General features: G+C 48.1%; 3 protein-coding genes and 1 long non-coding RNA gene across 8 annotated transcripts in view; 2 read left to right on the top strand and 2 right to left on the bottom strand.

The window, feature by feature from the left end:
* The window catches only part of SLAMF8 (SLAM family member 8), a 14,311-nt gene extending 9,891 nt beyond the window's left edge, over positions 1–4,420 (top strand). The window contains 2 exon segments of the mRNA XM_033093437.1: positions 2,798–2,888; positions 4,372–4,420. Of these exon segments, the coding sequence (XP_032949328.1) occupies positions 2,798–2,888; positions 4,372–4,420 (140 nt within the window).
* Positions 4,421–23,189: 18,769 nt separating this feature from the next.
* On the bottom strand, positions 23,190–29,627 carry VSIG8 (V-set and immunoglobulin domain containing 8). The gene is made up of 7 exons (XM_033092891.1): positions 29,513–29,627; positions 27,617–27,792; positions 27,011–27,212; positions 26,668–26,889; positions 25,889–26,017; positions 25,418–25,619; positions 23,190–24,563 (listed from the first exon to the last, which is right to left on the bottom strand). Exons 1-7 carry the CDS (start codon positions 29,604–29,606, stop codon positions 24,296–24,298), a joined length of 1,293 nt encoding a protein of 430 aa, XP_032948782.1. The 5' UTR covers positions 29,607–29,627; the 3' UTR covers positions 23,190–24,295.
* Positions 24,368–35,168, top strand: LOC117014732 (uncharacterized). 5 transcript variants are annotated; one of them, XR_004421598.1, is made up of 6 exons: positions 24,368–24,505; positions 25,431–25,684; positions 26,563–26,698; positions 27,096–27,587; positions 29,592–29,713; positions 35,003–35,132. It is a non-coding gene; the product is annotated as an uncharacterized LOC117014732 (long non-coding RNA). The 5 variants fall into 5 exon arrangements; XR_004421599.1 differs by lacking the exon at positions 26,563–26,698 and adding an exon at positions 25,992–26,162; XR_004421600.1 differs by lacking the exon at positions 26,563–26,698 and having other exon boundaries at positions 35,037–35,168.
* Positions 35,169–38,728: 3,560 nt separating this feature from the next.
* CFAP45 (cilia and flagella associated protein 45) lies at positions 38,729–66,121 on the bottom strand. The gene is made up of 12 exons (XM_033092890.1): positions 66,065–66,121; positions 60,715–60,840; positions 58,682–58,818; positions 56,633–56,777; positions 56,136–56,306; positions 54,812–54,990; positions 52,956–53,085; positions 49,306–49,452; positions 45,562–45,675; positions 44,789–44,982; positions 41,558–41,782; positions 38,729–41,205 (listed from the first exon to the last, which is right to left on the bottom strand). Exons 1-12 carry the CDS (start codon positions 66,065–66,067, stop codon positions 41,127–41,129), a joined length of 1,650 nt encoding a protein of 549 aa, XP_032948781.1. The 5' UTR covers positions 66,068–66,121; the 3' UTR covers positions 38,729–41,126.
* Between the last annotated feature and the right edge of the window lie 4,096 nt (positions 66,122–70,217).

Genomic DNA, 70,217 nt, shown 5'->3' with positions numbered 1-70,217 from the left:
AACTCTCTGCTCTTCCTGGGCTTGTATGTTGGTTTCCTTCATCAGGTTGGGGAAGTTTTCAGACATTATTACTTCAAATATGTTCTCAATCCCTTGCTTCCTCTCTTCACCTTCTGGTATTCCTATGATGCGCATGTTGTTGCGCTTGATGTTATCCCAGAGGTCTCTTAAGCCATCCTCATTGTTTTTTATTCTTTTTTCTTTCTGTTGTTCCGTTTGGGTGATCTCTGCTACCTTGTCTTCTAAGTCGCTGATTCGATCCTCTGCTTCATCTAACCTGCTGGTAATTCCTTCAAGTGAGTTCTTAATTTCGGTAATTGTGTTCTTTAGTTCTAACTGGTTGTTCGTTATGATTTCTACATCCTTCTTTATGTCTTCTCTAAGCTCCTTAAACATTCTTATCACCAGTGTTCTGAACTCTGTCTCTGAAAGGTTGGTTACGTCTGCTTCATTTGGTTCCAGTTGTGGAGATTTCTTCTGTTCTTTTATTTGGGACGTGTATCTTTGTTTCCCCATTCTGGCTGACTCTCTGTGTTTATTTTGATATATTAGGTAGATCCCCTAGAGTTCTTAGATCTTGCTAGGTTATCTTATGTAGTATGTGTCCTTTATATTTGACTCGCACCACGTCGTCCTTCTCCTCTGCTTGTGCTCCAAAGGTGACTCTTGTGTTGTGCACACTGTCCCATTCAAGAAGATCTTTAATTGCTTTTTGCTTGTGAGTAGGTGGGGTTAACTCCTGGGTTGACCCGTTGTGAGACTTGGCTCTGCCCCCCGCAGGGCGCTCTGCTGCGTGAGGGTTGACCACCCAACTGTGGTTTGGCCTCTATGGGCTCCAGTGCCTGCAGAGAACCCTCTCTGGGTGTGTGACCTTAAGGTCAAACCCGGCAGCACGCCGGTTTGGTCTGGAGTTGGCCCCTGGATATGCTGAATCCCGTGCCACTCAAGCTGGGCCCCGGCAGGGCAGTTTCAGAACAAAGCAAATCACCAAGCACAACAGCAACAACAACAACAGAGAAAAAAATCAAATTCATTCACATGCAAAAACACCCGATAACCCCCACTCGACACAGGCAAAATATCAAAGATATAAAGACAAAGCAAAACAAAACAAAACAAAGCAAAACTAAAAGCAGCGACAGTCTCGGCCTAAGCCCACCAGGCAATGTCCAGGTTGTCCTCTGCTGTACCAAAGAGCCCCCTGCTTATTGCGCAGGCAGAGCCGGTCACCTGGTGCCCAGAGTGACTTTGGTACTGCAGACTTAAAAGCGTGGGCCTGAGGGGTCTGGATGATAGTTTTTACAAAGTCAGTGCAGTTTCTGCCCTTGCCTGCCCATATGCACACTGAGAGTAGCACCACCAGCCCCGTGTCCAATACTCCTGAGTCTTAGGGCACTTCTTCAGTGTGTGTGTATATGGGGGGGGGGGGGTGCGTGCGGGAGATTTCCGAGCTGCTGAAAGCCCAGAGCTGCGCCTGCCTTACTGCTGATCTCTGGGTGTGTCTCTCCAGTTGCACTTGCCCCGCCCCAGGCAGGCCAGAAAGGGTGGGGGCTGGGGATGGAGGGGTCTTCTCTCTCCCAGCCCAGCCGCGCATCACCCTCTTCCCGCAGGCCAGAAAAGGTGGTGGCTGGGGGTGGAGGAGTCTCTTCTCTCCTAGCCCAGCCAAAATCACACACTTCCCAGTCTCCCTGGGTCAGGGCTGCCTGTCAGGCTTCCCAGAGCCTGAGCACTACTACAGCTCCTCTGTAATCTGACACTACTCCTCAGTTCAGGGGCCAGTTTAAGTCTCTGGAAGGGCGGGGGTAGGATTGGAAAAGCGGGGCAGGGGAGGGGTCCAGGTATGGAGTCTGTGTTCTTTGTCCGCCCTAGGGCCCACTAGCCGCCCTCTCAGCGGGAGAAATCAGCCGTGGGACGCAGGGAAAGAGCCCACCTCCTGGTCTCTGTGCTCTCCGCTCCGCCCTGGGATCCCGTGCATGCCTGGAACTGCGGGTGCCACCGCGGTTTTCAGTTTTCGCCGCTGCCGCCGGCTGAGACTCCGCTGCGGGCTGGGATTTCCCCGCCGCCACCGGCCGGGCGTTTTCACTCCGCTCCCTTCCTTCCTTCCCCTGCTCCCTCAATTAGCGCACCTTCAAGTAATCCTTAGCTTCAAGTAATCCACGAGTCTCTTAGCTGTTCTGTGTGATGAGCAAAGAGTTCTTTGATGGGTTATATGTCCTGTTTGTAATAAGATCCGGAGGACAACTCAGAAAGTGCGCCCTGCTGCCGCCATTCCTATCCATTTTTTCCTGTGTATGTTTTCTTGCTTGACTTAAATGCTCAGTCTTTCTGACGGATATATCGTGAGAAAAGTGCTATGACAAGGGATAGAGAGAGTGCTTGGAGAGCTCAGAGCCATACCTGGAGTATAAGAGAAGGATTCACAATCAGGGCAGCAAGCAATGTGTCCAAGCTAAGCCAAGGAGTTTTCTAGGAGGACAAGAAGAAAAAGGTATACGTGCACAGTTTAGCCATATGAAAGCATGGAACAGCATAACATGTTTGGGAGAACTGGAAATTAATTAGGATAGGTAAGGAGGACCAGCAGGAGGGACAGCTGGAGAGGCTGACATCAACCATTTCATGAAAGATTTTGAATACCAGACTAAGGAATTCAACTTCTATCCTGTGGGCATTGGGAAGCCAGACAAGAGTGGTCTAATCAGAGGTGACATCTAACCCTGTGTGGATCCCAGAGGCAGAGCTGTGGGTCCTGCCCAGCATCCCTGTTACCCACACCTGCTTTACTGTTCTTGCCCAGATGCAGTACTCAGGCCCATGGTACAAGTGTTTGTTGCTGTATTGAGGGATGGCCAGCCCCCCAAGACCTGCCAGGCGCTCCTGTTGTTAAGGTCCGGAATTGTCCCCCCCTCAGACAGACAGAGAACACGCACAATAATGCAAGTCACACAACGAGGTTTATTTCCAGCCAGCTGGGGTCCGAGTCTCTGCCCGATGCAGCGGGTTTTAACAAGGACCCCAAATACTTAAAGCCAAGGGGTTATATAGCATTTTCAAGGCTTTCCATAGCTTCAGAGAGTACTAGATAAACTTACAGGACTTACATAGCTTCAAAGAGTGTAAGATTTACTACAGGGCAAGGCGACCAGGAGTATAAGATAAGCTACAGAACTTGCATAGCTTCAAGGAGTATAAGGGGCTTGTTGGCCCCTGGGTGGAGAGAGTGGGTCAGCAAGGAGAAGGATGCATGAGACCTCATTAGTGTGGATTTGTCCTAGAAGGCAAGAGTCTTGGCCCAGCCACTCAGCATGGAGCTGGGGTGAAAAAAATACGGTGAATATTTAAATTAAAATATATTCTTTCCCTGGGGAGGCGGAGTGAGAGCAGCTGAGGATGCACTCCACCCAGGGGCCCTGTCTGCCCCAGACAGTCCCCAGGATTCATGGTAAGAAGGTAAAAGCCAGGAAAAGAGCAGTTTTTTGTTGTAACAGCTTTATTGAAATATAATTCACATACCATACAATTCGCCCATTTAAAATATACAATTCAATGGCTTTTATTGTATTCACAGAATTGTGCATCCATCACCACAATCAATTTTAGAACATTCTCATTACCCTAAAAAGAAACTCCCAAGCCCCTTAGCTATCACTCCCTAATCCCCCCTTCCCCTCCACCCTAAGCAGCCACTAATCTACTTTCTATCTATCTACTGTCTATTCTGGACAATGCACAAAGTGGTCCTTTGTGACTGACTTCTTTCACTTAGTCTAATGTTTTCAAGACTCAGAAAAGTGTGACTTTGGCCACTGAGAACGGACAAAAAGAACCCAACCTCCTGGCATAGAGGAAGGGCCTCACACAGGCTGGCCATGGCTTCTGGCCAGTCATTTAACTGGGCCCATCCCTGTTCTAATGTTCTATACTTTCTACAGCTAACGGTATAGTATAGCATAGTTGCAGAGGAAGGCTAGACATTAAGAATGTGTGTCCTTGAAGTGTCACCTCTTGTAGGGTCATAGAAAACCAGGGAAAAAAGTGTGGGGTTTTTTTGCTTGAGGTGATCTGGGGCCAGGACAATTAGGATTCAGAGACCTTGGGCCAGGCCAAGGATGTTAAGATTCCAAACATTGGAAGAGTAACTTTCTTTCTGATCTCCTCACCAGGAAAAAAGAAGAAGGATGTCTGTGCTGATGGAGTGGCTCCAGACACAGAGAACCCCCTTGTGTAGGGTCTGCCGTGAGGGAGGAGGTAACCGATGCCTAGATCATGAGGAACCCCACCGCATGGGCACATGATGGTCTGGGATATATCTGGTACCTGGAAATTACCATGGTCTTCGTACCTCCCATGAGACTCCATCCCACTTTCCAGGAGCAGCCTGGAAGCCATCACACTGGGAGGACAGAAAACATTGGTATGACCTTTCATACTCTCCCCCTTCCCTCTTCCTTCATTGCATATCCTGGCTCTGCTTTGGGCGAGATGGACCTAACAGGACATTCCATAAAGGACACTGGACATCTCCAGGACACTGGACATTCTCCAGGGCCCACAGGGACAGTGATTACCCCAGACATTCATTCCCCACCACTGTTCATGAAGTATTGTTATGGATTGTATTTGTCCCTTCAAAATTCATGTTGAAGTCCTAGCCCCAAATATCTCAGAATATGACTATTTGGAAATAGGGCCTTTAAAGAGATAATTAAAGTTAAATGAGGTCATTGGGATGGGGTCTAATCCAATATGCTTGATGTCCTTCTAAGAAGAGGGAGAGATACCAGGGATGTGTGTACACAGAGGGAAACGGCCAAGGGAGGACACAGAGGGAAGGAAGCCACCTTCAAGCCAAGGAGAGAGACCTCAGATCTGCTGACACCTTGATTTTGGACTTCCAACCTCCAGAACTGTGAGAAAAATCTCTGTTGTTTAAGCCACCTAGTCTGTGGTATCTTGTTATGGCAGCCCTAGCAGACTAATACAAGTATTAACTAACTAGCACCAAAGGATTGTCTCCAGCCTGGGTCCCAGGCTCTAAAAGACATTAGACCTTTGAATTAAACGTGAATGTCTGAATCATCCACTTCCAGCCCTAGTCCCAGCCTCAACCTCAGGCCCCGCCCTTATAGTTTGAGACCCTGATGCTTCATGATGACCAAGGTATTATCATAAGAAAAGGTCTAGAAATAGGTAAAGGTGAGAGGTGAGGGGCAAGGGTTTCTCTTTCTGGCCTGAAAGACTTTTATGTCATTTTCAGTTTTAGACAATCAAAGGATGGTTTATATCCCATGGTTGGGATGGGTGCCATTTCACAGGTAACACCTTTTTAATAGACATCTTCACCATCTCTGCTGACCATCATGCCTCCTGCAAGATCTGGGGGTGGGGTTTGAGATTCTCTCCTCACCATGTAGCACAGTGACCAGAAAAAAAGATATTAAATTTGCCCGAGCTAACAGGAAGATCTTGAACAACTTCAAGAAAAGCAGCTCAGCTCAGAATGAGTGTCTCAGCTTGAGAATAAGAGAGGGAAGAACCAGGAAAATCTAAACAGAAGGAAAATTATTAAGGGAATCGTTGAGGCATTCTAGAATATGGAACATTCATTTTTAGTTGCAAGTGCAGAAGATCTACCCAAGTTCAAGGGGAGAGGACAAAGACCCCACCACTCAATGGGAAGATGGTCAAGGTCACTTTGAAAAAAGAGCATGTTAGATGGAAGTAATTATTGTGACCATCTTTGGAAAATACTATCTGCCAGTGAATGTTTCTGTCTAGAAAAGCTCTGGGGCATTGCCACTGGAAAAATCTTGATGAACTAAATTTATACTTAGGGATTAGTAGATGATAAGGTTCATAGTTACTCCTTTCCAGGCATAATTGGATGTTTCTCTGCAGCCTCACTCAAGTCTTGATAATAGAGAGAAAGCAGGCATTGAATAAACAGGAGTAGGTTTTGAAATATTTTCACAGGGTGGCTTCATTCACTTCACCCAAGATGTCAGTCCTGTTCAAGGATCTTCCCTCTTCTTCCCAATTCCTGGGCAGTCACTTCACCTCGGACAAATGGTCAGCACAAATGGCCTCCAGATTCATATCGCCACTCTTCCACTTGACTAGTCCTGGAATTTCCCTGACTGCCAGTTCTGCTCAGAGGTTCCCTGCTGTTCACCTGACTTTGCCTAGTCTTCATACCTTTCCTGTACCCACTTCTCCCTCATCACCTTTCCCCAAGTCTACCTGAACGTGCACATAGCCACCTAATCTGGTAGCTTGTGTTGCCCCAACCTGACACCTAGACACATTCCCTATTCCTGGTCAGTGAATCTGCAAAACTGGCCTCAGTCCCTAAAGTCATGTGAAAGAGAAAGCCCAGGATCTAGCAATGACCATGATGGTTGTATGGGGGAATCAATCACACACACTGCCGCACTTTCTTTCCTTCACCCCCAGGGTCCCACCTCAGATCAGAGACATTCTGATGTGATGGGGCCCACAATGCACCCTTGTGACTAAGAGTCACAAGCTAACTCTTAGTGACCACGTTGAGACAGTAGTTTTGTAATGTGGTACACCAGGGCTTTTTTGAACAGATCTACACTGCTCGAATTAATTGACGTTTCCATCCCCGATGACTCAATTGTCAACTGGTGGACTAATTAACTCCCCACTGAAAACCTCAAAGTGCTTCTGTGAGAACAATATTTGTGTTAATAAGCATTGGGATTGATGCTTTAGAAGTCATACAAGAACAAGTATTGATTGAGGGTCCAGCATGTGCTGGTACACTTCAATGCACTAGTGTGTCAGCAGTGAACAAAGCAATGTCCTTCCTTCATGGAGTTTATATTCTAGATAATAAATAAGCAAATAAGTATATGCCATGTTCTATTAAGAAAGATAAGCAGAGTAAAAGGCTAGAGAATGACGTCTTGGGGAGAAGGGGTCCATCTTGGATAAGGCGATCAGAGAATACCTTATGATGAGGTGACATTGGAACAGAAACCCAGTGAAGTAGAGAGATCCATGCAGTGTCTGGGCAAAGAGTGTTCCAGAGACCAGAAGATGCAAAGGTCCTGAAGTGATAGCATGCCTGGGTTTATGAAGTCTAGAGTGAAGGCTAGAGCGGCTGGGCCAAAATAAGGGAGTGAGTTTGTTTTTGTTTTGTTTATTTGTTTGCTATTTTTTTGTTTTATATTCCATATATGTGTGAAATCATAAGGTTTTTGTCCCTTTCTGATTTATTTCACTTAGCATAACACCCTCAAGATCTATCCATGCTGTTGCAAATAGCAATATTTCATCATTTTTTATGGCTGAGTAATATTCCATTGTATATATGTACCACTTCTTTTTTTTTTTTTTTTTTAACTGGGGAACAATGTGTTTTTCCAGGGTGTCAAGTCGTCGTTTTTTCAATCTAGTTGTGGAGGGCACAGCTCACTGGCCCATGTGGGACTCGAACCGGCGACCTTGGTGTTATGAGCATTGTACTCCAACCACTGAGCCAACCATCCACCCAGCGGCAGCTCAGCTCCAAGCTTAAGCTGCTGTTTTCAATCTAGTTGTGGAGGACACAGTTCACTGGCCCATGTGGGAATCGAACCGGCAACCTTGTTGTTAAGAGCTCGCACTCTAACCAGCTGAGCCTTCTGGCCACCCCCACATCGTCTTTATTTATTTGTCTATCAATGGAAACTTAGATTGTTTCCATATCTTTCCTATTGTGAATAATACTGCAATGAACATAGGGGTGTATATACCTTTTCAATTTAGTGCTTTATACTTAGAGATTTTTATACTTAGGGATTAGTAGATAATAAGGTTTTCAAGTCAGCAGCTCTTATATCTGTCCTTTTCACAGAAAGAAAGGTACAGAGGCTTTTGTTCAATGAAAACAAGGAAAAGCAAAAGCAGATTTAGAGAGCATTCTGGTTGACCACAAGCCTACTGGAAATAATGGTGCAAAGGTTATTATGAAAGGACTCTGACACCCAAACAGAAGGAGGCTCTCCTGGCTACCTTCACCGCAGGGAAGGGATATTCTGAAGACCACAAGGTCCCATGTGCTGTGGCCCAAGGTCGGTCACTCTGACCTTCACCCTTCCACTCTCACTCCCGTTTTTTTTTTTTGTTTGTTTGTTTTAACTTGATGTAACACTGGTTAATAACATTATATAAATTTTAGATGTACACCACTATAATTCAATATCTGTATACTCTATTGTGTGCACATCATCAAAAGTCTGGTTTCTATATGTCACCATATATTTATGGTGACCCATTTTGCTCTTCCCTCCCCTCTTCCTCTCTGGTAACCATCATTCTGTTATCTGTATCTATAAGTTTGTTTTGTATTGTTTTGTTAGTTTGTTACATTTTATTTCAAACAAAAGTCATCAACCAACAGAATGGGAGAAAATATTTGCAAATGATATTTCCAATCAGGGGTTAATATCCAAAATATATAAAGAACTCATGAAACAGCATGGATGGATCTTGAGGGTATTATGCTAAGTGAACTAAGTCAGACAGAAAAGGACAAAAACCATATGATTTCACTCATATGTGGAATATAAAACAAAAAAGTAACAAACTAATAAAGGGGTCATGTGACGTGATGTCAGAGAGAATGGAGAGGAGGTGTAGCAAAAGAAAAGGGTTAGAAAGACATTTTTTTCATCATTGGAGACAGGAGCACCCAATGCCTTGTTTAAAAACACTGGCTGCAAACATTAATGACTTCTCTAGCCGATCTTTCACGTTTATTAAGAAGTAGCACCTATTCGGTTTATCAGCACTTGCTTACTTACTGGTCTTCAGGGAAGTACCATCTCCCTCCAGCTCGGACTCGATGGCTCCCTGCATCTATTCTGCATGCATCCTGAAGGAGAGCCTCTAAAACAATCATCCTCAGATCCAGGATAGTCTCCATGGATGCCTCCCCTTGGGCTGTGCACTGCTCACATGGGTCCTGTCTGCCAGGAGAGTCAGGCTGAGCACATGGGTGAGTAGTGGGGACACTCCCACTGTATGACTGGCCTGAGTCCAGTTCTGGGAGCCACACTTCCAAAGAGATACTGGAAAACTCAAGTGTCCAGAAGAGAACGACTGGAATGATGAAACATCTGAGAAATGATTAAAGGTCATGTTTCACTCCAAACAAACAACTTAGAAGGCCATAGGTTCTCAGATATTTGAAGGAATCTCATGTAAGTCACGTTATGTAACTGAGGCCAGTGGAGCATGTCACTGAGAGGCAGATATTGACTCATATCAATAATAGGATCTTATAGCTAAAAGGAGACTTTGTGGTTACTCACTTCAAGTTTTTCATTTCTCAGGTGGAAAACTGAGGCCCAAAAAGATTGTTACTCCCTAGAATTACATAATTAGTGGCAGAGTCAGAATTAGCTTTAGATTATCTAAATCAGTCTAGCCCTTTACCCTGCACCATGCTACCAGGGAAGAACTTAATAACAAATGGAGAAATCCAAATATGAAATGAGCTGTTTCAATGAATGTGCTTAAGCAGGAACCATCTCAGAACAATATTACAGACTAGAGACTTTCTATATTAGGTGGGAAATTGTATTTGATCAGGAATGACAGATATGTGATGTATGTATCCAGACTTCTGTCTTCCGGGGCCATGTTGAATGTGGATAATTAATTATGACACACTTTTCCCACTGAGTCCACAAGCAGCACAACACTCAAGTAACTCCAACAATTAATTGAAGTAGGGAATCAAAATGAAACCAATTTGCCATTCTTGCTCTAGATAACCATAAGATCCTTCCAATATTGAGAATGAATTATAAATTAAAGAAAGAATAAATTAATAGACAGTGGAACCAATAAGAACAATGAAAGATCTGGGTGCCAGAAACAATCTGTGCTTCCTATAAAGAAGAGTTATTCTAGTTTCCTTTCTTCTGCCGTTTTCCTCAGTATATTACTCAGGGAATATATCAGAATTGGAAACAAAGGAAAGATTGATGAGAAGTAGTAATACTATTGCCAGAAAAGCACAACACAATATGAACTCAATCAAATAAGTGAATACAATACATGTGGCCATTTAAGAAATCATGTTCTTTAGAATAATTAAGAATAATGAGAAAACACTTGTATCAGAGTTCTCTGGATGCAAGCAAAGAAACCAACTTTGGTTTTAACTAAAGCAAAGGAAGGATTAGGAAGTTGTGCATAGCTTTGTGTCTTAGTTCACACTGCTGTAAAAGAATATCACAGTCTAGTCGATTTATAATCAACAGACATTTATTTCTTACAGTTCTGGAGTCTAGAAGTCCAAGATCAAGGTACCAGCAAATTCAGTGTCTGGTGAGAGCCTGCTTCTTGGTTCATAGACAGCCATCATCTTGCTGTGTCTCACATAGTGGAAGGGGTCAGGGAGCTCTCTGGGATTTCTTTTATTGAGGCACTAATCCCATTCATGAGGGCTCCACTCTCATGACCTAATCAATTTCCAAAGATTTCACCTCCAAATACCATCACACAGGGGAGTAGGTTTCAGCATATAAATTTTGGGAGCATACAAAAATCAGTCTATAGCACTCAGAGAACCAAAGAAAACACAGACTAACCAGGCCTCAGAAATGAAAAAGCCAGATGGTCTCAGGGGTATAGGCCTCAGGACAACCTCCTCAGGGGCGACCATAAAATAAATGTTAGGGGGCCGGCCCGGTGGCTCAGGCGGTTGGAGCGCCGTGCTCCTAACTCCGAAGGCTGCCGGTTCGATTCCCACATGGGCCAGTGGGCTCTCAACCACAAGGTTGCCAGTTCAATTCCTCCAGTCCCTCAAGGGATGGTGGGCTCCGCCCCCTGCAACTAAGATTGAACACGGCACCTTGAGTTGAGCTGAGCTGCCTCCCGGATGGCTCAGTTGGTTGGAACGCGTCCTCTCAACCACAAGGTTGCCAGTTGGATTCCTCGACTCCCGCAAGGGATGGTGGGCAGTGTCCCCTGCAACTAAGATTGAACACGGCACCTTGAGCTGTGCTGCCGCTGAACTCCCGGATGGCTCAGTTGACTGGAGTGCGTCCTTTCAACCACAAGGTTGCCGGTTGGACTCCCGCAAGGGATGGTGGGCTGCGCCCCCTGCAACTAGCAATTGCAACTGGACCTGGAGCTGAGCTGCGCCCTCCACAACTAAGATTGAAAGGCCAACAACTTGACTTGGAAAAGAGTCCTGGAAGTACTCACTGTTCCCCAATAAAGTCCTGTTCCCCGGCCCCAATAAAAATCTTAAAAAATAAAAAAATAAATAAATAAATGTTATATTTTCTGTTCCTATGTTGCTTACTGAACATTAAAATTCCCAACAAACAGATCGAACTTTACTGGCCTAGCTGGGGTCAAGGATTCTCCCTCTTGGGGTGTGCGGTTGGGAGGATTGCAGGACATTTTGTCAGAAGTGGTAGTTGGTTTAACAAAATAAAGTATAAATGAAGTTTAAACAGGAATTTGTAGAACAGGAAATGTTATCGGTTCATTCATTGAGCATTTACTGATTACCTACTGGCCATCAGCACCAATTTGCGTACAGAGATTTCTAAATAGTGGCATCACCATCCCTTCCCTCAAAGAGCTTACAGTCTACTGGGGAAGCAAAGTGTGGATAAGTGATTCCAATGAGTAAGCCATAATACAGCCCCCAGCATGCACTCAGGGGCATCTCCTGACCTGTGCTCCTCTGTCCCCAAGGAGCACCACTAAGATCCACAGGGAAGTGGTGAAAGGGACAGAGGCTCTGAATGGGAGCAAAGCTTCAGTTGGCAGGAACTGAAGAAGGTATGGCATGGTGGTTTCCTGGGGAAGCTCTTCCCAGAGCAACATCAGAGGTTTGGTTGACAGTGTTCCCAGAATATCAAGACATCCCAGGGTAGTAGGTTGTCTTTAGATTCCCCTCTAGGTAGCGCAGAAGAGGGACAGCTGTCTGCTGACGAGTGGGGGCTGGTACCACCCTCCTGTGGTGGGGGGTACTGGCTTGGATGCCTGGAGTGAGATGCTGACATTCTCAGTCCTGCCCTCTGGCCCAGTCTCTTGACCTCAGGCCTGCATCTCCTTGTTGGGGCTGTTCAGACCCTCAGGAGTCTTCCAACCTCTTGTTCAGAAACACTGGGATCCCTCCTGCCCCAACTTGATAACAATCATCCAGCCTAACACTCCCAGAAAATACCTAGCAATCCACACACACATTGGGGGCTTTGGATTCCTCTTGAACACTGAGCACAGAGCTCAGATCCCCACACAAGGTCAGAAATGCAGATGGTGGCAAGATTGATCGCAGGCCTGGCCACTCCAGGAAGAGGGACAGGGAGTGCAGAGATGGGGCTGAGGCTCCCGGTTTGCCTGGTGTCCTGAGGCCTGACACTCAGGAGATGGTGTGGAACTCTCATCCAAGCACTCCCTGGCCAGAGTTCCCAAAGTACACCAAAGGCCACAGTTACCAGCTAGAGCCTCAGCCAACTTCAAGCAGCAGTTAGTAGAGAGTTTATTTCTCTGCAGGCTGTGTCCAGAAAGGATGAGCACAGCAGGATGTGTATCAGTCCATCCCCTGTCCAGTTATTCTCAGGAGGCCAAGGACAGACAGTAACAGCCTTCCACCAAGTCAAGGGGCTCTGGGCCCGTACTACAGAGCTGCTCTGGCTCTCCTCCATGGGCAAGGAAATAAGGGCACATCCACTTGGAGCTCACTCTTCCCTTCTAGAATAGACTCTTGCAGGAATCCAGAATCATGGAATTCCTTGTCCAAATGGGAATCTGGAACTTTTTCAAGCCTCTTTTCTGGCTTCATCTTCCTAAAGATGGACCAAACTGCCTATATGTGCACCCCTAGGTCTGAGGGTAGTTAAGGGGCAGCTTTGGGGGTCCATGAAGAGCTCAGACATGAAGCCTGGGATCCACAAATAGGGGCACTGTGTGGGATGGAGTTGTGGGTGAAAAGAGAAGAGGTCTGGCCTCAGTCCTGGGGCTGGGGACCAGTTCTTCTTATGCTACCAAGTTCTGGTATGAAACCCAAAGAGTCCAAGATCTCTGAATCCAAATCTGGCCTCCCAGGTCATTTTGAAGGTATATTTGTCAAAGTCAGGGGACAGGAAATATTTTATGTAACAAATTGTTAGCTTGATTTATTAGCACAAATGTTAAGGGCAGGGGACCCTCTCCCTCTGGACTTTTCCTATCATGATTCCCATGTACTTCCTGAACCTGAGACTGCCCCCTGCACGGCCACCTCCTCTCAAGGCCATGATGAACAGCAAGCCCCCAGGGACAATAGCCCTTGATTTCCTGGAGGCCTAGGCAGTCTATCTCCAGCATTCATCACTTAGCACATCTCTCCCGAGCAGCTGCTACACGCCAGAGACACTGAGGAGACAGCTGTGAGCAAGACAGATGGGCCCCTGCACCCAGGAAGCTTGCAGTCTAGTTGGGAGAGGCTGATATTAAATAAATACACACAGATGTTAATTAAGATTGTGCTAATCTCTATAAAGGAAAAGAACTGAAAATTGTGAGCAAGGATGATGAATGAGAAAAACATAGCTGGTGCAGGGGCAGGGCAGAGGGGCTCTCTGAGGGACAGGAGAGAGCAAAGCCAAATAGAGCGGTCTGCCACACTGAGGATGAGCATACCAGAAAGCCCTTCTGGAAAGATCTTGGCATATATAAACATCTGAAGGAAGGTACCATGGCTGGAGGGTAATGAGTTAAGGAGATTCTGGAGAGCACGGCAGAGGTCAGATCATACAGAGTCTAGTAGGACATGGTAAGATTTAAAATTTAATTCTAAGTGTGAAAGTAGGTCACTGAAGAGCATTAAGAAGGGAAACGACATGATCAGACTTGCATTTTTAAAAGCTCAGTCTGGTGGCTGTGTGGAGAATGGATTGATGAGGAAGCAAGTGGAAGCAGGAAGATGAAGTAACTGCAATGATCCTAGCAAGACACGATGACAGCTTGGAATTGGGGGTAGGGGTGGTGGGAGAAGTGGGTACATTCAAGAAATATCTAAGAGCTGGGATAGACAGGATTCACCATTGGTTATAGGGAGGGGGTGAGGGATGACATGGGGGTGTCTGACCTGAGTAACTAGGCAGATGGAAGTGCTGTTTACCAAAACTGGAAATACAGAAAGTAGAGCAAGTTTAGGATAAAGTCAAGACTTAATTGGCCCTTAGTTATCAGGGAACAGAGCTTTAAAGGAACAAAACAGGTAGAGGCTAAAAAATGTATTGGGTTGAATTATATGAAAATGGACATTTTCATAAATTTTAAAAATGGTCAAAAATAAGTAATTTTATATGATGTAACCTAATAATGTAAACGTGAATCTATCTGAGGAAGAATAAAAAGTTTCCTCTGCCCAGCTCCATTCCCACCCAGGACAGCTGGTCCATGCCTATAATCAGATCCAGAATCACATTCCAGATCCTTCAATATGAACCTGAGGATGGAGGGGCTGCAAGATATCTCTGGGGCAGAGAGGTCCTCCCATAGCATCCTCAGCCCAAACTGCTCCAGTCCATCCTGACCTGGTTAGCTTCTCCACCAGCTGGACTGAATCCTGCCTACCTGATTCCAGAAAAGACACAAAGTTGATATGATGGGGAGTGCTGAAGCTGCCTCAGTGGCCATGAGGGGCTACCCATGACTCCAACATCCTCCGAATGCAACCTACCTCATGCCCACTCCTGTGGCATTCAGAGTCCCACAGAGATTTCCTAGGTGGAGCCTCTGATGCAGTCTTGGTACAGCCTTTCCAAGTAGAGGGACAGTGTCAGGGTCAGACACAGAAGGGTAGTATATCCAAAGGAGTGGCTGATATACTGCCCTTCTGTGTCTGACAGACTCCATGATCATCCCACAGAGGTAAGTCGCACAAGCCAGGTCAGAGGCCATGGGGCCTGTCTCTCTGGGGTATCTTTTTGTGGTGAGGACATCAAGAGTTGCTGCTCAGGGTCAGGCTGGCTGGTGGAAGAATTGTTTGATATGCCTTAGCTTTTCAGGATGGACACCAGTGCCTGACTGCAGGGGGCCTCCCAGCCACAGAGCTGGGCCTTTCTCTGGCTATGCAACCACTCTGTGCTGGAAATGCCCCATACTCTTCTGAAGGACCAATGAGGTGTCTAGGGGTGGGGAGGGCAGGCAGAGAGTCCAGGGCAGCATGAGTCAGGGCCTTGGGGTTGGGGTGTTCTTGGGCCAGCAGAGGAAGGTACCAGCAGTCTGCTGTGTCCCATCACTGTAAGCTGTGGCCGTCTGGCCATCACTTACCCCAGTGAACATCCCACTCTCTCATACATTGCTTCCTGTAAGGTTGTCCAACCACCCAGTTTGAGAAACATCCCATCACCAGGTTATCTCTGCCTCGGGCCAGCATAGCCTCAATGCTGCCATCAAAGCAGGGCCTCATTCCTGGAGGGCTGAGTCAGCCAGGTTCCTCGGTTATGCTAGAGAAGAGTAGTGCTCCTGCACTGCCTGGGTCAGTGCAGGATAAAAAAGGGCCCTCAGCCTGGAACATGAAGAAGGGAACACCCCCTTCATGCTCACCACCACCCCTACTGGGGACCATTCCAGCTGACATGCACACCTCAACTCCCCTCTCCCCCAGCCCTACCCTTGGAAGGCCTTGTTGTGGAGATGACTCAGAGATTAGAAGCCCTATTCCAGATTGAACCAGCTCTTTTTGTCTGTCTACTAAACTTGACAAGCACATGCCCTTTGCCCCTTTATCCAGGCTCTTCCCCTACCTCCCAGCCTAGAATATACCCTTTTATCCGTTTTGTTCTAGAAAAGCTTCAAGGCTCAGCCCCAGACACTCCTTCTCCCAGAAGCTTCCCCTCAGGCCATCTCATAGCATTAACTCACTCAGCTTTTCATGAAGCTGAATCAACAGTCGTGTGCATCATTCTTTAATTTTTCCAAATGAGGTTAATAGTCTCCCTAAGGAGGCTGGGAGCTCCTGGAAAGGCCAGGTTTAATACCTCAGTCTCACCACTGACACACAACAAGCACATCGCCAAACCATACTTGTGAACTAAGTGGTCAATGCAGAGGGTGAGGGATGTGCAAGTGGACAATAAGCAACTATTCTTCAGATATCCCTTCCACTGAGGACGCCAAGAGTCTCAGGTTGGGAGATCTACTTCTGGATGTCCCCTCTTCCAGGCAGCATAATCAGTTGGCTGGGCTCAAATAACCTTTTGGACCTCTTATGGACCTCTTAGCCTCCCACAAGGAGATAGGCTGCTCCTCACCAATTTCTTACCTCCTAGGGGGCCCTGGGGAAGGCGTTAACTCCTCCTGCTACTGTTTGTCTGTCTCCTCCCAGCCTCTTTAATTCTTTGAAGCAATATTTACTGAGTGCCTAATATATGCTTGGCATACTTTGGAGCTTAGGTATAGGAGGTCAGACAACTTAACAAACTCGTCCTAGAAAAAGTGCTACATACCTCATTGCTGAGTATCACTACGGTCACCTTCGAAGTACTCCCCTTGGGAAGCTGTGCACTGACGCCAGTGCCTGGTCCACCCTTCAAAGCAATTAAAGGAACTCTTTTTCTGGAATGGCCATCACAGCTGTCATTATATTACACTTGATATCCTGAATGTTATCAAAATGTCTTCCTTTCAATATTCCCTTTATCTTTGGGTAAAGAAAGAAGTCATTGGGGGCCAGATCCGGTGAGTAAGGAGGGTGTTCCAATACAGTTATTTGTCTACTGGCTAAAAACTTCCTGACAAACAGTGCCGTATGAGCTGGTACATTGTCATGATGCAAGAGCCATGAATTGGGCCGGCTCGGTGGCTCAGTTGTCTGGAGCACAGTGTTCCTAACGCCGAGTTCGATTCCCACATGGGCCAGTGAGCTGTGCCCTCTACAGCTAAGATTGCGAAAAACAGTTCTCCCTGGAGCTGGGCTGCCATGAGCAGCCAGAGGTTAGCATGAGCTGCCATGGGCTGCCATGGGCTGCCGTGAGCTGCTGTGAGCGGCCGACTGAAGACTGACTGCCTCAGACGAGGGTAGTACAAGGCTCATAATACCGGCATGGGCCAGGGAGCTGTGTCCTACACAACTACACTGAGAAACAGTGGCTTGAACCGGAGTTGGGGTGAGGGGGGAGGCAGAAGAGGGGAGGAAAACCATGAATTATTGGCAAAAAGTTCAGGTCATCTTTTTCATGCAGACTTTCAGCACTTCCAAGTAGTAACTTGGTTAACTCTTTGTCCAGTTGGTACAGATTCATAATGAATAATCCCTCTCATATCAAAAAAGCTTAGCATCATCGTTGCAACAAGTTCACGAACTTAATTGTCAGACCTCATAAGAGTGAGTAAAACGAAGATCCCTTGCTCTTACACAGCTTACAGTACAGGAGGCAGGAGTAGTTAATTAATAATCATAACAAATAAATTATATAGCATGGTAGAATGGGATACGTGCAATGGATTAAAGAAAAATAGGGGGGACTAAGAGGTGCAGGCAGAAGGGCACTGGAATCTTAGATAAGACCTCAGTGAGGGGGAAATAGTTGAGCAAAGACTTGGAAGAGGTAAGGATCTAGCCTTTGGGAAATCTGGAAGAAAGCTATTCTAAGCAAAGAGAACAGCCAGAGCAAAGGCCCTGTGTAGGAGGTTCAAGAAGTTAGAAGCCAGTGTGGCTCTAGTAGAGAGAGCCAGAGGGATAAGTAGGTTAGGTCCCTGAGGTGACATAGAAGGCCCAGAGGACCAATGTAAGGAACTTGATCTTGGCTCTGAGTAAAATGGGAAGCCACTTCAAGATTTTGAGCAGAAAAAATGATTTAAGTATCACTCTGACCTCTCCACTGAGAATAAAGTGCAGGTGGGCAAGGGAGGAAGCAGGGACATCAGCTGGGACACTGTGGCTGTAACCCAGGCAAGAGATGATGGTAGCTGGGAGCCAGTAAACCATAGGGGAAGAGAGGAGGGTTGGATTCTGGATGTATTCTGAAGGAAGAACCAACTGGAGTTCCTGACAGGCTGGATGTAGTGCAAAAAGTGGGGAGAGAAACTAAGGAAAGACAGTTGTCATCAACTGAAATGGGTGAGACAGGGGGTAGAACAGGCTTAGGGAGGATCAGGGGTAGTTTTTGGGGCTTGCTAAGTTTGAGATGTCTGTTAAATATGATAAGTGACTGTGGAATGTAGGACAGAGGTCTGGCCTGGGTGTATAAATTTGTGTCATTGGCATATTGATTTAAATGGATAGATAGAGAGGTGGGGGAGCCAGATGGGAGGTTATCCCCATCCTCATTTCTCACTTTCTCCAACTGTGTTCTACATTCCTGGAAAGGCTGATGGGTGTCAAAAGGAAGGAATCCAATTTCTCCACAGGAACAATGTTATAATAGCAGGTTAGGCTCCTAACCAAGAAATTGTTGCTCAATTTTTTAATGGCAATGATCACAAAGATGGCATTTCCTCGAGTCCTTAATAAACTGTGAATGAGAAGCCTGCATGCTGTGCAGGGAAGAGCTCTCTAAAGAGCGTGTTGTCAAAAGAACAGAGCACTGTGATATGTTGAGCAGAGCCCTGCCTGACGTAGCCTCCTGCCTTGGGTCGGGAGGCCCAGTGGGATCTTTCCCGAGTACTGCCTGACTCTGCTCATTGGCTGCCAAGCCCTCTCTGCGAGGGCAATTTTCACACGACACACTTTTGAGAAGGATTTGGGGGATATGTGTGGCTTTTTCATCATGTCCTGAAGTAATCACAGCACTTCAAGTCGGGAAAGAGGAGTCTCTAGTGCAATCTTTATCCATACACTAATTTGAGGGAAGATCAGCTCAGGGAGAAATTTAGAGCTCTTGAAGAGATAGCTGTTGAGAAAGGAAGTTATATAGCCCTGCCCTCAGTAGAAGCCTAGCCTCCTCAGGACAGGCAAAAATAACAAAGTAACCACCATTCCCCCTTATCCCAGAGCAGGGTAGAAACTGGGACAGTAGAACAGGATTTGGCCAATGCCTTTGTGAAGAATCTATGCAGGCCGAGAAAGAGGATAAGAGAGAGCAAGAAAGAGACAGTCAGAGACAGATGGTTACAGGTAAGGCAAACAGCCTTAGCAAAGGAGCTGAAGCGGGTGTCGGCTGGAGCTAGAGCTGGGATTATTGTTGAATCCCAGGGTTTGGAGAGCCATGGAGCCAGTTCATAAAAGTCATGGCAGGAAGGAGCCACAAGGCTTAGGGTGGCATCCAGGCAGGAGAAAGGGGAGGGAAAAAGACTAGGTGGTGTCTATAGGGACTGACAGGAGAAGACAGGGAGGAATTGGGGCCAGTATTGATCAGAAGGAGCTCAGTTCCAAGATTGAGCTGGTTCTCCCAAAAATGTATGTGCTCCCTCTGGGAGGGTCCCCCCTCAGCTTTGGGAGAGCTGTGTGGAGACCCTTCAGGAAGGACTGTACACCTAGAAGGGACTGTCAAGATGAGTGCTACAGGGGGCGCCACAGTGGGCACTGGGCCAAGAGGACAGCAGCGGTAGCCTGAGTGCCAGGAGCTGAGAGCAGTTACACGAGAAAAGGCAGGGAAGTGGCCTTGAGAATTCTGGCAGCTTGTCCCCAATCATGCCTGACTCAGGGACCCTGCCGAACTTGTGTTTCAGGTGCATCTTGTTCTTATTAATTTCACTATTAGTAATGAGGATAGCTGTCAATATTAACATATGCATGTGGATTCTAGGATTCTGAGGCAAGGCCTGGTTCTCCTCCTGCTTCTCTACTTGTTGCTTCCTGGGTTCCTTGCCGCTTCCCCTAGATGGTGAGCTATCTCCAAGTTCATTCTCAAGGCTTCATTCTTCTCGCTCCATCCCTTTCTCTGTGTACCTCCCATTGCCACAGCCTCCACCCCAACCTCTGTGTTAGATTCTTGCCTCCAGACCTGCACTCTGGAGGATAAAATTATATTTTGAGGACTTGGGCTTGGGGTTCAACCATTTACAGAGACACTATCATGTACCAGGCTCTGTAACAAGCACTTCATACAAACTAGTCCTATTACTACTGGGTTTCCCCGAAAATAAGACCGGGTCTTATGTTAATTTTTGCTCCAAAAGACGCATGAGGGCTTATGTTCAGGGGCTATCATCCTGAAAAATCACGCTAGGGCTTATTTTCTGGTTAGGTCTTATTTTGGAGGAAACAGGGTATTCCATTTTACAAATGAAGAAACCGAGGCTTTGGGAGCTTATGAAATCTATGAATCCAGGTCTTTCTGACTCAAAACTGAGGTCTTTTCCTTTGCATATGTGATCATGACTAACTCATATATATTTATTACAAGTTTTCTCCCTCCCTCCTTTCCTATTTTCTCCCCAAGACACCCACATCAGCCCACCATCACCTCAAACTCAACCTCTAAAATAAGCTTGACAGTTTTGCCCCATCCTCTGCTCGATTTCTTGCCTTGTCAAGGGCTTCAGTCTCCTGCCTCGTGCTCAGTGTCCCATCCTTCCCGTCCTTCCAAAATGCATCCAAGAAGACTGCTGAGAGCAAAGGTTACAGAAGGGTGGTAGAAGGCCATCTTGTCCACTGCCCACTGGCAGGCATGGTGAACCACACCCAAATTCTTCCAGATTTCCCAAAGCAACCATTCTCTCCATCTTGCCTGCACAGTCCCATGTCTCTCAACACTCTCTCCGTTCAGCACTTCCTTCCTAATCTAATTACAAGGGACTGAATGGAATCAGCCTTGTTTCCATACACCAGAAATAAATGAAACGATTACTCCAGATGCACTGGCTGGATGCAATGTAAACTCCAGAACAAGGGTATCTCAGGCTCTCACCAGGAGGCTCCATGGGAAGCACAGGGGACAGAGCTAAAGTTGAGACCCAGTTCCTTGCATCTAGACAGGCTACTGCGTAAGCAGTGACTAGGTAATTCTCAAAATTCCTTTGTTTCCAATGAAGCAGGAAAAAAATATTCATCCCTCCCCAGACTCACCCCAATCTAACTGGGCCTAGAGTAACTGAAATGTAATTGGGCAGCATACATGATAATAGTTACTCTAACAGGAGCACATAGAAGGAAATTCATTGGGACTCCATACTACTCATGGTCTTGAGAATTTGGGGCTTAAGAGAAGATGACTAGAGGATGACTTCCTAAACCATGGGGAAGAGATCAGAGAATGAACTGAGTCAGGAAGGACTCAGAATGTCTCTTGAATAGATTTTCCATGGCTGGATGCCAACTTAGGTTGCTGGTGGTTATCAAGGACACACAAATTATCTAAATAATTTTTCATTGACCACAGGAACTAGAATTCAGCTCTCACAAGGCTGGGGAGAGACACAAAAGGCGAAAGTGGGAAGTAGAATGGAGACAACTGACTGTGCTGTTTGTATCTCTATGGAAAAACAGAAAAATCAGGACTGTCCTTGAGATCCCCTCTCCTGAGGCAGCATGTGTGCACACAGCCTCCTGCTGGCCTGGTGGCATGGTCCGCCTAAGTTTTACAAGCCAGTTGTTAAATTAAGCCATTATTAAAAATTAAATTATATAATTTTACAATTAAATAAGCTATATAAAAACAAAGGAGATCAGTATTCAAAATTCATCACTTCCTAATTATCTTACTCTTCACTCCTATCTCAGCTCTCAAGGTTATTGACTTCTACTACGGTATCTGTACATGGAAATACTCCACGGTGGGGTACTACTGCTCATTCGCCAGACTCCACACCAGGGGCATCATGTTGGTAGCCTGAAATCAGCCATGGTAGAGAATTTACATCACAGAAATGGCAAATGTTATAAATCAAGGCTTTCCTGCCTCCTATCCACCCCCACCCCGCTCCCAAAGCCACTGTTAAACATTCACCACAACCAGTGTCCCCCTCTAACTCTGACAAGGTTTCATGCAGGAGAAATAACAAGACCATGGAGTCCCTGAAGCAAAATCCTAGGAACTGAAACTTCCCTCCTTCCACACCCATCAGTGATGACTGTGACGATGACTGCCATCCAGCCTAGAGTGAGGGAACTTCCTTGGCTTCCCTGGTGAGTCACCCTAACAGGAAGTTGTTTCCAGAGTCTCTCTAAAATCTCTCTTGCTGCTTTTTAATGAGCTATTCTTGCCAGAGTCTCGCTGTTCTCACCCTTTAAATGAAGGCTGTCTGAGCATGGCTCCCTGGTTCCTGGAATGGGGAAGGTGATGTCATTTACCCAACCTGTTGGCTAATCAGGTGTCATTTACCCAACCTAATGGCCTGCTGGCTGCCTCCTTCCCTCACCATCTTGCAGGTGGCTGAGACTTGCAGGAGGTTCCTCAGACTGGGAGGGCCCTCTCCAAGTCATCCTACTCAATCCTGCCTTAGGGCAAAAGAGTGCCAGGCCCGGTGTCCTGCAGAAGATCTAACTATCTAACAAGTCATCTTATAGGTGCTCGTAAATGTGTGTAAATAAATGAAGGGATGGATGGTTCCTGCAATTCCCTGCTCCCCTCATTGTTTAATCCCCTCACTCTCTGTAACCCCACCCATCCAAAGAACCCTCATCCCCACTCCAAGACCCTGGATGCCTCCAATATCCACCATTGTCTCTCCTTTTTCTTCCCCAGCTCTATCAAGGCAGAGCCAGCAATGCCATTACCCTTTTGTAAATACCCAAGCCAACTGGAAGGGCTTCCTAGTTATTTATAACCAAGCAGGGTTTCTGGGCTTCCTCAGTTCAGAAAACTGAAACCCAGATACTTTTGAGGTACATCCATACCCCATAATTCATGTGGCCCCGAAACAGAAGCAGGAAGAATTAGGAAGCCTAGCTTCTCTCCTCAAGGGAAAAAGAGGCAAAGAAAGAAGTGCTTGGGCTCTCAACAGGCAGATGACTGGGCAGAAGTAGGTGGAACCTAGTGACCCTGCAGTAGACCCTCAATCCCTAGACCAGACACAGGTGCAGTTGTGTGCCTGTTGCAGCCATCGTTATGGAGTACAACCACTTGGCCCACTAGAAGCAGTGGAATTGGAAACACGATGCTTAGGGCTCCCTAAGAATAGAACTTGGACCAAAGGATAGAAGCTCTATGGGAACCAAAATTGGATTCAATAGAAGGAGCATATCTTTGATAGTCATAGCTTTGATAGTCAGAGGCTACCCTGGGAGGTAGGGTGATGCCACTGGAGGTATTCAAGAAAAGGCTAGAATAACCTCTGTCAGAAATGCTGTAGAAGGAATTCAAATATCAGAGAAACAGCTTGATGTCCTAGAGTCAAACAAGCCTGGATCAAAACCTTGATCAACATACCTAATCCCTCTGAGTCTCAGTTTCTTCATCTGTGTAATGGGATAGCGCACAACTTCATAGGACTAAAGTAACTATTAAATAAGACAAAATATCAGAAAGCACCTAACACTTAGAGGGTGCCCAGCAAATTTCAATCTTCTATGCATTAAAAGGGGGGTTAGGTTAGATGACCTTGAAGGTCTTTCTACCCCAGGGTATGACTCTGAAACCCTTCCTGGTTGTTGAGAGGGAAGGCATACATCTGGGAGAGATAAGAAATCAGGATTGGGTAGATGAGGGCAGGAGGTAAAAGGATGATGAAATGGTCTGGGAACATTCAGAGAGGTCATCCCTGCCAGTCCCTTGTTTCCCCTATCTGACCCTCTGGAATAAAAAAGTGGGATTCTGGATTTAAAATCCAAACCGAGGAGTTTCAATTTCCCCATCTGTGTACTGAAGGAGTAGGATTAGATAGCCCCTTCCAGTTCTCAATGCTACCTATCTGAGGAGGAAATGGTGCAGAAACAATGCGGGACAACAGAAAGCAACGTCCCCCATCCTGGAGCAGAGCCTCCACCAGACTCCATGCCCAACACTTCGTGGAACCACAGCCACCTGTCTCAGGTTTTACCGTTTCTTTATTTTGCTAACACTGCCTCCTCAGAGCCCAGATCTCACACAAAGAACAATTCAATCCTGAACCCCACCCGCCAGGCCCGAAGCCCTCTGCCTTGGCTGGGGACAATGGGCCTCCGCCTCAACCGCTCTCGGACACCTCTTCCTCCTCCTGAAGCCTCAAGGCCCAGGGGAGGTAAAGAGAGCTCCGGGTGGCCTTTCTCTGCCCTTCCCCTCCCCTCCCACTTCCGGGGTAAGGCTCTGCCTCCCCACTCATTTCCCTAGGGAAATGCCTTCAGCCCGCAGCCTTCTGGCAGCCTGGGGCAGGCGGGGTGGGCGCAGCCCGAGCATGTCCCCAGCCTCGGACAGGTAGCCCGCACCCTCCTCCCGCCGGGACACAGTCCGGCGGGCGCGCGCGCTCACACCAACAGTCCGTCCTTGCCCGGTAGCGACCCCTGGGCGCAGTCTGCAGGCTCGGCGCTCGTGACCTTGACGTAGACCCGAGAGGGCCCCGCTTCGCAGGCGGCGGTGCATGGCGCCAGGGCCATGTCCTCCGGTCCGCCGCTGGGCGCAGGCGCGTACTTGCGGCGCAGGGAGCGGCTGACGGTCTGTGTCGGATACCCCAGCAGGTGGGTGACGCGGCTGCCGCGCCCGCTGACCTTACACCCGGGCGCCAGGGCGTCCTCTCTGTGGAGACAACATGCGGGTGGGTGAGCGGGCTCCTCAGCTGCGAGGAGTGGGCCCGGCCTGGCAGAGCACGGGCTCTTGATCATGTCTGGGCTACCGCGCCTCCCTCCCTCGGCGCTTCCTGGCCCGGGCCACTCCGTAGCTAGCGCTGCCTCCACCTACTCTCCTCTCTGCCTCTTCCTGGGCCGGCGACCCTGCAGCAATTCCGGGTCATTCCATCCAACAGACAGAGCTTGTCCACACGTGTCCAGACAGCCTAGGCGCTCTCCAGTCCCCTTCTGATGTTTTCCCACCGGCTTTAATAAGGAGGGGAACTTAGAGTTCCAGAAGGAACTGCTTTTCTGGTTCTTCTTTCCTTAACTAATCCTGATCTTGCCCTGTCCCTCTCATCTCATCTCCTCCCCCTCAATCTTCATCTATTCCTTCATTCCCAGGTCATTGCAATCATTAGCACTACTAGTCTTGTTCTATGTTTATTTTTAGTTTGTTTCTAATATGAGTTATTAGCACTATTGTTGTTAACACTTCTTAAATATACACATCCAGAGTTTTCACCCGTGCAATACAGGGGAAAGGTGGAAAAATACAGGGACTGCCCTCCAGGAGCTTACAGTCTAGACAAGACAGAGTTGTTGCACAGACAGGAGGGAGATGGGGCAGGGAGGAGAGCTGAAGACTGGGCATGGGAAGGGGGAGAGAGAAAAGCCATGCAATGAGTGGCAAGTCGACATGCTGCCGTCCCAGCACTCAGTGGTGATGGCGGCAGGCAGGGTTGGGGTGGCAGGCAGGGGTGAGGAGGGGCCGGGCGCCGGCCCCCTGTTGCACAGCAGCAAGCAGCATGCCTCAGGTTTTACCTGATCTCATTAGCCAGGTCGCTGCAGGCCCCTCCTCCGACCCTGCCGCCATTGCTGTAGCCAAAGGTACCACAGGTGCCACCGCCAGCACCGGCTCCCCCGCAGCAGCAGCAGATGAGTCCCCAGATGCCCACCAGCAGGCAGCCCAGCGCGAGCAAAGAGCCCAGCACTGCGCCGATGATCACGCCTACACGTCGGGAGTCTGTGAAGAGAAAGAGGCACCAGTCAGGTTCTCTGCCGCCTGGCAGGTGCCTGGCTAATCAGGAGGTACCAGGGCGGAGTATCTGTGGAAAAGGGGGGACTGAGGGCCCTGGGACACCCATGTTTCTCCCAGGGCTTTCCAGCTGCCCAAGGCAGAGACCTACACATGAAGCAATGGGCAGGTAAAGCCATCTGAGGCTCCAAAACACAGCCCATGTTCCTCCAGTCCAATCTTCTCAGCCACAGGGCCCTCAGGGCCACTGTACCTACCTGAGACCTTCACCTCCACCACACATACACTGTAGCCCACGTGGTTGGCCACCGTGCACTGATACAGCCCATCATCCTCATGGGAGATGTCCTTCAACACCAGGTCACCATTGTTCAGCAGACCTGAAACTGAAGGAGCAGCAGAGGGCTGTAGTGAGGCAGAGAGACCTGGTATCTGAGAGCTCCACCCCCAGCGTCAAGTGCTGTAGGGTGGGTGATGGAAGGAGGGACACTTCATATGCACACACACACCCAGGTCCACTCCACACTCCAGGTGAGTCACCTTTCCCCTGCTGAAACAGAGAGGCAAGGAAGGATACCTCTGCCAGCAACGGGTCAGAGACACCATTAATTCACCTTAGGGAAATAGGTCCCCTCTCTGAGCCTTGGTCTCCTCCTTTGTACAGTGAGGACAGGGTTAGACCAGAGGAATTCTAAGGCTCTTTCCAGCTCTGATCATCTTTGTTGAACTGTGAGTACTAGCCAGCTTTTCTGTGTGCCAGCAGCTTTGCATCCTTCACCCCATCTAATCTTCACAACCCTCTGAAAGATAGACATTATTATTCCTTTCTCATACATGATGAAACCAAGGCACAGAGAGGTTAAGCCACTTGCTTGAGTCTTGCAGTCAGTCAGTGGTCCAGCCAAGACTTAAGCCCAGCTGTCTACCTTAGACAGGAGTTCTAGGTTTGACTTGGTGCCACTGATGACCTAGAGAAGCCGTAGCCGTACTCCTGATCTTCTGCTCATCCCACCCTCCTCTCCTGGGTCCCCCTCACCTTGATTTATGGAGCTGTGGAAGGACTCCTGGTAAGTTAGCTCAGAGTGAAAGCTGTGCTGGGAATGGTAGGACCCAGCACGGTAGGGGTGGATATGTCCGCTGATCTTGGCCCACTTGTAGGAGAGAGGTGGGGTGCCCCCATTAGCAAAGCACTTCAGCACCACGTCATTGCCATGTGCCACGTGGCCCTCAGACCAGCACACAGGCACTGCAGGCCGAGCTGCAGGGAAGCAGGCTATTGTGAGCTAGGCCCAGCCAAGAGGCAGAGCCAGGCTCAGAGTGGCCAAGCCGCCTTGGCTCTGAAGTCTAAGGAAGGGGAGCCCAGAGGAGCCTGGCCATACCTTGGACGGTGACAATGACCTTCCGGGTTGCCATGGTGGTCTTCTTCACCCGGCACTCATAGGTGGCTGTGTCTGATACCTGCAGGTTCATGAGGTTGATGGAGGCATCATACTGGCTGGGATCTGAGGCTGCAAAGCGGACCCTCTGCTGCAAATGGGGGAGGTTGCCATGGTTGATCCTCTTGTCCTGGTAACTAAGGAACTGTGAAGAAGAGAAGAAAACAGCTGGTGAGACAGCAGAGCCAAGGAAGGTCATGTGGATTGGCTGCCTTGGGCAATTCATCCAACTCTGAGACTCACTTTTCTCAGCTGAAAATGAGAATGATGATCCCTGACCCACTGACTTCTTACAAAATGGGTGGGATCAGATAAGACCAAGTATTTTGGAAAGCATAAGATCAGGCTGGGAACTTCTTGAAGGCAGGTGCCATCCCTTTGGAGTAACTGCAGAGCTCTCATTCCCTATTGCTCCGTTCCACGAGAGGCCATGGGGGAAGTTCAAGGTCTTGGTTTCCTTATTTGCCCTCCTCCCCTCAGAGTGTTGGCTGCCCACCAGGTAGACACCATGGAGTAAGAGGTAAGGGGAACACTGTGTCCGGCACTTACCACATTCTCCCGATGTGAGGGGTCTGAATTGACCTGCATCCACTCAATGTCCAGCCCACTGGGACCATAGTCCTCAGGGTCCAGAATGTAGGGGCAGCCCAGTCTCACATTGTCACCTTCCGCCAGGTACAGCACCTCCTGGCCATCCCCATTAATGCGCACAGCAGACAGCAGTGCTAGGGGAAGGACAGGACAGGTAGGGTGAGGGGAGCAGAACCAGAGCTTGGGTGGTCAGCTTCAGCCTCTCCCTCCACCATTCTCTATCAGCAGCAACCCAGGCTTAGTGGGGGTTCCACAGGGAGGAGGGGCTGCTCCGAGTATGTGTCTGTGTGTGTGCATGAACAGTATATGCATGTATGCATGTCTGTGCACACTTGTGTCTATATGTCTATATTCTATGCTGTGTAGGATTGCATCTGAATCCTGTTTGTGTGTGTGTGTGTGTGTGTGTGTATATATATATATATATAGCTGTTAGATATGCTTGTACATATGCATGATTGTATATGCATGTATATGCATGCACACGTGTACATGTGTGCTTATGAGTATTTGTGGCTGCATACATGTAATGTAAGGATACTCATGCCATGACCAGGTAAGGTGTCTACTTTTATATTTACATGATTTTGTGTGTGTGTGTATGCATGCGCACGAATGCAAACACACATACACATACACACGGAACACATAGAGCAGTTAAATGCTCTGATGGAGGATCCTGGCTGGTTAAAAGCTGCCTGTCTGGACCAAATGAGGTGCTCCTATCTGGAGTCAGGCATATGGACACCATGGCCTCTGGGGTCCCTTTCCCAGCCCAAGGAGTAAAAGACTGGAGGTGTTTTTATATGTCTTGTGTATGACAGTACATGTCTGTGGCTGTATGCCTATGTGACAGCATGTGCCTGGTTGTGTCAGTGCTCTGAGTGATAGTGCTTTCCTGTGTTTGACTGTGACCAGGCTGTGTTCGTATGACATGAATGATGGTGCGTGCCTGGGACTGTGGCCACATGCATCTGTAGGACAGTGTGAACATTGTGTGATGAAGTGTGGCAGTGTGGACTTTGAGTCCTGCCCTCGTGTGATTGTATGGCTTGGGTATAACCACCCCCACATGCTCACTCCAATTGAGACCCCTCCCACTGCTGCCAGCCTGCTCCACTGAGTCAGCCTGGGTGAGGAGCTGGCATCTGGAAGCTCAGCACTGGGCCCCTCTGCCTCCCTACTCTAAAGCTCCAGCAAGTACCAGCCCCAACCATTTGGACCTAAAGGGGAACAGAATAGCGGTATGTACCCAGGGCCGCAACCTTGGCAAGCTCTGACTCCCAGTCTTCTGAACCCTCTCCACCCCCAGACCCCTCACCTAGCCCTGCTCCCTCTCCTGCATTCCTCACTGAAAGTCAGCAGGTCCTTTGGAGTTTTAGCCCCTGGTCTCAGCAACTCATCCTACTCTGCCCTTCTCTGACTCTTTTTTAGCATCATCTTCACACTTAAGAGAGTGTCTCACACACACAGTTATACACTGTCACAGCCAAACACATCAATACATAGATACTCTTACAAGCCTTCAAAATGCAAGTACGTATTATGCAGTCCCACCTTCTTACACCCAGATGCTGTCAGATCCATACGGACACACATCTGTACACAAACAGGTCCAGATTAATCTGGAAGACACGCCCACTGCACACTCAAGTCCACTCATTCAAGACGAGACATGCAGAAGTTTAGCCTGGCTCTAGAAAGCCAGCAGGCACACTTCCTACACCCCCAACAGCTCACCCCCACTGAACTTGCCCTCCAGAACACTGTCTGGGCTGTCAGCCATGGTCTAACCCCACAAGACTTCAGGGGGACCTAGAGCAGGCAGGCTAGCTACTGGGGCTCTAACGGGACCTGGTGGTGCCTCCTCCATCCCCAGGCCAAGAGAACTCCAGCTCATTCCTGAGATAAGAATCCTGATGCTATCTTCCAGATCCTGGGGCAGCATAAGGCAAACCAGGGATGAGCCAGAACTCAGCAGACAGCAGAAGCTCCACCCTGAGGAAGGTCTCCTGTAAGCAACCCACAAACAGAGGAATCTCTTCACATCCAGGGGTAAGTATTCAGGGAAGGGGGCTTGGGGAAGCAGGACAAAGCTGGAAGAAGAGTGCTTCCACCCTGCACTAGACTAAGTATCTTCCATTGTCCCAGGTCAGGGAGCCTCACCCTAGCCTTTCAATCTTCCTAAAACTTTCTCAACCTCCTCCTAAGGGCTCCAGCCTTTCTGTACCCCTTCACTCTCTTGGGGAAGTTCTTCCTGGTGTCTCACTCTGTTTCCTCTTGCTGTGGCACTGAGGAAGTACTCCCAGGGAACGTGAGAAAAAAGAGAGGCTGGAGAGAGGGAAGAAGGCCAGCGTGGTCGAGAGAGCTGGGCAGGGAGACGTGGTGAGAGAAAGGGAAATCAGTGAGATCCAAGGAAGAGAGCAGTGGTGACTCATTGTCTTCCCACAAAAGGACCAGGGGCTGCACACCCTCTGCAGGGTCTCACCTCAAAAGCAGTGTCTAGTCTCAGCTTGTAAATGCTTTGTGAATTTTCAGCTTGCTTCCAGAGCTACTAACCTTCCTCTGGAAGTGAGGGAGGGGAAGGGAAGGTAGTGAAGAAAGGTAGCCGCCACAAGAGTACAAGAGGGTATTGGGGCATAAATACACACAGCACACACCCAGGACATAAGCCACACACATGGAGATGTCCCAGCTCTCACCAGAGGGTGTTGCAGATGTCCTGCTGTAAACACAATCATTCACACACGTACGCACACACACACACACACACACACACACACACACACACACATATTCTCACACTAACACACACAACAGCTGAAAATACTCCCACCTCCACAAACTCCTCCACCTCATTCCCTCACCCCCAATCCAGATCCCACGGGACTCTCAGAGCCATTTCCAGCAATGCCCACAAAGAATGGCCCTTGCTGGGACTTGCCCAAACCTGGGCAGGTAGCCATGACATCCAACCTGAGCCCTACCCTCAAGGTGTGCCCCAGTGGGGTAAGAGGATTCTGGGAGTTACCATCCCCACCTCTCCTCGGGCCTCATCTAGGTAGGGGAACACCACCCTGGAACTCTCACAACACGGGGGCCTGGAGTGGGGGTCTCAGGCCCAGGCTTTCACTGGCTAAGCTGGGAGTAGCCAATTAGACCACAACAGCCAGAAACTTCTTGAAGCAGCTCCCTGCGCTGGGCTCTGGCCTGGGGGTGGGAAAAGGGCCCTCCCGCTGGAATACAAACACATTGGTGAAAAGGGCTCCTCCAACGTCCCCACCCAGCTATGCTGCTCTCCTGACCATCCACCCCACCCCCAGTTCCTGCAGCTATGTACTCCCAGTCACAGCACTGCATGTACGTGCGAGCCCCACAGTGAGGAGCCATCAAAGACACGTGCCCCAAACTTTAAGACCAAGGGTCTCCTGGGGAGAGGCCCCTTGGCAATATCCAAACCTGGGTGGCAGGAGGGCAAGGGTGGGCTGCGCCCTGCCAGGGCATCTCAGACTACCACTTAGGCTCCTCTGTGTTCCCCTTGCTGCCCCTTTCCCTCCCCATCTGGCGTCGTGCAGACATCCCTGCCTGATGCCCAGACCCATACCTGGGCTCAGGCACACGAGTAGAAGGTAGTATGCTCCTCGAACTCCCATGTCTCTAGGCTCGGTGTTTCCTCCGCCTGGGCTGGGTATCCCTGGGCTGGTAGTGGTGGGTATGTGGGGACGGGTGGAGGGAGGGGGATCTGAAGGCCCAGCACTGCCCAGGGTGGCAGGAAGGTCCAATGAGTACCCAGCTGGGGAGCAGCCGGAGTTATTTCTATGGGAGGGAGGGGGCCTGGTCCCCGCCCTGGGGAGGAGTCCCAAAAGCCCTAATTATCGGGGTGTCAGAGTGACCTACCCAGGCATTACCCAGCTGTCAGCCAAGCTCTTCCCTATCCTGAGAGTGGGGCAGGGCGGCCAGGGGGACTTGTAATTAGGCACCTCTTAAACTTCCACTTCCTCCTGGCCCCATCCTCAGGTGACAAGTCACCCCATTTTATGACGTCCACAGAGCTCCCCTCACCACTCAGTTTTGTTGCCTTCTTCCCCTGGGGAAATAGAAGAGGAAGGAGAAGCCAGCCTTGAGGAAGAAGGGTGCCCAGGCCTTGAAGGGTTAACACTGACCCCAGGGCACAGAGGTCTGGCACAGTTTCCAAATCTTGCCCCCTCCTATCCATGATCCTCTGAGGGACACACCTCCTGCCCAGAGGACTGTGGGAAGGGGCACAAAGGAAGGGGACACTGGGGCTGGAGGGAAGACTCAAGGAGATGAAAGAGACCCAGGAAAGGCCAGCCCACCTTCCCCCTGATGCCTCCAGCCCTTCAAAAGGAATCAGGCCTTCAGAACTGAATGAGGGAGGGAAGATGTGTGTTGGGGATCAGGATCTTCTCTTGGCTGCCCCCTCTGGAGCTGTGCCCCCCAACCATACCTGATGCAAGGTCATCCTCGAATGTAGGGGATCCATGGGAGCTGGGGGTGTTATGAGGATGCAGCCCCACCTCCCACACAGAACTAAAACCAGTTCAGTGAGGCCTGAGGGGAGAAGGACCAGGGCGTGTAGAGGGAGTGTGGTGAGTGGATGGGTGGGTGAAGGGATGTTGCAGAGAATAGCACCAGGAGGGCCAGGGAAGGGGGTGTGCCTCTGTGTGTGTATACCCGCTCACTATAGCATGCCACCTTTCTGCTGAGAAGTGCTAAGCCCGCTGTGTGCACTTCTTTTAGGGACTGCTTAGTGTTCTCATTTCTGTGAACAGGAAGGGAAACCAAGGACCCTCATAACCTGGACTGCTCGTCAGGGTGATTAAGCCATCAAGGTCTGGGCAGATTGGAATTGGGATGGGAGGCTCCTAGCTGGCAGAGGGAGGAAGCAGAGGGTCAAGCCTTGCTGGTTGGTTTAGGGGGTCCCAGAACAGGCCTCGAGCCTCCCTTTGGCTCCAGAAGACATGGGCCTGGCATTGGGCACGGGATAGGTAGGAGAAAGAGTCTTGTGGAGAGTGATGGAGCTCAGGGATGCTGCCAGGGCCCACCCCTCCAGGAAAAATAAGACGAAGCAATAAGGAAGCACAAGGAGTCTATACGTTCCAAACCTCTCCACCCATACTCCCAACAATAACAGGGTGCTCTGGGATCCCATCAGATGTACACAATGAATATCCTCATTTCCTTATTTCTTTTGAGGTTTATGGGATTGCCCTGAACAATCTAGAGAGCAGGGATCATTATGCCCATTTTACAGATAGGGAACAGAGGCCTGAAGAAACATGAGGATTCAGCCAGGTGATGCTGCTGGGGTCTGACTAAGTGGGGGACATCTAGGCATCCTGATGTTGTCAGTCCAGAGTGCTCTAAGAAAAGGGCTTGGTGACCCTATAGGTTAGTAGACACACCCATTGGAAAAAAACACGAAAGTCAGTGATGGGTGGCAGGGAGAACAGGTGGGACCAGGAAGAGGGAGACTGAAAAGAAAGGAGTAAGGCTAGGTTAAACTGAAGTGTATGGTTGTAGTTTAATTGGGTTCTACATTTCAGCTAATGTTAGAGTTGGGTAAAGGCTTGATTAAGGTTGGGGTGAAGGCTGGGGTTAGTCAGTTGGAATTATGAATGAGGTTGAGGTCAGATTTCAGGTTGGGATGAGAATTAAGGTTGAGATTAGGGTTACCATAACAGCTAGAACTGAGACTAGGGTTGATAGCCAGGATCCACTTATGAGAAAGAATAGGGTTTTAATTTCATTTACAGTTATGCTTGAGAATGCAGTTATAGCTCAATTGAAGACTGGGTGAAGTGAAAATTGATTTAGGTTTGAGTTTCGGATTTGAGTTAGAATAGACTGTGGTTAGAACATGGGTTAAAGTTATATGGGCAAGAAGATTCATGGGGATCAAAAATGAGGCTTTATTTATGATATATAAAGAAAGACCTCAGCTTCCATCTGCTAAATCCAAGTTTAACAAGAATTTTCATCCCTGTGCTTAGGGAGTATACCGATAGCATATGTTGATTGGGGACCCAACATTTGGGGGAGAGTTGCAAATACGTATGAGTTCATCTGAGGGGTATGAAGCAATTTAATCCCATGACAAATGTAACCTCTGAAGTCCTGCTCCACGACCTTAGCTCAGCACAGATCACACTCCCTAAAAGGGATCTGGGGAGGGACACAGGAAGCTATTAGCAATGAGTGGGGCTCTGACGCCAAATTAAACTAGAAGATGAGGTCCATCAGAAGCAGTTTTACTGTTGTGGGGGTAGATGGGGTCCTGGTTTTGGAGTCTAGGAGGTGGGAGCTGGGGGAGACTGAGGGCCTAGGTGCTCCCAGAGGAATAGTCACTTTTGAGGGCTCCACAGTGGCCTCTCCAAGACTTAAAAGGAAGTTACACTGTTGCTCTCCTCTGACCCACTGAAAGCTAATTGCCACCTCCTTGCAATTTGGGGCCCATAAAAGAAGCTGTCAGCCTTCCTGCCTTGTGCCGGGTTTGGGGGGTAGAGTGGTGGAGTAAGGGCACTGGGCATCAGCTTAGTTTTCATAGCATAGGTCTAGCTCACGGCCCATGTTTCTCTCTGAGCTTCATCTTCAACAGAGGAAGAGGGCCCACTCCTGGGAGGACCCTATCCCAGTTCCTCCCTCTCTTTTTCCTTCACCCAGTCTCTACCCCAACCATCCCATTTCCCCACCCACTTCCTTTCAGGTCCCATAAAGGTCTGGACAGATTCAGACTATTGGGGTTCCTTCTGTGCCTCCAGGGCAAAACAGTGATTACTGAGAGGCAGGGGAACACAAATTTTCAAAAAGGCCTCTTGCTTTTTCCCTGAGAAATTCATAGCTCTCCGGGGGAGAATGGCCGCTCTTTTGTGCATAAGCCCCAGTTTGGCTTGTATATGTTTCTATTCTAAGACAGAAATTCAAACAGAGGCTTAGAAAGCAGTGAACAGAGACAAAGGAGGGAAGAGACAGGTCAAAGACCCAGGGACTGCTTCTGAGATGACGTGCAGCTCCACCTCAGAACATTTGGGGGAAGGACAGGCAGAGGCGTTGGCCCACCTACTCTTCCTCCAAAGTGCCCTTAACAGCAACTCCACACAACCCCTGTAGGCCATGCCCTCACCTGCCCAGACCATCCCTCCAGCCCCCAATGCCCTGGCCTCAGGCTCCCATCTCCCCTCCTCTATCACCCTCCCTCTGTAACTTGACCCTTTCTAAACTACACACACACACACACACACACACACACACACAGAGTCAGCAGGCTCCTTAGCAACTCTCCCAAGTCCCCTTGTAGACCAGGCTCACCCCTGCAACCTTCAGGAGTGAGCAGCGGACCCCTGGAATGGTCATGCAGAGAAAGCCTGAGGAACGGTGTGGGAGGAGGAGTCATGAACAGCACGGAATTGGCAACTTGCTAAGTCTCAGAGAGGACAGACAAGGCACTATGAGGACACAGTCTCGGAGAAGCCAGGGAGTCACTGCAGCTGCTGCCTCAGTGAAGGTTTCGGATTGGAGGACTACCAGGTGAGGCCATGCTTAGACAAGAACAGTGTGGTCTTATAGGTGGTACCGGTGGTGTAATGGGAGAATGTTGAGTTCAGCTGAGGAAGGGCTAGAGTTAGAGAGAGAGAGAGAGATGAGAGCCATGTGTGGGGTTCTGTTTCAGGATCTGGGTTGGAGTTAGAGACTGAGGTCCCGATCTGGGCTGGCAGGCAAGAATTTCAGACACATGTGACCCAGGGACTCAGTCTTCCCAAGCCTTGGCAATTCCTACTGGTCCACCTCAGAAGAAGAGGGGATGCCAGGAGAGAGCCTGGATATGCCCACATGAGTGATATCCTACAGCTGACCTAGACTCATAAGAGCAAACTGCACTGAAATGGTCCCTATCACTGAAAGGAGTGGCTTAACCCACTACTATGTCAGCAGAGCACCACAGCAAAGCAAAGCGTGGTTGATTAAATGTTATGAACTGAACTGTTTTCAAGAGAACAATGAAGGAAAGAAGAATTTCTTGTAAAGAGTGTGTGAATTCCTGATGACAGACCTGAAGAATTAAGAGACCCTGGAGATCAAAGAGATCTTCTCCTCAACACGATCAACCATATCCTGCAGAACCTTCATCCATTCAGCAAATCCATTCAGCCTTGCACTAGGGCCTGGGGAGCAGCGACTAATGAAACAGGGTCTGTCCTTCTAGAGCACCCAGTAGGGGAGACAGACAGGGTAGGGGCGCCAACCCTTTATTCCAGAATGATGAGGTATGGTAATCAAAGCAGGGCCCCTGACCTGATGGAAAGGACGTTTAAACAGAGATGAAGGATATCTGAAGATGTTCTGGGAGAATTGAGAGTGGAGAGAGGTAGCCAGAGAAATACTTCGGTCCTTGGGAAATAAACCAGGGCCCTGCTAGAGACCACAGAGAGAAATCAAGAGAGACAGCTGATGGTTACTTTTGGACTGAGGAGGAAAAATCCTTGAGAACTGAACCTTGGGGACCTTCTACCCAATCCACTAGAGCACTCACTGTTGTCAGAGCCAGGCCTTCAGGATGTACTAGGCAACTAAGATCTACCTGGACCATGTGCATGTTTGTATGTGGAGAGAGAGACCTTGTGATGGATTCATATGTCCACTGGGACTCTGACCATTGAATTTATAGAAATAAAATTTGCCTTTGATTCTGCCATCTGGATTCCCTAACATATATCCACAGTGGGGAACTGGTCACCCTTAGCCCCCAGGGCAGCCCTAGGCCTGCCTGGCCTTCCTCGCTGTTGCCAGGGAAGTATGTGGGAGCTGGCAGACAGCAGAGCTAAGCCGGTTGTGTGTCTGCTTCAGAACCTTCCCCACTAAGCCTGTCCTGACCAGCCTTCCCTCTGCTCTCCATGTTTGTTTCCTGTTGCCTAGACACTGGGAGAGGGGAAGGAGTGTGGGGAAGGTAGTGCCAGAGGGGGCAGGGCTCAGAAGCAACACAGCGTGGTCAGGGTTGGAGAGCAACATGCCTAGCCCAATGGATAAAGTGGGAGGTTCCCCGTTTTCCCTGTCTTCCACCCTCTGACAACCTACTCACCTCTCCCCAAAAAATAATGCTCAGAAGAGCTCTGTTTCCAGAACTTTGGACACTTGCCCACATGGGGCAGGCTGTACAGGAGCTGGGGGAGGAGCTATCTGAAGGGGCTTTGTGTAAAAAGAGCCTGGACTTGTTTAGTGTGGTCCCAAAGAACTGGGGCCTCACAGTGGATGCACAGGAAGATATATATTGACTCAGTATTAAGAACTTTCTGAGCATCAGGGCTGATCTGAGATGGTTTGGGTTGCTTTGTGAGGTAATGAGCACCCTGCATCTCAGGTATGCAAGCTCAGACTGTTCAACCATTTGATTAGAGATTACAAAGGAGATTCAAGCACCAGAGGGTCCTTGAGGTCCCTTCCAGCTTTGAGATTCTATGATTTAGTGCTTACCTCCACTAGTCCAGGGACAAACAGTTTTTCCCCAGGGGCCATGAAGAAAAGCTTAGCTCTGGGCAGTTTTTCCTGCTCCCCACTCCCACCCACCCCCTTGATTCCCCTTTCCAGGCGTCTCCTGAGAAAGCCATCCCAAATCTCAACCCTATTCCTGTCCCAGCCTCAAAGTTATCAAAAGTGATTGAAATGAGAGTTACCCTTCTCCCAAGAGGATGTGAAGAATGCAGGAAGGCATGCAGTGCTTGCACTGCAAGGAGAACATCCCAGCTCAGAGGATGGATGGGAGCTAAGACAGAGGAAAGTCTAAGCTATTTAAAGCCAGTCAAATCGAGAATAACTTAGCCTTTTCGGGGACTCTAGATTTCTATGATGTTGGAAATGAGCTTCTTCTAGGTAACCTTGGTGTGATTTGCTAGTATCTCTCTCAGATTATGGGAGGGAAAGGGAATGGGGGTGTGGTGGGGCGGTCACCTAGGAAACAGCCTAGGATAGGGAAGAGACCTCTCGTCTGGAGTGAGCCCTCCCCACGCCCCAGCTCTTCCCCAGGCCCTCGCTCTGCAGAAGCAGCAGTCAGGATGGATAAGAGTGAGGAACTCTATGGGTTCCACACTCAAACTCCTTGTCTGAGACTCCAGCGTCTCCCCCCGCCACCACTGTCAACTAAACAGCTGCCACCCTTCTTCACCCCAAAAGCCCTGTCTGGTTTTGAACTCTCTGAGCCCCTTTCATCTGAGCCCAATCAAAGTGCTTTTACTGAGACCAATTAATGCCCAGCTGTGACCCAAGTCACATATGTGGATACTGAGGCTTTCAGGGGTGCTGGAGAACATCCGTGCACCCCACTGATTCAAGGACAGCCTCGCTCAGCCACCAGGACAGGCTACTGAGTCATGACCAACTGGAGCTGCTGCTTTGGCAGGTGCAAAGGTTCTGAAACACCCTCCAAGCCACAGCAGAGCATGATGCAGACAGCAGGCACATGTGGGCAGGTGCGTCATGGATCCCAGCCAGGAGCCAGGGGACGTGTGCTCAGGAGGCCGCTGCCTGCAGACCTGATTCAATGCTCCAAAGTAGAGCCCAACCACTGGATTTCCCAGGCTACACTAGTGCATTCTGGCATTGCAAGGAGAGGAAAACCCAGGAGGCAGAAGAAAGAGGTGGAAGCCAATCAGAGACCCGTACAACAAAGTCAGTACTTAGATACATTTTTTCCTGTAAGCTTCTCACATCTTTACATCAACAGAGGCAATGCAGCAAACAGCACTTTCTACTCATCCTCAGATTTCCCCAGCACCACTCTCCCCTTTGCAGCTTCCTAGACACCTGAGATGATTCAGTGACTTGGAGGGGTGTACAAAGGTCATTTCCCCTCTGCGAACTAGAAGGAAATCCTGAAGCCACCCTAGCAGAAATCACCATCTATCCAAAGGTCCAACCTCTAGCAACAAGACTGAGACTGGTTTTTCCTGAACTGGTAGGCTCACTAAATTGTCAAAAGAATTCAGATTTTTCTCTCTTCTTTGTCTCAAGGCCCCACCCACCCTGTAAGCAGAGCGTACCCAGTCCCCTGCTGGCTCTGCCACTACTATCATGCCTGAACCCACCAGCCTCCTTTACCCAGGTACCTTTTCCCTGTAATTATCCCCACTGCCATTCCTGATTGAGAGCAGTGGCGAGTTTATAAAAGATGCCCAGATGTGGCTGGCTAGCCTCAGAGCCAGCTGTTGGCCTAGCTGTCAGGAGTGTCCTACTTCTAGAAACAAAGTTCCTGCTGAGTCAGGCCAATCCTGAAACCCGAGGAAGCTTGTGCAGAGCTTCTCAGGAATCCAGACAGAAGAAATTGAACCTCTCTTCCACTTCATGGCCCAATTATAAGAATTCATGGAGGGGGACAACCCTGAGGGCAGAACTCTGAGATTCTCTCCCAAACCATCTTCACCTGCTCAGAGGTGGCTATACTCCTCCATCTCTGAAGCCATACCTTGATTCATGTAACCTATAACCATCCCCACCATGTCCAGGCCATGTTGAGATGGTCTCACTATTAGGCCTTAGGATCAGCCAGGCCCTGCAGACCTGCATTTTCACCAGCAGCAGTTCAGGTGAAATGCTAGCTTTGCTTTCAACTTATGAAGTTGGCTCATTTTTTTCTACATGGGCTCAGAAGTTAGCAATGGGCATGGAACTCCTTTTCTCCTTGACCTGCACTCCAAGGAAGCCCATTTCTCCCAGCCCCAAAATGGATGACTTAGGTAGAGGGCTTGACAAACTCCAAGCTGGACAAACTCCTTTCTGGCTTTCCTGGCAAGAGGGTCCCCAGAAACAGGTAAGGGCTCACTCCTTGGTCCCTGTAGGTACTAACTGTGCAAAAGATGATGCTCAGAGAAAACCTAGACAAGTAAACCAGCTGAGGAAGGGGGCCAGAATGGTCAGTGGCATTGCCATGTCTTCTCTCCCATCCTAGGCTGGGTACCAAATATTTCTAAGACCCCGAGGGAAAACAGTAGCACTTCCCTAGGTAGGAGGTACTAAGCAGAAAAGATGAGAAAGCCTCTTTCCCAAGCAGCTGGTGGGGCTGCCCATCTGGCTGGGTGGAGCTAGTCTTCCCTGATGGGAAAGGTAGAGAAGGTGTCCGGTGAAGCTGCAGTGTCCTGAAGAAGAGGAAGCACAGGAAGCAGCTTGCCCACTCTCCCTGGGTCCTATGAAAAGAGGACTCTTGCCTGAGGCCCTTGTAACCTGGTACTATAAAAACCCAGGACACGCCCAGCAGCTGTTCAATGCCTCCTCTAGTATAGGACCCATCCAAGGAGACACTACGGGGCTCAATTTGGGAAATGAAACATAGGGGCAGGCGGCTGGGGCGCCATTAGCAATGGGAGCTGGATGGAAACCCTGTTCCTCCAAGGTATACACAAATGGGGAATGGCTCCATCCCCTAGAAGTTAGTACTTTAGCCCACAATGGAAGCTTAATAATCAGGGTCATCCCCCTAAAAGATCTGAAACTATTCTAAAGGTACAAGAAATTTGATGGGAGCATCTCATGGGGATAAAGTAAAAGCAGACTGGAACAGTGAAAAGTTTCTGTGAGGGTGGAATCAGGTCTGCTGTGTTCACTGAATGCCTAAAAGGCACCTAGCACATGGTAGGTACTCAAGAAGTATTTGAATGAGTGAATGAATGAATAAAGAGTACTTGGGGGAAAAGTGAAGCAAACTAACACAGATAACGATGGCTTTGGGAAGCCCCACTAGTCGGAGTGTGGTGGACTGAGGAGAAGCCAGACACTGGAGTGAGTGAAGCAGCTGTATTTGGGTGAGCGGACTGGGCCGACAGGGTGAGGAGAGGGGCCCTGGGCTTGCCCTGATGAGGGACAGGCAGGTGTCTCTGTTGTGGCACTGTCCGGAGTTGAAAGTCTCTGGCAGGAGAGGGCTGAGACAACACCCCTTTACAGATGCGGTCTGAGTCAGGTGTGAGCTCAGTAAGAACTCTGCCTCAGGCAGTCCAGTGCCTCCTACCCCACACTGCCCAGCCCAGCCCTCGCCCAGGCCCCTCCTGGAGAACATCTCTAGCTCCTTGCCACAGCCCTGAAATGCCTCTGAGCTGGGTGTGGAATAGAGACAGACTACACTATGCTGAAAATGGACATGACAGCATCTCAGAGGATCACAAAAAGTCCATGAGCCACGAGAACAAAGGGACCACATGGCTTAGGATGATCATGGAGAGCATCCTCCCATTTCCAGCCCCTGAACATCACAGCACCCATACTTGGGTCTCCTGTAACCTATTTTGCTCCACGTTCAGTATCCTATTGTAGCCACATCCCCGCACAAGAAAGGTGGGCTGTTCCTCAAGAGAAGTAGAATAGATTTAATCTGTAACTTCAAAATGTCTAGGTTAGCAGCAGTCATGGACACTCAGAGACTAGTTGGAACCTTCCCCTGAAAACATCCGGAGGGGCTTGGAGGTGCCCTTCAGTTCACAGAGGTGGCTGGTAGGATGTTAGCTTTGCGCTCAGCTTCAATGCAGTACTTCTCAGGAAGGCCGGTGGCTCTGCCAGGGAAACACAGGGTAGGTGTAAGGGGAGGGTGGGACCAGAGAGTAGGTAGCAGGAAGTGGGCTCTGGGTGGGCTTACAGAACCTGGGGCCCTACACCCCCAACCCCACTCCCACAAACCATCCCCCAAACATATTTCTGTCAAGTCTCCAGCATCCTGCCAAGTAGTTCCTAGAAAGCCAGGAAAACCCAAGTCCTAGGACTTTCTGCTGGAGCCCCCTTCAGAAGGCAACATCCCTGAGCACCTATGTAACACCCCTTCAATCCCTGAATCCCAGCTTTCTAGCCTGAAATGCCATCTCCTTGGGGAAGGAGAGAGGAACTGAGGAGGAACAGATGAAAGTGTACCTCAGCTCTTCAATCATTCTCTTCTTGATGTCTTTAATATGCTCACACCGCTTCTGGGCCTCCTCTTTGAGGCGTCGGCCCTCTTCGAAGGTGGTGATCCGGTCCTGCACCTGCTTCTGCTGGTTCTCACGCACCTGGCGCCGGAGCTCATTGGCATGTTGTAAGCGCCCTGTGGCCTTTTTCTCCTCCTCCCGCCGCTCCTTTTCAATCTGCTCTCTCTGAGCCCTGGAGGAGGGACAAAGATTATGGGATGGACTGGGCTGAGCTGGCCCTGCCAAGGAAAGGCCCTGGGGGAGCCTCCTGGGTGGGCTTCTCTAGTGGATTTGTTTCAGAGTCCACAGATTTCCACACTCTGGCCCTCTTCTTTTGAGGCTCAGAGATCAGCCCCAAAGGCTGCATCTGCACATGCTTGCCAAGTCCTGTCCAGCCAGTACATACAACTGTATGTCACAAGCACGCTTAGAAGGGCCCCATGCTTAGCTTCATGCTCTGCCGTCACTGTTTTGAAATTCTTAATAACTCTTGAACAAGGGGCCCCACAATCTCATTTTTCACTGAGCCCTGCAAATTATGTAGCTGGTCCTGCATCCAGAGTTTTATCCACTGGAAGCTATTGTTCCTACTCTTCTCTCTTATAACAATACACAACTCCTCTCCAGCTTGTTCTAATACCTCTCTCTCTCTCTCTCTCTCTGTCCGTCCCTCCCTCCCTCCCTCCCTCCGTACCTCCTTCCCTTCCTTCCTCTCTTCCATCACATGGACCCTGACATCAGGGGGGAAATGGCTAATGTATACTAGTTAGGCTCAGAAAAACTCAAATGAAATGTATTCACATCTCAGAGGAAATGCAGTCATAGGTCATCTTATCATTTTTTTCTCAATGTAATAAAAAACAAAATGTAAAATCATTTTAGGCAGGGATCTCTCACCTTCTCTGCTCCCTGGAGTCACTCACACCCCAACAAAGGTACCAAAAGCACCATTTCACTTACTCATTTCCCTCTAGCCATCTTCTAAGATGCACCATAACTCATACATGGGGTATCAGCTCAACCCCCAGCAACTCTTTTATACCATGTCAGCACCTCCTAAAATTCAACTCCCATTACACAGCCTTCTGTTTATCAAAAGAGAAGTATTGAATTCCCTGCCCCTCTGTATTTAAACACCAAATCCCCACTGCTCAGGCACATCCACAGCAGCAGGAAGACTCTCCTCTTTGCCTTGTCATTATTTTTCTATATAGAGACGTTTCCTATTGTTTCACATTTTGTGAAACAGAATGGAAATAGGGGACCTGTATGTGTCACTAAAGAGCCCCTGGGGGTGGCCAGCAGTTGAAAATCTGAATGGGGAAGAACTAGGCCATTTCACAGGGTTAAAGCAAGTGATCTTGGAGCCTACCTATATTACAATCCCCTGGGACCTTTCCAAAACTACTGATGCCTGGATCTCACCCCAAACCAGTTAAATCAGAATCTGTGGAGGTGGATCCTGGGCATCAGTACTTTTTGAAAGCTCCTAGGCATTTGTAAGAACCACTAGGTAGAGTAGGTCAGCTATCTCTGCTTAGTCAACAGGCTGGAGTTAAAGGCATCCCTCTGTCCAGAAACAGGAAGTCCACATATAGGCCATACAAGAGGCTGTGTTTTTGAAGTAGGAAAAGTTGGCTATGGCAGAGATGCGCCTAGCACTTGAAGACACCCACTATGGTAGTCACATGGCCCTGGAGACACTAGGTCTAGATGCTAACCTAGAACAACAGGTGAAATTGAACTTCTCCAAAGGACTGGTCTAGCTTTAATAACTGGCATCAGGCAAACAAAGCAAAGAACAAATGGGTCAGTGGCAGAAGTAGAATTTTAATTTCTTTCCATTAACATTTATTATTGCCTGCTAAAGGCAACACAGATGTCTAAAGGCATAGAGGCTGAGGAGGGCACTCTGGACCCCAGGGGCAGAATCTTTGGGGCCATTAAGGAAGCTGCCTTCTTCACCAGGTAGCCAGAGACCATGGCATAACCCCTGAGGGCAGGGAAAGCTAGAGCCAAATTGCAGCAGTGGGAACAGGCTGGGGGCCCACAGTTCAATGTAAGACCAGTAACCTGACTCTGATAAGGACAGAGATTTCTATGGATCTGCTCTGTCTCTGGCCAGGGGTCTGGTGGTCTGGTCTGGCATGTGACTAATGGGCCAAGAAGAAGGACCTAGAGCATGCAGACCAAGCAAGCCAGGCTGCACCGCTCAATCTCTACTTATCTGAGTATAATTTCAGTAATTTTGTATCCCAACCCCCAATCCCCAATTCAAATTTTGTTTTGTTTCCTTTTGAAATTTCCTGATCTTATGGAGTCTGAACCAGAGCAAGAAGGGAGTCATTCCCAGTTAGGCCAGAACAGTTAGAGTCAGGAGAACACCCCAGGGGCCAGGTCTGGTGGTGGCAGATAGTGCCTACTAGAAAACAGAGCAGCTGTGACTGCTGACTGCTTTGGGGGTGAAAGAGGGGGCAGGGACAGTGAGAGATGTGAACACATAGCTTCCACTTATGTGTTGGAATTATCATTGAGCCAACAGAAAGAACAAAATAAAAGGATAAAGAGCTGGCAAGGCAGGAGGCACGGAGATACACACACACACACACACACACACACACACACACACACATATGAGGTTCATCCAAATGAGTCTCTAGCATCCTTCCTACATGAATGGACAAGGACAATGTTTTATTCATCTCATATATCCCATAGCCCGCAGCACAAAGCCTTGAATATATGTGCTTAGTACAAATTTGTCAAATGAATGGCAAAGACCTCCCTTAAAGCCCTGATCCAGTGACTCACAACCGTTAGTGTTTGAAGTTCTTCTCTCCATCTCTCCTAAACCTCCCTGCTGCAGTTTAATCCCTAGCTTGTGAGGTGGGGATTGTGGGTCGGGGGGCAGAAGGGACCAGATTTATACCTTTTCTGACAACTTTAACGCTTCAGGGTACATAATCCCAACAATCCCCAATTCCTTCAACATTTCCAGGTGCTTTCCAGTTCTCTAATCACAAAACTCTTGGTTCAAGAGTCTGAAATATTTCAATCGTCCTTCTGGTTAGAATGACCCCACCAACTCAGTCAAGGTGGATGTGCATGTCTGTGGAATTGCCAGAAAGCTTCTCTACCCAATACGGGCATCCCTGCTACAGGGTAAAGAAAGAAAGCCAAGGTTCCCAGCCCCTCCTACCGAAGGATCCTCTCGAACTCATCCCGGTCCCGTTGCACCTGAACGGCTAGACTGTGCTCCTTGAACGCCACCTGCTCCAGACGACTTTTCCGCAGTTTGGCTTCTGTTTCCATCTTCTTCAGTACATTTTCCCTTTCCTTTCTGCGCCACTCTCTGTCTTCTACTTCCTGGTTGCGCTTGGCCCTCAAGGCATCCTGGGAAAGGAGAAGGTGGGGAGATCAGTGAGGGCGCAAAACAACCTCCACACTGACCAGGTGCATTTGGGAAGACACTCCCTCACAGACTCTCTGACACAGCCTGCTTTGAGAGTCTCCATGAATTTCTCTGGCAACAAGGTTATCATAGGAAATGGAGTCCTGTCATAGAACTTTCAGGTCAGAATATACCCCAAGGGGCCATCTTGTCCTTTCATCCCACTCATTCCAATTCTTTCCCTATACCTCAAACACCTCCAGACAGTCCTGAAATTGCTTCTAGTTTTAAAAATTGCTAATGATAGAGATAGCACCGTTTTCTCTGTTTTCCACAGTTGAGGTTGAAAGTTCTTTACAAAGTAGCCAAAAACTTCCTCTTGAATCTTAAGGACTTAGGCATAATGCAAGGCTTGGTCTTTGCTGCCATTGGCGCTGGGAGCAGACCCACCCTTTCTTCTCAGATAACTGGCTCCTCTCTTCTAAATCGCCACCCACAAGGCCACTTTACATTTTAAAGGCTGTCAAAGGAATAGTTAAAGGATTGGGAGAGGTTGAGGGAAGCAAAGACTGAGTAGATACCTGTTCTGCCTGGTAATCCTGGGCCTTCTCCTGCATGGCCCTCAGGCGGGCGGTCTCCTTCTCTTTCTCCCTCCGCATTCTCTCTTGCTCAGCCTCAAACTCTGCTTCTCGAGCCTGCCAAAAAGGAAGATCTTGTAGAATGGCTCCCACTTCCCCAACCTTGCAGAGAGTGTTAGGTCAGCTACGGGCATGGTCAAAGCGGCCAGGAGCCAAGTCATACCCCTCTGCCAAGTCAGACCCCTCCTCGCATAACGGAAACTGGGGCCCCTGGCGTTTCCCAGAAAAGGCAGCAGACCGTTGGTGTGATAAACAACTACCTGATGCAGCCGCTCGCGCACGATCTGCGCTGGGGGGCCTGCCCGTCTGCCACCTCACTCAGCCAACCCCAACCCCAAAAATCGCATATATAGGCCTCCCTCGCTCTGCCCTGTGCGCGACTTCACTGGCCCCGTCTGCGGACCAGTGAACCTCGCCCAGGAGCGCAGAATAAAGCACTCATCTTTCTCAGCCTGCCTGACTCTCTTAGTTTCTATCTCGCTGCAAGCCTTACAGAGAGAAACCAAGCCCCTGTACCAGTCTGTCCAGTATATCCCCTACCACCTCTGGACTCCTTCCAGTAGAGCAGAATGGCTATGTATCAATTCATGGAAATAGAAACCAATTAGCGTTTGTAAAATGCTTTCTCCTGTATTATCCCAGAGGATCCTCTCATCTCATGAAATAGATATTATAGATGAGGAAACTGATGTTCATAGAGATTGAGGGTCCTGCCCAAGATTGCAGAGCTAGTCAGCTACCAAACAGGATTTGAATGCAGGTGTCCTGAGCACAGCCTTCACGCTCCTTCCATTACTTAACAATTTCCAAGTTGCAAAGCCACTGGGCCAAGTTTCTAGAAGTAACAACTGTGACTCCCCTGCCTGTCTTATAAAGTGCAGCAGGTAGAGGTTATCTCATGAGTTCCTGGGCAAATGGCCAACACACAGGGGTTAGCAGATACCTAAGGAGTGACCCATCAAAATTAGCTCCTTTTGCTACTTCTCTGAAAAAAACAGATATATTCCTAAAAGCTTCCCAAACCCAGCTTCCCAATAACCATTCTAGGTCAGACATTAATGGCTCAGGTTGGGTGTAAATGTGATCTTCCCATAAAGAACATTCCCTAGACCCCATTCTACCCGCCCACACTTCTGTGCAGCCCAGTGAGTTGCCTGCTTGTGAGCTGTGCATGCTGGTCTCTCTGTTCCACCTTGCTCTAGATGGCAGGGCAGAGAACTCTGGAGGCTTCCACAGCCAATTAGCTCTAAAGGGGCAGCCCTGGCTGCAAGAACAGAGACCACTATGTGGTCAGGAAAGGGCTTAAAATATACATGGATACTCACAGTGGACTGTGGGCATGCCCAAGTGCCTGATCCCTTTGCCAGTCATCAGCCTCTCGCAGCTACCTCTGCCAATGCCCTCTCCATGTATGAAGGCAAGACATCCTCCTCTCTGCTCAGAAATCTATGGTGATTCTTCACCATTCCATGCTTCCAGCTCTGCTCAAGGTCTAAGGCAATCCCAACAACTGCTCTCAGCTCTCTGGCATCACCTCATTTTTTATCATGACCGCCACAGATGCTCTGCTGCAGCCAGCAAACCTGTTCACCAACTCCAACACATGACTGGCTTATTATCATCACCTTCACCAACTCAGGGAAATAGCTTCTGAGTTCCATATGATGTACATAGTATCTAGATATGTTCAGCCTAGTCTGACAATGGACACATATTGAAGCATTCAGGACATTTTAATCAATCAGTGACTAGGTTCACAAGGAGGTTGTAATGATTAAATGAATCAACACGTGTGTTACGCGGGGTCTCTGGTCCTGGCTCCCCGCATAAGAACATAGGACATGGTGAGGCCAAAAGGATTGCATTTGCTAGCTGCAATCCGCAGTCCACTCCTCTGCCAACCAACCCCTTGCCAGCCACAACCCGCTGTCTGCTTCTCTGCCAACCAACCAACCCACTAGAGTAGCCACAGCAGTTATATCAGTGGCTAATGGCTAACCGTTAACAACTGATGGCCAACCAGCCACAGGGGATGGCCATCTGATTACAGCTGATGACCATCTAAGAACCAAGCCAGCACCTTTCCACGTGAGGCCAAGAGCCTGGAAACTGCTCTCTGGGATTCTGTCCCCACAATAGTGATCACACAACTGCCACTTGTTGAGCCATTAGTCTGTGCACAGGTTCTGTGCCAAGTGCTTCACATGTTGTGGGGACAGAGTCCCAGAGAACAGTTTCCAGGCTCTCAGCCTCACGTGGAGAGGTGCTGGCTCAGGTAGTAGATGGCCATCAGCTGTAACTAGTTGGCTGCCAGCTGTTACCAGTTGGCCATTAGCCACTAATATAACTGACGTGGCTGAGCTAGCAAGGGTGGATTGCAGTTAGCAAGGGGTTGGTTGGTTGGTAGGCAGGCAGGCAGGCAGGCAGGCAGGCAGGCAGGCAGGCAGGCAGAGAAGCAGGTGGCGGATTGCAGCTAGCAACTGGGGTTGGTTGGTTGGCAGAGAAGCGGACAGCAGATTGCGGATCGTGTGGCTCCTGCTTCCTGTGTCTCCAACCCAGCAGCCAACGAGACGATAGTGGTATGAACCCCCTATCCATGGCTCCGTTGGTGTTCCTTTTTGGCTTCACCATATCCTGTGTTCTTGTGCGGGGGACTGAGAGCTAAGTCCCTGCATTACAACTATTATGCATGAACCATCTATGCTTCCCCCCTTCACCCCGCTGCCCGTCTTGCATTCTCATTCTGTTCCCTGTATATCCTGGCATCCAATAAGAAAACCAAAGCCAATAAATAAGCTTTGTTGAGCTTCACTTTCTGTGGTTTGCCTTGGGAGTATGTAGGTATATCCCATATGCCTTTTCAAATTATACCCACACCTTCCCCTTGTCCATAATTAAAACTCACTACTATAAAGTATGATGTGACCTCTGTCATCACGGAACCTCAAAACTAGAGGGGAGACAGGACCAACACACCTAGAATTAAATAAATTTCCTGCCACCTTGAGACCATCCTTCTCTTTTCACATAAATCCATGTTCACTCCATCTAAACAGTGCTTAAATGCTTTTTCTTTTTTTGCCTGCCATCATTCCTCAAAGACCCAATCATTCCATTACCCCATTTCGCCCCAGAATGAGCCTGCATATTCCTAAACTGCATCTCCCAGTAACTTTTGCAGGCATTGCCCTCTGCTCTATGGTGCATTTGTTCTTATGGGTTCTACAGTGAGGGATGGGGAAGGGTCTATTTTCTGAGTCTAGCACCCAGTACAGGATTCCCAATATAGGAATTTTCACAAGAAATTTATGGGGAAGCTGACTCATGATTACCGGGGATATAATTATCCAGGTCATGAGGAATCCACAGAAATCTTTACTTTCACCAATAGTTTCAATTTTCTTCCCTGCCTGCACCTGACCCTCAATCCAACTTCTAATTAAAGGTGTTAACAAGGATAATAATATCCTAATTTGGGTGCCTTTCCAGGCTATCTGTTAATGAACAAGTGCATTGGCCAAGATGAAGAGGAAAAGAAGCCAGGCCCTTGAACTAAGGACATGAGTTTTAGAATGAAGACAGGGCTGCCTTGGGTCGAAGTCCCCTCGGTTCTCAGGCCTGCCTCTCCCTATGACAGACATTCCATTCCTGGCCAGAAGTCCCAGGCATCAGAAACCAGCTTCCTACCATCTTCTTCTTGGTGAACTCCATCACCATCTGGTCTGCCAGCTTCTCCTGAGCCAGCAGCTCTGCTTTCTGTTTCTGGCTCTCGTCATTTATGCGCTTAATCTCAGCTTGTATCTTCAGTTTTTGCTGGTGCCTTTGTTCCATGTCCTGCCAGCAAAGGGAAGAGAGCCTCAGAGTAGAAGGGAAAAAGACCAAAAGATACTAGCATACTGCAATAGAGAGGCACAAATAGACGCAGGGAGACAAATGCTTCCGTTTCTATCCTTTGTTAAAGAGGTCGTCAATGACCTCTTCCAGCCAAATGGCCTCTGCAGGCCTCATCCAACTTCATGGAAGCCCCTGATACCGTTGACCTATGTATACTCTCAGGAAGTAGAGGATCTTAAAATTCTAATCAGTGTCTCCCACATGTCATGTTAAACCCCATCCATGTGGCTTTGTTCATGGTATGTTCCTCCTGCCTTTAATTTTCTTCTCCTATTTAAATCCAAACTTTTGGTCATCATCAACAGTAATGATTTAAATAAGTATTGCCCTAATTGGATACTTTCTATTCATTGGGCACATAGTCTATCTCTAACATCTAAATACATCCCAAAACCCTAAAAGATAGGCCTTGTTATCGCTTTCAAGCAGATGAAGAAACTGAGGCCTGAAGTGTAAGTTATTTGCCCAGAGCCATACAGCTAATAAAACCCAGAGCAGAATTTTGAAACCTGGTCTGTCAAAATTAAAGTTCCAATCTTCTCTGGAAGTCTTACTTGACTGCCCCAAGTTTCAATTCTCTCTTCTCTTCTTAATCTCTGCACTTAAGATGGTGCCACACCTCCTGGGATTTAATTTTACACTGCTTTGTAGGTCCCATGCATTTCCTTTGTGTTCATTCTGTCACAAGTAGAGGACAGGGACCATGTGTCACATTTCTTCTCTTTCTCAATAACATGTAGCCCAATGAGGAAAACAGAAAACACTCAATAAACTATTGCTAAATAAGGCAGGGAAGTGGGGGCCAAAGTGAGTGGCATGTGAGAAACTAAAAATCATAAACACAGAGAAACACAATGAGCAATAGAGATCAGAGAACCAATGTGACCCTCAATGACAAGATCCCTTCTAAGTAAGGAGCCTCTGCCTTTTCCAGCCATAAGCCTTTGGAAGCTCCGGATGATAGGACCACTTCTGAACCCGACCACGTTCTCAGGCCCCAGTGTGGAGGGACACTGGAATTTTGTGCTGCTGCCTCCCTACACCCTACACCCTTCCAATCAAACTCAGACTCCTTGCTTCTACCCATCAAGTCAACCCCCCACACACACTGTTTCAGCTCCCTCCATTTCTTCAAAGACTGAGCCCCTTTCCCTGGCCTTCTGCTCCTCAGTCCAGCTTCTGCCCTGACTCATTCAAAGCAATTCTACTGTCTCTCCCCCAACCTGGCTCACTGCCTACATAGTTCAGGGCTCCTTCCTCCAGGAAGCCGTCTGCCTCTAGCCAGGGCTATGTGGCACCTGAATCATGGTTACCAGGATTCCTTCACTCTCACTGTACCCAAGTCCTTGTGCACTCCACTTTTCCTCTTCTGCTTCTCCAACTCTCACACTCCTTTCTTCATTTCCTTTCTACTTCTTCCCCCCAGTTTTAGGCCTGCCATTGGTACCCCAGGCATTCTATAATCCCATTGACCCTCAAAGCTAAAAAAGCTGCCAACCTCTGATTTATGACATATATACAATCATGTATTTACTTTCTTTGCCTATTTACATTTTAATTTGTGTTTTTGTTGGTTCATATCATTTCCAAGAAACCAAAGGACTTTCCCTGCTTCCCATCTTTGAAGCCATTCCAAAGCAACTGCAGATGAACTCCCCTCATTTTTCTCCATCTTGCTAGCAAGGTTGTAAAAGCTGCCCTTGTGCTCCCCTGAGATGATAAGGCAAGTCTAAGCTGGAGGGGCACAGGTTGCTACCTTAAAGTTGCCTAACAATACTTCGTGGAGACTCAGGGAGTGCTTCTTAGAAGGACAGCGAAATGACAGTGACAAAACATCAGTGTAATGGTGTTGACTCGGTGACACCTGGAACTTTCTCAGTGAACCTACCAATTCCCACTCCCCACAATCTAGTTGGATTTTCCAGCATTCATTTCTCACCCTTTCCCTGCGTATCTATCCCATGCCTCTCCTCCTGGCCCTTTCCCTCTCTCTCCTGAGCCAGGAAATTTGCCAGGTCTCTCTGTCTTCTTGGCCTTGTTGGTTTCCTTTTCAAGCAGTTCACAAGGCTACATGCCCCCTCATCTTCCTTTACTATCCAGGTGATCTTCCTCCCATACCAGAGGTCGTCTGAAAAGCCATTATAATCATAAGGGCATCTGTGAGACCCTTCAGGGGCCCCTGTCACTCACCACCATCAAACGCACTGGGAGATACAATTCAGTCATCCATGAACATGGGGGAGGAGAACAGAAATAAAAGCATATGTTTTCCACAAATTAAATGGCACCACAAGGAAACAATCAGACAAATCAGACTATAGGACATTCTTCAAGTCAACTAACATGGATGCTTCAAAATATCAGTGTTATAAAAATAAATGAACTAATGAATGAAAGAGAAAACTCTTCTAGATCAAAACAGACTAAAGAGACTTAAGTGAGTGATCCTGGTTTGGGAAAAAGAAAACAACTGAAATACATTTTTGGAACAATTGGAGAAATTTGAATATGGATTAAATACTAAATGATATAGAATCATTGGATTCGATTTTTTGATAGGGGATGTGATAATGGTATTGTTGACATGTAAGAGAATGTCTTCAGAGAATGTTCTTTGGAGATGCAGACTGAAGCATTTAGTAGCAAAGTGTCAAGATATCTGCAACTTTTAAATAGTTTAACAAAATATGCATATACATCTAAAAGAGACAAGCAACTAAGGCAGATATTAACAATCATTAAATTACTGCAGCATTGATTGGTGTGGTATAATTCTTTCAACTTGTCTGTGTGTATAAAAATTTTCAAAAGGGGAAAAAAGAATAAATGCTCCAAATGCTTGCCATGTCCCTGACTGTGCTTTTGTGTATTCCAACAGACCAAATAAGGCAAATGGAACAGCATTTTTTTTTTAAGTGTACTTAGTCATCATTTCTTTTGCAATGGATATGCCTACTAATTTTATTTAGGCTAACAGGAAAAAAAGGTTTGGCTCCTCAACGCAATTAATGACACTGGGATGCTATATACTTTGAATGTGGTAACTAACAGCAGGGAGCTGGAACTAAGACACTACTACTGTTCATCTACAAAGTGTATAGTATCCCTAGATAATTAAGGGAAGACTATAAAACATCCCTCTGTTTATTTGTGTAAATCGTGCTGCTATATATTTCCTTTATGTGTCCATTCACATGGACATGTCAGTCTTGGACCCCAGGTCCCAAAGAGTCAGAGAGTCTCTATCCAAATCACTGCTCATCCCCAGCATGGCGCCATGGCCAAATAAATGTTTAATATGCCAATAAAAACTTGATGGTGATGGTGTTGTAAAATGAGCATGTGCCTGACAGAAAATTAGTCTACTCCCTGAAACCCCCAAATTTTGGAAGGCTTTGTTGCTGATGCTTGTGGAAGTTGGCATATCTGTCCAGCCCTGTTACCCTGAGATCCTCCTCGTGGAGCTGTTCTATGTATTCCAGCAGCTGCTGCTTCTCCTGCTCCCGTTGCTCAGCAAGTAGTGATCGCCCCTCCTGGTTCTTTTCCATCTGCTGCACAATGTGCCGTCTTCCTCTGGAGAGAATAGGGCCACAGTGTCTTAGAAATCGAGGGTCCATGTCTCTATGTTCCAACCTCCACCCAAATAACTTTCAGAATGGGAAGTGTGACAGGAACAATTTGAGAAGTGCCCTAAACATGGCTATGCTTCATGAACTCAGACCAAAGTCCTTCTGCAAAGTGTCGCAAGTGATCAGTTCTCTATTTTCCTGGGTCTGGGACTCACTGTTCTTGATATTATCCCGTTTCTTCATTTGCTTCCCAAGAGTTCACCCCACATCATAATGTACCTCCTCCCTTCCAGTGTGTAAAGAGCTTCAGAAATCCTACAACCTCCCAAGCCTTCCCAGAGCCACACGGAGCTGGCTTCCCATGCTGACCTCACAGAGCTTCAAGAGTTCAAAAGCCCACAACTTCTTCCTCCAGTACCTCTGCTCTCACCCTGAGTATCATGTCATCCAAGCCTACCTCCCATGCCTAGTTTGCTGACAGTCTTTCTTATATTCTATCGCACATTTTGAGACAGCAGCTGGTGGACAGGGCTGAGACTGAGGAACCAGTCTCTGCAATCGGTGTAGCCCATGGCTCCCTATGTGTATTGGGATATGAATAAACTTGGAAGCACCCAGATACTGGGGTATATGAGTAAAGGCTGGAAGAATGTGAGAAGACACAGATTGGGATAAGAATCTAGGGGAAAGAGTATGAAATTCACATTCAGATAGAGCACTTGAATGGCTTCATGACTCTAGATGAAATAAACAGGAGTAATGAGTAAGTTATATGGAAGCAGGTTTGAACTCAGTATAAAGACCAGCTCAAATCATTAGAGCTGCCTAATGAGGCAGACATTTTTCCTCGATTGGAGCTATTTATACAGAAGATGAAGAGCCACTTAGCCATTAAATAACTTTTATTGGGAGCCTACTATAGTCCACCAGGTACCTACTAGAAATCCAGAGATGAATGGTGCAAGAGAACAGAATACAGGTGGGGAGAGAGAACTGCCATTCAGTGTGGTACAAGTACTATTTATAGAGGTAATTCTTATATTATATGGTTGGTGTTCTAAATCTAGCACACTACCATTCTATAATTTACCTGCTTTGGGTCTTGTCCTTTTCTGCAAAACAAAGGGACTAAATTTATTCATTCTAATTATTTCATGTATTAAGTACCTACTATAGGCCAAACACTCTGCTAGGCCCAGGAGCTACAGAAATGAATGAGACAGGGACTCTGTCCTCCATCTAGTAAGGATCAGAGAGCCACAGTGCAAGAAGTGGTGTGCTAGGTATAAACACAGTGTGATGGAACACAGAGGACAGAGCCACCAAGCCTACTTGGGGAAGAGAGGGAAGCTTCTTAGGGGAGGTGACAACAAAACTATATACTCGGGGAAGAGACAGTGTTTTCCAAGGGAAAGGAAAGAGAAAGGTATTCAAAGGAGCAGGAACTTATTACAAGACGTGGCATGTTGGGAAATGGGAAAAAGCATAGAGTGGATGGCAGGAAATGGTGAGAAATGAGGCTGAATCGGGGCCAGATTGCGCAGCATGTGTTATAATCTTGGAAATAAACTTTAGGAAGATCTGTGGTTCTATGAATCACTTCATAAATGTTTTGAGATAATAATAGATGATGATAATGGCCATTTCTCATCTCTTCCCTCTGTGAAAGGCTACATGGACCTAAAGATACATGGAAATGACAGAGGGAGATGCAAAAACCACCTCTTTACCGTATTCTTTCCTCCTTCCTCTTCCTGTCCCATTCCTCCTGCCTTTGAATGGATTTCTGCCGTTCTACCTCCATCATCTGATCCAGTCGCTTCTCTTCTGCACCCAGTTCTTTCTGGATCAGCTGCTTTTCCAGGATTTGGGCATCCCGGATAGCATGGCACTTGGCATTGAGGATGATCTGAAGAGTGGAAATGAAATTGTGGCACTAGGTCTGGGAGTAAGGTTAGGGAGGAATGCACCACGAGGGTGTAGAAGTTGGAGGGGGGAGAAATGGGAGCAGAGCACTATCCAGTGTGCTGTAAATGCACATAGCAGCTCACAAGCCCAGAAAAGCAAGAACATTCTTATATTTGCCCTTCCCCTTAATATAGTTCAAACCTAACACTTACTGGGCTCCTAAGTGCTAATCTGTGCAAGGAAAGGACCAGAGTAGCATCTTTCAGCATATTGGGTCTTAGTGTTAGGGGGTCATGAATCACTCTTTGGGAATATGATGAAAGCTATAGCTCCCTTTCTTCCATAAAACTCACTTACATATAGACACACAAAATCTCCATGAAATTTCAGAGGTTTGTGGTCCCCCTTAGGGACCCATGAACCCCAGTTAAGACCCCTGTTCTACTCCTCAGGGAAACTGAAAACTCTTGCAGAGGCCAAGCCACCAAACTTTTAAGCTGGAGGAGCCCAACGTCACACAGAAAGAGATAATAACCCAGGGTCATCAATAACAACCATGAAGTAAAAGCTTTAGAAAATAAATGGAGATACAAGTAGAGAAGTACCTGAGAGAAAGAAATTGTAGATGAAGGGATTGGGGAGTCCACATTTTTCATTGGGTTGAGAAGTGAACCACATGCAAATGAGAAACAAAATAGAATTCAAATGAGTCTCTAGCCTTTGTGCTTTCAGCTAAAACACTTCAAAAAGAACCCAATGGCCTGGATCACCCTCTGTGGCCAGAATTAAACTAGCAGGTTAAAAATAAAAGTAATATCCCATTTATTGACCAATCCACAGTTTGTAAAGCCTCTCCCATATTTCAGTTTATTTAATCCTGCCAATAACTGTGCCAAGTAGTTTACCCCTTGCACTTTACAGATGAAGTGAGGTTCAGGGAGGGCAAGTGCTTCACTGAAGGTCACACAGCAGCTCAAAGCACAGCAACCATGTGACAGATGCAGCTCTCCCCCAACCCCCAATCTCACTTCCCCTCTCCAGCCAACCCCTCACTTCACTTTTCCCACCTCCTTGCCCTACCTCCAGCTGGAACCAATGCTGTCCAGAGTTTGAATAAGAGGAGGGAAGAAATGCAGGGCCCCCCACCTTGCTCATGTCCTTGAGTTCCTCCTCCTGCTCCATCCGCAGCTTGTTGGCTCTCTGTAGAAGGTTCTGGGCCCTCTCCTTGGCCACCTCCTCTAGGTCACTGAGCTTCTTGTTGTTCCTCCAAACCATTTCCTTCTCTTTCATGACTGTCTTGCGTGTGGTCACTGCATCCTACAGGAGACCAGACTGCATCAGTGTGGGATTGAAGCCTGTGTCCTGGCCACTAGCCTGGCTACCACAGGTGACCCAATATGATTTTGCTTCACTCCATCATGCTATCAGAACCCAAAATTTTCTCAGCCTGACTTCATCCTCGCCATTCCCGTTGCCCCCTAGTTACTCCCACAACTAGTCTTCATTCTAGAGCATGTCTCCATCCATGCCTTGTTCCAAGGTCCCCTAACTAGATCCCCAAGTTTCATGGAAAGCTGGCCTCTCCCCAGCACGTCTCTCTTCTGCCCCCATCTGTTGAGACCAGGGCTCGGGGGCTTAGCTACCATAATGGCTTCCTTCTCCTTCCTGAAGGCCTGCTCCCTGGCCTCAAGTTCTTCTCTGGTTAGCACATGGGATGCCCATTTGATCCGCTCAAACTCCTCGGGGCTCATGATAAGGGACTCCCCAGAGGGATCCTTGGTGGGAACGCTGACATAAGAAATGAACAAAGTTAGGGAGGGGAAGTGAGAAAGAGCTCTCAGCACCACGATGTAGGCTTCTCTGCTCTCTTCCCTCCCCTCATCATTGCCAACCCTCCAGTATGAACGTGGCCAGTGGTAGGAGGGACTGCCAATTGCACTGTGGGTCCACTGGGACGAAGACATCCAGCAGAGGGTGAAGTTGCATCACAGGCTATAAAGAGACATTTTAAGAACTTTCACCAAAAGGCCCCGCCTTCTCTGTGTAACCATCCATGGCCCTTCCACCGATGTACACATATGCCGATCCCCCACATCAGGCCCAACACACCACCCCCTATCTCTCAGTCCACCACACTCTGCTCTCACTGTCCATGTTATGGCCATTGGGTGGGGCCTTTATCCTCGCTGGATTACAAACCCCTTCAGGACATAGTCTCTGTCTTAATAACATTGGTGGCCTAGTAGTCTCTGGCCCAGTGCTGGGCACAGAGTGAGAACTCAAAACAAAACTGTCGAATTAAACTTTAAAAATAGATTATTCCTCAAGGATGACATAAAAAGGGCAAGGGGACGCCAAACTTGTTGAAATTGATGCTAGTGAGAAACCTAAACACCCTGCCCATCCAGCCCAGAGAGAAGCTTTGAACTCTAAATATTAATTAAAATGTCTGATCAACAACAGTTGGAGACATGTCTGTAGACCTCTCCTTTCTAGCTGCCCAACCATTCAACAAACCAATAGGTAATTATAATGATTACAAACAAATGACATATATTAAAGATGGAGGTGGGAGAAACAGGGGGTGGGAATAAAGCTGCTTCTGGGTGAGGCCATTTAACAGGCACATGGCAATGAGACGCAGCAGTCTGAGGCAGGAAGTGAAACCTCATCTAATAAAACTAGTATAGGGGGAGGTCCAGGAGGTGGAGCAAATGAGTGGTGAATTTGGAGCTTAGCCAAGATCTCATGATTCACTGAATGACACGGCCCCAAACAGCCTAGAATCTGGAATGACCAGGAATGACCTGAATCTGACGCAGCATGTCGTGGGCATTCAGCAGCCCAGACAAGGAGCCAGCAGCTTCAACTCCAATGTGTTTTCACGACTAGACCCCTCCAAGAAGGAACAATTTCTCGCACCCCAGGGGTGGCCACAGGGCTTCCCACTATTTTTGGCCATTTAATTCCCCAGGCTGACCAGATGGTGCTCCTGGAGCTGTGTCCTAGCTGTGCCTCCCCAGCTCGTGACACAGGCAGCATTTTATAGAAATTCAAACTGTTGGAAGGTGGGGACAGAGTAAGAAGAACAGTTTCAGGGAATGAAGCACTTGCACAAGAGCTAAACCATCGAGCAACAGTACTGGCTCATTTTCACATTGCTGAGTGAGGCCCAAATCCCACAGGAGGGGCCAAGCAAGGAGGCAGCTCCAGTGGGGGAAGCTGTGCTAAGCTTATCCCAAAAGAACCCAAGAGCCTGTGGGAATTTCTTCTTATGGCCTCACAGCCTGGGTAGAAGCCAGGGAGCTAATTAGGCATCCAGTCAGTTTCCCTTTGCTTCAGATTCCTGATGCAGTAAAAAGGAAGTGACTCATCTGGACCATTCCCTTTACCAAGTGCACTAATGGGGGCTTAGGGAGGTCCCACTAAACACCTCCTTTCTACCAGCCCTGTAGGTCCTACAGCAGCCAGAAGAGAGGAAAAAGAAAGAAGCTGGGAACCAAGGGTAATGGAAATAATAGATACAAGAGGGGAGAAACAGAGATGCCAACATGAAGAAGAAAGAAGGAGAATATGAAACAAACAGGGGAGATGAACACAAAATAAGTGGAGGTTTGACTGACAGTGAAACCAGGTGAGTTTTCCCCTCACCCAGCTTTCAGCAGCCCTGGGTTTGGGCCCTGGGTACTCACATGAGTTTCCGAACCATGTCCCTGGTGATGAGCTGGATGGTCTCCGGCTTGTGGTCCAAGCCCAGAGCAGTGAGAGTTTTCTGAATGGTATGCTTATCTCGGAGCAGCACGATGGGTCTGCCACTCTGGGCCAGGGGCTATGGGTTCAGCAAAGACAGCTTAGAAGCTGGTCATCTCACTTCCCATTGGTCAGGCCTAACTTCAAGTGTAAACTTCCCCTCTCCTGGGGCTTTCACCCAATCCAGTGGCAAAGGAGGCTGGCTGGGGCCCAGACTGCAGAACCATCAAGAGTAGCCAGGGCACTGAGAAAGCAGCATCGTGCTCTACACTTGAACTTGGCCAGATGTGTTCTGTACTGACCAGCTCTTCTGAGAACAAGGCCTCTCTATAACTTGTGTGGATACTCCTGGACAGATAGGAAGAGGGGTTGCTAGTGTGTGTTCATTCCTAACCTAAAACTATCAGGAATGAAAATTTTAGGTCTCCATCTTCTCCCTCCATGATTTATGAAAGAAGGAATAATTCTCTCTCTTTGATCACACTGTGGGCTTGAAGAAATACAATTTGTTACAGACTCATTCAATCTATGATATTCATATTTTTAATCTTTTCTAAGGATTAGATTAATTTGCTCTGATTCCCCAGGAAAAAGGCCATATGGGGGGAGTTAGAAATGGCTAAATGGCCTGGTAGAGACCTGCCCTTAAATCTAATGTGGTGAGGAAATCAGAGAGTTCAAATTCAGCAAGAATACAAGACATATGTTTTTTCAAAAATTTCTGACAGTGAGAGAGTTAGGTAATAAGAAAATGAAATAACTTATTTCGGGAAATTTTTGAACACAGGAGAGAATTTCATTTGTCATTCATGCTGTAATTGTGATCCTGAGAGGAAGCAAAGGGCTTCAATCGAGGTCCTTCCTGTCCTGAGAACCTCACTTTGCGTAGAGGTCCCAGAGTGCTGCTGCCACTGTGTGCCCATCTCTGCTTCCAAGTCATGCCACAGACCCCTTCTGCCCCCTACTGCCGATTGAGAGACTTCTTAGACTCTCACCCAGCAATAAGGCCAAAGAAACAGGGCCAGGAACGGCATTGTTCTGACTGCTCCTTTTGCTAGCCAGCAGGACTACTCCTGGAGAGTCTTTCCAGGACTTTATCTTCGCTTTGACTAGAAATTACATTCCTTTGATTCTTCCCCTTGTCAATAGGAAAGCTGCTGCAGAGTGGGGGTCTTCTAAATGCAGAAAGATACCTGTCTTGAACCCTCTGCAAAGTCCCTTTTGATTCACAATGAGAATAGTGAGGAACAGGGATAGATATCGCCTCTCCTCTCTCCAGCCCACCTGCTGCCAAAGGTATTCGCACCAGTATTCACGCCACCACTGGCATCTTTCCTCTCTTTTTCTTTTCTCTCTCAATCTCTAAATACCCTTCTCTCCATGTCTCATTCTCTTTCTAGCTTTGCCTCTCTTCCTTCTCACCTGGTGAACTCCATGTGTACCAAGATTATTCCAAGTAGTACTTTAGCTCTCCTTCTTAGACTAAAGGAATTGTCAGCTTCTTAGTCAGGATGGCAAATAAAGACCTGCTCGTTTCCCAAAGCTAAGAAATTATTTTGGTTGAGCACCTGGGAAAGGAGGATGACTCTGTGGTTTGATCCAATGTTGTTCTTGGATGAAGGGGGAATACGTTGCTCTGTGTCTGCAAGCTTGGTCCAGTGGCCCTGCAATGTTTTCCTCATGGCGTGTTCACTGAGCAACTATCAAACTCTCTGCAGCCAAGCCTCCCCTTCGAGATTACAACAGATTTTCAATGCTGTGCAGACGTGAGGCTTGTGTTAGTGGAGAAAGCCAGGTGTGTGGTATACATGGGCCACACTAGATGTCAGGGTTCAACTGCTAGCTCTCAGAACTTTTCTCTGTCTTCATCTGAGAGAGGGGCTGATGTGACCAGTGCTAGCATTGTTCTGAGCAACACTAGTCCAGGTCACTACCTCCAGGTGGTAGCTACCTGGAGGGGCCGGGAGAGGGTTACCTTGATACCTCCAAAGAGGCTCTCATCTACTTCAGAGCTCATGGTTTTGGTCCGATAGCGAGTCCTATTCCTTGACCTGTTGGAAGTGGTAGAAGAACACCTCAGAACACCAGTTGTGTGTAACGGCTGCAGGAAGAGGCAGAAAATTTGGGCCATCAGTATTGAGTGCCATCTGGACCCTTGGCAAGGTAAACACACTTCACCAGCCCATACCAGTGTAGGTAGGGGTGCCTGTGGAAAAGCCACTGAGGGAAAGCACCTGAGTGAACCCTGAAATGTAGAGGACACCCACACAGAAACAGAGGGCTCTCTGGGTAGGGGCCAGGCACACTAGCTCAGTGAGGAGTATTTCTGTAGTCCCTGAGCTGAAGGCCAAGTCATTGTGCCATATGGAAGAAAGAAGGAAGGAAACAAGGTGAGAGGATAACCTCATTGTTGGCCCAGTCCCAGTTTCCCACAAGGACACTCTCTTGTGAGGCCATCTGGGCTTGCCTCCCCAGAAATGTATAGTGTCCTCTTCACCTCCAATCTTCTCAGCCTGAGCTCCAAGCCCCCTTCACAAATGACACTATTATTTGACCTCTTTCATGTCTCCATAATCTCACAAGGTTATAGTGGGGAGCAGAGGATATTAAGGATGGAAAAGCACCTTGTCTCCTGCTTGGCACACAGTTGGTGCCTAATAAACTTCAATGGATGAATGATGACTAATTGCCAGCTACAATCAGACAAACCAGTACATAATGTCCACCATGTGACTTTCACTCCCAGGACCCCTTTAGTGTGCATTAGTCAGTTTTAACCACCCAGTGTCTTCTATGTTTGGAGAGTTCCCCTCTAATGAGGTTTGGAGACAAGGCTCATCTCTGATTATCAAAGCTGAAGACACCAGATATTCACCCTCCAAGCCTGGGCAAAACCAATCAGATCACCGAAGCCTGACAAGGGACAGCAAACTAGTGATGCAAGAAGGAGAACAAGGAAAACCTTTCTGGAAAAGGCAGCAGTCACAACCACACCTAGTGTCTGGGGCAGTGCTGATAAAGACACCAGCAGCACCTCACAGCCAAAGCTGCCAACATTGGAGGTGCAACACAGCATCAAGAGTCCTCACCAGACCAGTGTAGTATTGTGTTTCTGGCCTCTGTTCTAGCTGCAACTGCTCCCTTCGCTCCCATTTACCAAGCTCAGTCCAAGCCTTGGTGTCAGGTCCATGAGCTCTCCCAAATCCTTAAAGTTCTGTCTCTCCTACTTATAACAGGAACCCTGACTAATACAACCTCATTCCCAAAGCTCATCCAGTTTCAGCTCAGTCCCGAGAGGAGAAGTCTGTCTCCAGGAGTGGCTTCTGTGAGGACTGTGGGACAACTCCAGGCTTAATCCAAAGCTGATTCAATTCTCACTTTGAAGGAGCCCACATCTCTCACAGTTATCTAAGCTGGGATGTCTCGGGGAAATGAGCTATACACATTGGGTCTCCCAAGCCTGGGAATCAGCCACTGTCAAGGGGACAGAATGGACAGGGAAATGGACTGTGCATTCCAGGTCACTAAACACTGGACAGTGTGTTTTGAAAGCTTTCATTTGCCATGACCAACCAGACACCCCAGCACCTGTTCCACCTGTTTCAGGTTTTCACACTAAATTGAGCAGTTATTCTCCAGCTGTCTCTGTTCTGTACAAGGAGCACTGCTGTGTGTCCTGTTCCTCACTGCTTGGCACAACCATCAACAGGCTTACAGAGGGAACCTCCCTCCCTTCGCAGCCTCAGTCAGCCCCAACAGAGCAGAGCAAAAATGTTCAGATTTATTAAAAAGCAAATATAGCAGCCCCAAGGATGCCTAATAACAGACTAAAGGTGAGTGATGAGCAACTGCTCCCCTTTCCACCAAAAATAAAATAAGAGGAAATGAATAAAAACTGCAATAGATGGTACTGAGCATTGGGAATAACTGGAAAAAGTGGAAGGCACTGGATCATGAAGGATGGTGTGAGTGCTGTACATAATTAAGGGAAAAGATGCAGTCCTAACACATAGTAGGAGCTCAATATGCATTTGATGAAGAATTAATGAATGAAACCAAACAAGATGACCTCTCAAGGGCTGCACATCAGACTAAGATAGAAGCCTTTCTGGAACATGCCTGCCTGAGTCCAGGCCACTCCACCACTCCATTTTCCATGTCACTATAAGTATGGCCTACACTATGGAAAATGATGTAGGTGAAAGGGCTGGAGTACAGATGGAAAGTATTATTATTGTTTTGCATTTGTTTTCCTGTTTCTTTTCAAAGGCTTCTGCAGGTTTTCCCTTGTCCACAGGTGTCCACCAGACTGCGGGTTCCTCAGGGCTGACATTGCCATCACCTCTTTCCTATGATCTTGGTACCCAGATCAAGAGGAAGTCATCCAAAAGATACTCAACTGCCTGAGCCTAGAAGTCAGAACAGAGGAAGGAAAACAGATGACCACAGAAAAGTAGCCACTGAGCAGGGCAGAGGGAAGCACTGAGATCTAGGATTGGGTGAGAAAACCTCACTGGGGAAATGCTGACTTTGAAACCACAAGCCGTACACCAAGATTAGAATAACCAGTTTGCCAAGAGTAATAAGAAGGATTAGAGAGGTCACTGTGTAAAAATACTGGAGAAAAATGAAGAACCAAGCAGAAATGGAAAGTTAGATCCTTCTGGGCCAGAGTCAGTAGCCAGGAGGTTCTTTCAAGAGGTGAAGGGTTGGTTTTATTTCTTGCATGACCAAATAAATATCCCCAAGAAGCTGAGCAGTGCCTGGAAGGAGGCCTGTCTAGTTCTTAGTGGGAGGCAGCTCTTGAAAAAAAGGAAGAGAGCCTGATAAAAACTGGTAGTAATAGCTGAGGAGGCAGGAGGGATTGGGGAAGATGAGGATTGGGGACAAATAAAGATGCCAGCCCTACTTTAATATTTTCATTTTGGTGACCTAGCTGACTCCCTTTCTCTTCAAAAATCATCCTATCCCAGGAGTACAAATATTTGGCCACTGCTCAGAGCTCTGGGAGAGACTCTGATGCAGTAAGATTAGCTGGTCAATTGGATGATAATTTTGACTTAGTCATTGATATAGGATAATCTCCATACCATATTGTTTTAAAGAAAACAGAATATAAGATGTGTAAGTACCCCTATAAAAATGTTTGTATGAGGATATGCACCCATAGTGTGTTACTGAAAGAATTTTCAGAAAAATGTTTAATTTCAGGTGAGCATTATCATCTTAAGACATTTCTTGTATTGAATAATTTTTTGCAATGAGTAGGTAACTCTTTTTATGATCAGAAAAAAAAAAACCCAAAACTATTTTTATTTGAAAACAAAACATAACAGTGGGCCTGATGCCCCAACTCTGAACACAGGAGAGTCCAGCCCTTTAAAAACTGCAGCATTTTATGTCCCAGGGCCCAGGATGTTCAGCTCAAATCCAGCAAGACAGAGCTGGGACAGGGCTGGCACAGGATGGTGTAGAGTTTCCCTGACAAAACTGGAACATCTGTCAACTGAACAAAGACGAAGGCATGTTCTTTTCTTGATGTCCTCTCCATCCTGGATCTAGCTCCTCTTTTGCATATAGGTTCACTGCAGGCTAACAAATTCAGGCTTTGAGCTCTTGGCCTGATTCTACTTCCTTTTTCTATAAGCTTGGGTTACTGAGAAGGTGGGGATGCCTAGGCAGCAGGCACCTAGGCTTTCACTTAGTGATCCACTCAGTTTACCTCTTTCTTCAAATGGAACCAGGGTGGCCATCTGTCGGATGCCTTCTTAAGACAACATCCTAGTCAGTACTGAGGTCCATCCCTCCTTCTACAGGATGCTGTTATTCCTTGATTTTAAGGGTCCTGGAGGTCTGCCTAGTTGTGAGCCTCCCCACCACCACCACCTCTCCCCACTCCCCCAAACACTCTCATAAGCTAGTGAGCAGCATCTCTCTCTGTCTCTGTCTCTGTCTCTGTCTCTGTCTCTCTCTCTCTCTCTCTCTCTCTCTTTCTCTCTCTCTCTCTCTCTTTCTCTCTCTCATATACACCTGGCCTGCCAGATGAGCCGAGGTCACTAACTTGACTCGCTGCTTCTCAAAGCTGCCCTTATGCCCAGTCCTGTCCAAGGGATTTCAGAAGGGCTCAGTCAGCAGACCAAACCCCTGCCCTGAGCGGCCCTTGGATGGGGAATCCCTGATCTGGGTGCAGAGAAGCCCACAAGCCTAGCCCCGATGCAACTCACCAATTAATTTGGGCTTGAAAATATGAAATTTTTAAAACAAGAGAAAAAAACCCCACAAACTTTTACTGTATGCCCTTAGATGCCAGGTGTGATGCTAGGCCCTCGCAGACAGACATACACCACTGTGCTTGTAAGGCACTGAGGAGAGCTAGGGGTAATACACATAACAAACGCCTAGGTGAAAAGGACCCCACTGCAACACCTCAGGTAGGTCTCAGAAAAGGGGAACTGCTCTTTTCTGGAGACTTGTTTATCTTGTAATTAACAAAGCTCTTCTGAAATCTCTACTTGGATACCCTGTATTTGAACCACTGAGACCCCGAAAAGCAGTGTCACCTCTGGGCAGGAAATATGTCCACCAGTACACACAAGTGTGCCCCCAGAAATTCTAAGGTTATTTCCAATACCCCAAGGCTCCAACACTTATCCTCCGCCCACCTCCCTTATCCTTCAGGGACCAACACACTCCTCACTGGAGCCCAGACATCCCCTGCATAGCTCCTCCCAGGCCTGCTGCCCTTCTCAACCCTCATGACCCTTGTTGTCCTTCTCAGGCCAGCCAGACCAGTCCCAATCCCTCCAGGGTCTTTCAAACCTGGTACCTTCCTCATTCATTCATTCATTTGCAAATATTTGTTGAGTAGCAGCTGAGTGACCCCAAGACCCAAGTAACAAAAGAGAAAACTGAGAGTCAAAAATATTCAGTGATTTATGTGTTGTCACTGCTAGTTAGTGTCAGACAACCTGTCATCTGGCCTCTTCACCAGTGGTTTTTCCCCATCACAACCCACAATCCCCAGCCCATAGAGGCCCAAGTCTGATGGTAGGGAGAAAAGATTGGGACATCCCTTTCTCCCCAACTTCCACGCTCAGGATCACTTTACACTTTCAATTCCTATCGATGCTGCCCTTAATTCCTCTTTTGGAAAAGCAAGTTCCTCAGAACTTCCCTGGCCTCTTCTAGGGGTGTCCTCCCGATCCTGGGCCTTCCGACACCTTCTGCCCTCCCCCAGTACTCCACTTTCCCGGCTCAGAAATCCAACCCAATTCAGAACAGTTGAGGCACCACCTGAGGTTCTCCCCCATCACCGGGGACCTCACCATCTCAAACCGAACCTCCGCCGCCTCTGCTGCCCGCACCTCCTAGGAGGCGCTGGGTGTTGACGTGTTGCCATAGCAACCAGGAGCCCAGGCCCAGGCCCCGCCCCTGCCCTCCGCTCAGTCGGGCGGAGGTGACGTGTTGGTAGCCCCTGGAACCGGAACCTTCCCGCTAACCACTCCAGTGGGCGCTGCAGCGGGGGCCCGGACTCTGAAAGATTGGCCCGCCCTGGCGCGTCCTGCTCCTCGCTTTGGCTTTGGCTGAACGCGAACCCTCAAGGGACTAGCAGGGGTCTAACTGCCCGCAGCCCCTGGAAGAGCCAGGCCCAGGGTCACGGTTTTCCCCCAGACACCCCACTTAGGTTACCATGGTTACCATTGCCCCAGGGAGATGCCAGGCCAAACCCTGATGACAGTTTAGTCTGCAGAGAAGGAAGCAGGATCGGAAGAAACAAGTTTCACAACAGGAGAATTTGGGTAAACCAAAGAAAGAATTTCCAGCCATGAAGTCGTGTATGTCGTTTCAGGAGCAGTTCCTTAAAATGTGGACCTCAGACCTCCAGCTCAGAATCACCTGAGAGAGCTTATTAATAGAATATCTGAATGGAAATCTCTGACCTGGCTTTAGAGAGCCTGCCTTTTAATGCTTTCCAGTTTGTATGGACTGTTTTGGAGGGGGGTTTAGGATTTTTTTTATTTTCTCAATTCTGTTTTGTCCTTATACTTCACAATCCACAGGGACCAAATTGAACTGACCGCCACAGCCTGATGGCCCCAACCGTTACCAAAGCTTTCCTACCTGACCAAGTACATTTTTCCCTCCAGTGCTGATTGACTGAACTCAGGCCAAAAAGAGCTAGTGACTCTGGGATTCTGTGAACTGTTCTGTGAGCTGCTTTCCCACTCCCAAACCTCTCTCCAAACCTTCCCAGGTGACCCTTCTGAAGTTTACTCCAGCTTAATTTCTGTATTTCAAAGCCAATCACTGCATCTTATGGCATACTAAGGGCTGAGGGAGGATTGGCTGCAGAGCTAGGGGCATTGAGGGCTGTTCACAAGCCCCAGGGGAATGGAGGAAGGGAGATGGGATCACCTCCACCTGCTTTTAAAAGGACTTACTCCAACAGGCTTTACATTCCTTCTCTAGATTTCCCAACCTTATCTCCCTTGGGAATCCTCAAAAAGACAAGATGGGGAGAACACAAAGTATTGGAAGTGGGATCAGAGGGAGGGGGAGGCAAGAGTAGCTACTATACAGAGGCAGGACTTGAAGAGGGGGAGCACAATCCTTGGGGCTGGGAAATGAGGAAAGGGCTTTTCTGTTCCTGGCATGCTCCCTTTCCCAGTCTTGACATCATAACCCCCTCTTCTCTGCAGCCCAGAGAGGCGGGAAGAGGAAGTAACCAGCTCACTGTGGATTGGATACTTCCCCAAGTTTTCCACCCATTTCTCACAGCCATATCTCTGTGGGGTAGTTATTATCCTTAACGCTGAGACAGGTTAGTATGATTGCTAAGTAGATAAGAGGGTCTCTGGTGGAATAAACAAAAGACAGCCATATCTTAAAACTTCAGGTTTTAAAATCATTCCTTCCCTCCAGGACATAACGTAACAAGGCCTTGAGGTTAATCATAAAATTCCTTTTGGCCTGACAAAGGGAGCAGATCTGATAGATAGGAGTGGGTTACTTTGCTGATTCCTTTAGGATGGGCAAGCAGAACAAACCTGGTAGACGAATTTCATTAGAAGGCGCCAGTTCCCTTCTTCAAACAGTTCCCTTCTTCAAACAGCTCCCCTTCCCCAAGCAGACAAGGGAAGGCATAGAAAAGTAAGAGCTTTTGCCTCAGGGCACTCCCCCTCCTGCTCAGGAGCTCAACCTCTTCTCCTGCCTCTAATAAACTATCCTCTTTTTAAAACTTTTTGCCTCTCTCTGGTCCATGTTTCCATTCTTTGGCTTCACGAGACACGATCCCGGCCCACACTCAGAAACTGCTAGCAGATCCAACATCACCTACATCATTTGGGGGCTCATGTCCGGGATTGAAGGAGAGGTAAATATTATCTGTGCCTTTCTACTTGCCCACCCTATGGGCCTTCATCATTTTTTTGTCTCCTTTACTCTATCATGCAAACAGTAGGCCTCTGTCAGCCATTTAAATGTGAAAAGCTGAAAGCACGGCTGCTACTCTTAAGACTCAGAGGACAGGTCTTGCTGGAGGGCTCTGGTTGATGCCCTCCGGCACTGAGCTGGAGGAATGTTGGCCACAGTCTAACTGCCTTCTCTCTAACTGCCTTCTCTCTTGCTTTCCCTCTCGGATGGAGTGAAGCCCAAAGATGGCACGTGGTTGAGGTAAATGGCCCTTGACAGCGATTGCGGGACTCTGACCGTGGGGGCTCTGCGGTGTGTCCCAAAGGCTCCATGAGTCTTCCCTCAGCCCTACTGCCCATAAGGGTGCCATTTGGAGGCTCCCGCCCCCTCCCTATTGCTTTCTCATTTCTCTTTCCACGAGGAGACTGAATACTGGCACGTGGCCAGGACTGTGGGCCTTTGCCGACAACTGAGGGAATTCTGGACGTGGCCACTCTGTGGTGAATTCCCAAAGGTTCCTTTGGTCCCTTCCCAGCTCAACTGCCCGTAAGGGTGCCAGCAGGATGACTCCTTTGTCTTTGCTGTTCCTTCATTCTGTCACTGTCTCTCCTTAGCCTTTGAGACGCTGGTCTAGGGTCTCTTCCCTGCGGGACCTTCTCAACACTCCCTGCCAACCTCAAGACATCTTAAAGTACGAACATGAACCTCTGCCTCTATAGGACACCTCTTGTCACTCAGGATAAGATATACTGGCATTTAACACTCCCTCTCATAACATCCTCTTGGGATCTCCTCCAAGCTTTAAAGCACAGATGGAAGTGTGCTGATTTCCACCCCAAATCTCTCTATTGTTTTTGTGATCTCTCCATCTGTTGTTGGTTCTTCAATAATTGTCTGGCAGCCCAGACTCATCGAGGACTCCACCCATGGAGTCCCAAATTCCTCGCCACTTTCCTCTTACACCTCTTCTTTTGTCAGCCATCTGACAAAATTCATAGAGAAGGGTGATATATTCCAGACTCACTTTACCTTAAGGAGGAAAATTTATCTGAAGCCTTTTGGGGCTTCCGTTTCCTCTTTTTGCTCTCTCTTGCCCATTGGGAATCAAAATGTCCCCCCCTTGCCTTTCTGCACATGTTACATGCCTTCCCTACACCCCTTGAGTATATACTCTCTCCTTAAATATCTTTATTTAAATGACCACTATTATATTAATCATGCAATCAATTTCTGTGATGCTCAGAGTCAGGATATATACCCTGCTACTTTAGGGCACCTCATTATCGGCCACAGCCTTTATCGACCTGTGGGCCAGCGCCAAACATTCAGGCGGGACCAGGGTAGGCGCCCACCCAGAGGCACGGGCCAGGCCGCCCAGGTAAGTGCGAATAATTCTGGCGTACTGTGTCTCCCCACTTGCCTCGGAACCGGTCACACGGTGTCCATGGCTCACACATCTTGGGGACGCCCCAGAGCAGATTGTGGGAGATGAATTGCGAAGGGACGCCTTTTTCTTTTTCCTTCCTTTCAGATGGGCAATCAGCCCTCATGTGCCTACACCCCCCTGAATTGCATCTTGAAACACTGGGACAAATTTGACCCTTAGACTTTGAAGAAGCAGCGCCTGGTTTTCTTTTGTTCAGAGATTTGGCCTAAATACTCGTTGGAAGATGGGGAGACTTGGCCTTCTAAGGGAAGTATTAATTATAATACTATCATGCAACTAGACCTGTTTTGCAGAAAGGAGGGCACACGGTCAGAAGTTCCATTTGTTCAGGCTTTTTTTGTCCTGAGGGACAACCCAGATCTCTGTAAGAAATGTAGAGTTGACCCAGCTCTTTTGGCTGTGATCTCTTGCCTCTCGTCCCCTAATGAGTCACTTTTTAAGGGGACTTCTCCTAAGAGGACTCCTTCTAGGGGGACTCCTTTTAAGGAGATTCTCCCTAGGGAGACCCCTCCTAAAGAGACTCCTCCAAAAGAAATCCCAGTGGGATCCTCCTCTCCTGAGGGAGTCCCTTCAACAAACACCCAGTCAAGGGACCGCCCCAAAAGTATATATCCTGCTTT

Source organism: Rhinolophus ferrumequinum, chromosome 22, assembly GCF_004115265.2.
Source record: "Rhinolophus ferrumequinum isolate MPI-CBG mRhiFer1 chromosome 22, mRhiFer1_v1.p, whole genome shotgun sequence".
Lineage (NCBI taxonomy): Eukaryota > Metazoa > Chordata > Mammalia > Chiroptera > Rhinolophidae > Rhinolophus > Rhinolophus ferrumequinum.
This window is presented reverse-complemented; position numbering and strand designations above follow the sequence as displayed.

What these genes read in the sequence shown, in the direction of transcription:
- VSIG8 (XM_033092891.1), bottom strand. Translation starts at nt 29,606, where the DNA reads ATGCTGCCCCAGGATCTGGAAGATAGCATCAGGATTCTTATCTCAGGA. An exon ending in GATGGAGGAGGCACCACCAG is followed by an intron (nt 27,793 to 29,512) that starts GTCCCGTTAGAG and finishes TCCTTCCCCTAG; the next exon opens with CACTGCTGTCTGCTGTGCGC. An exon ending in CCTCACATCGGGAGAATGTG is followed by an intron (nt 27,213 to 27,616) that starts GTAAGTGCCGGA and finishes TCTTCTTCACAG; the next exon opens with TTCCTTAGTTACCAGGACAA.
- CFAP45 (XM_033092890.1), bottom strand. An exon ending in GAGTTCGAGAGGATCCTTCG is followed by an intron (nt 41,783 to 44,788) that starts GTAGGAGGGGCT and finishes TCCCTCCTCCAG; the next exon opens with GGCTCAGAGAGAGCAGATTG. An exon ending in AGAATGATTGAAGAGCTGAG is followed by an intron (nt 41,206 to 41,557) that starts GTACACTTTCAT and finishes TTTCCCTGGCAG; the next exon opens with AGCCACCGGCCTTCCTGAGA.